This window comes from Salmo salar, chromosome 05 (assembly GCF_965601325.2).
Source record: "Salmo salar chromosome 05, fSalSal1, whole genome shotgun sequence".
NCBI lineage: Eukaryota > Metazoa > Chordata > Actinopteri > Salmoniformes > Salmonidae > Salmo > Salmo salar.
Genome location: NC_138295.1, coordinates 32,795,384 through 32,867,472, shown reverse-complemented (window position 1 = coordinate 32,867,472; position 72,089 = coordinate 32,795,384). Strand labels below are relative to the sequence as shown.

The following is a 72,089-nucleotide window of genomic DNA, read 5'->3' as shown; positions in this document are numbered from 1 at the left end:
CCTGTTGAAAAACAAATGATAGTTCCACTAAGCGTAAAAACCAGATGGGATGGAGTATCGTTGCAGAATGCTGTGGTAGCCATGCTGGTTAAGTGTGCCTTGAATTCTAAATAAGAAATCACCAACAGGGCACCATCACACCTCCTCCTCCATGCTTTATGGTGGGAACCACACATGCAGAGATCATCTGTGCATCTACTTTGCGTCTCACAAAGACACGGCGGTTGGAAACAAAAACCTCAAATTTGGACTCATCAGACCAAAGGACAGATTTCCACGATCTATTGTCCATTGCTCGTGTTTCTTGGCCCAAGCAAGTCTCTTCTTATTATTGGTGTCCTTTAGTAGTGGTTTATTTGATGCAATTCGACCATGAAGGCCTGATTCACACGGTCTCCTCTGAACAGTTGATGTTGAGATGTGTCTGTTACTTGAACTCTGCGAAACATTTATTTGGGCTGCAATCTGAGGTGCAGTTAACTTTAATGAACGTATCTTCTGCAGCAGAGGTAACTGGGTCTTCCTTTCCTGTGGCAGTCGTCATGAGAGCCAGTTTCATCATAGCGCTTGATTGTTTTTGAGACTGCATTTGAAGAAACTTTCAAAGTTCTTGAAATGTTTCATATTTCCTGACCTTCATGTCTTAAGTAATGATGGACTGTCATTTCTCTTTGCTTATTTGAGCTGTTCTTGCCATTTTATGGACTTGGCCTTTTACCAAATAGGGCTATCTTCTGTATACCACCCCTACCTTGTCACAACACAGCTGATTGGCTCAAACGCATTAATAAGAAGGATAGAAATTCCAAATTAACTTTAAACAAGGCACACCTGTTAATTGAAATGCATTCCAGGTGACTACCTCATGAAGCTGGTTGAGAGAATGCCAAGAGTGTGAAAAGCTGTCATCAAGGCAAAGGGTGGCTACGTTGAAGAATCTCAAATATAAAATCTATTTTGATTTGTTTAACACTTTTTTGGTTCGTTTTGATGTGTTCACTATTATTCTACAATGCAGAAAATATTACAAATAAAGAAAAACCCTTGAAGTACTAGCTGTGTCCAAACTTTTGACTGGATCTGTATTTATTTTGTTTAATCCTTGGGCCTACAAAAGGGGGGCAGCGGGCGCCAGTTACCCATCCCTGGGCTAGATGGATTCATACTTCAAAAGACTGAAGTTGCTAGACCTTTCAGTGTGTGGATGTTCTGAAGACAATGTTGTCAAATCATTCATTCACGTGTCGTTACACGCAAGACTGACTGGTTTATATTTCTACCGTTAGCAGGACATTCTGTCTCAGACTACACTCTAAAAAATGTTGGGTTGTTTGGTTGACCCAACTGCTGGGTTGCAGGCGTTGGGTCACTTAGTTGGGTTGTTTTTTTGTAGCCTCCCTAAAAGCTTATGCTAATCACATTGTTGGGATAGATACCACCTTATTATAATATGTAATAAAAAAATCATAATATTCTAGCAATATGTGTCAAATGCCAAAAAATCCAGAGAATAAAAATAATTTGCAGCATATAAACTCAACATGATCAACAAGAATGACATTTACTCTCACGGGTGGCCAATAAGATATATCTGAAAGCCACACCCCTAATAAGCCACACCTCCTACAAATAATAAAATGACCCAGCTGCTAGGTCAACCCAGCACGAAAGTAAAAAATAACCAACTGATGGTTAAATTACCCCATATTTGGGTAATCTCATCAACCAACCAGTTTGGGTTATTCACGCAACCCAACAGGCTGGGTCAAAATAACCCAGCGTGTATTCTATCCAATATTTACCCAGCCTGTGTAACCAATGAACTCAAATTGGGTTGTTTTTAACCCAGCCTTTTTTTTGAGTGAAGAATCAGGTGAATCAGTCAGGTATTTGCTTGATATTAGTTTTGGATTAGGTTATTGATTTGTGAAATTACAACCAAAGAAGAAAGTGTCCAAAAGTAGGGCCTAACCTGAGTCCGGATCTCCTTGGTGAATGGACAGTACACTACTCAATGTGTGTGTGTTTGTGTGTGTGTGTCTGTGTGTGTGTCTGTTTGTGCATGTGTGCGCAGTCTGTGTGCTTTCTAAGGTACATTTCAGTGGGTGGAGGAGGGGGGTGGTTTGGTAGGGATTTTATGCAGCATGTGTGTGCATGGTTAAGACATGTTTTGGGGGTGGGGTGAGTCAGAACTGAGTCCTCTCCCGCCATGACTTGGGTCAACGCTGTTCCATTTCCAGCAGCATGATGCACACAGTCTGTTCCTGATGGCAACACAGAGGTAATGGCACAGAACAATAACAATTGCTACTCAGGAGAAGGTCAGCTCCACAAGCTGTGTAATAGCATATGACATCATTTATTCGCAGAGAACATCTTTGTGTCTGTGTGTGTGTGTGTGTGTGTGTGTGTGTGTGTGTGTGTGTGTGTGTGTGTGTGTGTGTGTGTGTGTGTGTGTGTGTGTGCACCTAGGGTCTTTTGCATAACAATCACTCTACCAAAACCTTGGTCACAACTTAAAATATCTGGTGATCAAATAACCAGCTAGCAATCTGCTATGTGTGTGTTAGTGCACAATGTTCCTTGAGCCTCTAGGCTTTGGGGGTGGTAGTCAGCTCTGTGAGCTGGCATCAGTGGTCACCATGGGTGGCCGTGGAGAGTTGGTAAGGGGTGGAGAGGGGTTGTAGAGGGGTGGAGAGGGGAGGGATGGGGTGAGTGAGAAGCCGATTGCACAGCTGACTGAGGGTGGCTCTGTGTGCCCCCCTCCCTTCATCACGCACCCATACATTGGTCATGAGGCAGTATGTGTGTGTGTATGTGTGTGTGTTAGTATTCTGTCGATGATCTATTGAAGTAGTCAGAGATCACAAGCCTTCACTACAACTTTCTTTCTTTCTTTCTTTCCCTCTTTCTTTCTTTCTTTCTTTCTTTCTTTCTTTCTTTCTTTCTTTCTTTCTTTCTTTCTTTCTTTCTTTCTTTCTTTCTTTCTTTCTTTCTTTCTTCTTTCTTTCTTTCTTTCTTTCTTTCTTTCTTTCTTTGCTCTCCCTCCTCTCTCTCAAATCCCTCCTCTCTCTCAAATCCCTCTCTCTGCTCTGGTACACTAACATGTGATCTGGTGTAAACACAACATATTGAAAAGATTTGTCCTCCTGTCACATGCTGACCCATCCCTCCTCGAAAACACTCACGCACCCCTACACACATGCACCGACCCCCATAGCCACCACTTACACAAAATCAGTCATGGACACATACAGTACAGAGCCAAACCCACGTTTCTACTATAAATGCAAACATACTATACACACATGAAATGAAGAGAGATGGGCAGGGCAGAGAGATAATAGGAGGGAGAAAGAAAGAAAACCAAGGGGACGAGGATTAAAACAGACATGGAGTGGTTGAAGAGAAATAGGACTACTTGGGTGGGATATGAAAGGGAGGAATGACTATTTCTCTTTTCGGTTTCCTGTCCTTTTAGAATACAGAAAACATGAGAGTGCATTAGTGGATGTGTTGAATGACGTGCAGCCGGTATTCTAGTAAGAGTGTTGACTGATAGTGTGAAAGAAAACAAAGGAGAATCCCACTTACAATTACATAACTGTGATAAATCAGAGGGAGCTGTATAAATCTCTGCCAGAGTCTGTGTGTGTGTGCATGTGTGTGTCATGAAAAAACTTTCCCTCTCCTTCTCTTTCTGCCTCCGAGACTTGATTAAAAAAGACAGAAAAATATCACGTCAGGCTCATTAGCACTGACTCAATTATTTATATCTCATTCTCCTCCCTACATTTCTCTATTGCTGTTTCTTATTTGTTCATTCCTTTATTTTTACATTGTGACGTGGGATGGGGACCATTGATGACGCAGATAGACGACAGTCACCGAACTAGACTGAACAAACAGCTGGGTAGGAGCTGTCTGAGTGTGACTCAAAATAACAGAGAGAGACTTGAAAATATTTGTTATTTCAACAGTTTCAAAACTACAATTAAATAAATTAAAGTTTATCTTCAAGTTATTTACGTCAACCTAACTAGGCTGCAGTGGTGTAAAGTACTTAAGTAGTTTTGGGGGGTTTCTGTACTTTACTATATTTTTGCCAAATTTTACTTTTACTTCACTACATTCCTAAAGAAAATAATGTACTTTTTGCTCTACATTTTCCCTGACACCCAAAAGTACTCGTTACATTTTGACAGGAAAACGGTCCAATTCACTCAATTATCAAGAGAACATCCCTGGTCATCCCTACTGTTTTTGATCTGGCGGACTCACTAAACACAAATGCGTTGTTTATAAATTATGTCTGAGTGTTGGAGTGTGACCCTGCTATCCGTCAATAAAAAAAAACAAGAAAATGATGCCTTTTAAATTATTTGTACTTTTACTTTTGATACTTAAGTACATTTGACCAATTCCATTTCCTTTTGATACTTTAGTGTATTTAAAACCAAATACTTTTAGTGAAGTAGTATTTTACTGGGTGACTTTCACTTTTACTTGAGTCATTTTCTATTAAGCTATCTTTACTTTTACTCAAGTATGTCGACAGTACTTTTCCCACCACTGCCAGCCTGGAGACCGTTCACGTCCCACCTCAACACAAGGCGGCGGTAAACTGTTCACAAGTGGAGGGTCGTTACTTGTTACCCCACCCACGAAGTCACAAGCCCCGCCCATTTCCACAGTTTATCTTCTTAAACATTTATTTTAAACCTAACCTTAAGCCTAGCCCCAACTTTAAATTAAGACCAAAAATATCAATTTTGTTTTCATTAATTTGTACAATATAGCCAATTCTGACTTTGTAGCTGTGGTAGCTAGTGGAAAGCCCAAGTGGTCCCCAGTCGCTATTCATTGACGTCGCGGTATTATGTACTGTATTTTCCTGCTTTCTTTTTTTCTTGTAGCTAGCCTGCTAGCTAGTTGATAACAATGGGCGATAGTGAGCAGGTAGAGTGGACGTTTATGAAATTATACCTTAACGATATTGGAAACACTCTTTCAGATAAATCTGGAACACGGATGTCGAAAAGAAGTAGGTGGCATGCTAATGTATCAACACACAGCAAAATGTTAACGTCACCAGCTAGCTATTTGCTGCTTTATGTTTCAGCCAAGGCGGTAGCGGTAGCTAGCATCTATCTATAACTAGTATAGTCATTCACGAGTTCTGCAAGTAGAGTTTTAAACGTACATCGTCTAGGGTTGAAGCATCGCGACCTAATTAGCTATGCATGATGCCATTGGGCACACACTGGTTGAATCAACGTTGTTTCCACGTCATTTCAATGAAATTACGTTGAACCAACTTGGAATATATGTTTAATTGACGTCTGTGCCCAGTGGGATTGTTTCCACTAGTTACCACAGCCACAAAGTCCAAATTGAGTATCGTAAAAATACATAAAAACAAACATTAGCTTTTTGGTCTTAATTTAAGGATAGGATTAGGCATATGGTTGTCTGTGGTTAAAGTTAGGTTCAAAATCACATTTCTAAGAATAAAAATCGTAGAAATAGTCGGGGTATATGACTTTGTGGCTGTAGTAACTAGTGACAACCCAGTGGGACAGAACAGCACTGAAGCAGCAAAGGCTCCATATGAGAGATAACAATAGAGCCCCACAGTGGATGTGTCATAATACTCATAAAACCTAGCGGTCAAACACGAAAATGGTCCCAATCATTTTTCACATAGGGGATTTTAGAAACTCCTAAAATAAGGTCTGTGTTTAGTGTAGGCTTACCCTAGCGTGACGTTTTGATAACCTTGTAAATCTCTCTCGACAAGGTGACTTTTATCACTATATTTGTCTCTATTTATTCTCAGATTCGAAAATGCTATTTAGCATCAAAGACTACAAATCCCTGCAAGCTCCTCCACATCATCTCTAACTTACACCTTTGCTAACAGGTATTGTGTCAATTTAAAACCTGCACAAAACAGTCACAGAATTTAAGTTAAAGAAAAGTAGCAAATTGATTAATTACTTCATTTAGCTAACATTAGATAGTTCATCTGAGATTCTTAATTTTGCCTGATTCGGTAGTCTCGTCCAGATCAAGGCATTTGTTGTTCTTTATGATAGCCACATTAGCAGCAAATTAGCATTTATTTTTTGGGGGGTAAATACAGGCAACTATATTGAAAAGTCACCTTGTCCTAGAAAGATTTATACGGTTATCAAAACGTCACGCCAGTGTAAGCCTACATGGAACGCAGCCCTTCTTTTAAATAAAAAAATAAATAAAACATTGTCTGCAGTAAACACAGGCTTAGGAGATCGTATATGTCTTGTTCAATGAGATGATGTTCATCAGCTAATGTCACTTTAAATGAATTTTGACGCATTTATGTAATAAAAAGCACACAAAGGCTTCATAATTCATGAAGGTAATGTTAACTGATTAATATTATCTCATTGAACAAAGCGTATAAGATCTCCAAGCATGTGTTAACTTCAGACCTTATTTTTGGCATTTATCCCAAAACCCTATTTTTTTTATAATTAATTTACCCCATAGGAATGGCTGAACGAACCAGAGGTAACTCATTTCTGTTTTTTAAGACTACAAGCTGGGGAGCTCTATAGGGTCTGGTTCCAGCAGATACCTTCTCACGCCACAGACGCAGTGAGACATATGGGATGAGACAGGATGTCGAATGGTGCTAGTTTGTACTAGCTAGAGTGTGTGCTAGGTAGGTAGTTTGTACTAGCTAGAGTGTGTGCTAGGTAGGTAGTTTGAACTAGCTAGGTAGGTAGTTTGTGGTAGGTAATTTGAACTAGCTAGGTAGGTAGTTTGTACTAGCTAGAGTGTCTGCTAGGTAGGTAGTTTGTACTAGCTAGAGTGTCTGCTAGGTAGGTAGTTTGTACTAGCTAGAGTGTCTGCTAGGTAGGTAGTTTGTACTAGCTAGAGTGTCTGCTAAGTAGGTAGTTTGTACTAGCTAGAGTGTCTGCTAAGTAGGTAGTTTGTACTAGCTAGAGTGTCTGCTAGGTAGGTAGTTTGTACTAGCTAGAGTGTGTGCTAGGTAGGTAGTGTGTACTAGCTAGTGTGTGTGCTAGGTAGGTAGATTGTACTAGCTAGAGTGTCTGCTAGGTAGGTCGTTTGTACTAGCTAGAGTGCACTAGCTAGGTGCACAAGCAACAGTGGTTAACATAACGTCCTGGACCAGAGCGAGTGCGCCGACTGGTATGTGCGTAGCACACTGACGCTCTGAAACAAAGCTATAGACTCACGCGATACAAGAAACCAACAAATGTCAACAGGTTGCGAGCACACATACCATTCCAGATGGAAAAATGCCATCTGAGACGCATGCGCTTTGAGGTTTGTAGACCACACAGACCACGCGGCGCATAATCTGCAGCAGGAGGGTTCTCAAAAATAATCATTTTGATTCCCAGCGCACACATCTGGGGCGTATTCATTACGCCGATTCTGTTGAGAAACATTTTTACAATGTTGGACAAATTCAGGTAGATCCATCCCCGTTTCGTTTGCTTCCGTTTAAGAAATGTTTCACAGCAGAAAGTGCGCAATGAACACGCCGCTGGTCAGCCCTAGTGGGTCTAAAGCTTAAATTAATACATCACTTCATTAGGGATTCTTGTTACGGACTGTTTCCAGACAATCGTCCTTGGAAAACCTAATAAACTTTTAGAAATAATAAAACATATTTAGTCCGTAGAAACTATATTTTGGTATTTTATTCTACTCTACACACTATGCTGTCTCTCTACCATGGAGCTGAAACTCATTAAATAATATCTTCAATAAGAATGTAAAACAACAAATACATTACAAAACCTCTTGATGGAGATGTTCCAGAAATAGTCATATAATGTTTTAACAAATTTGGGCTCCCGAGTGTCGCAGCGGTCTAAGACACTGCATCTCAGTGCAAGAGGCGTCACTGTCTTAAATAAAGGTGACAAAAATGAATTGGGCCTTATGGGAATTATAAAAAAAATAAGTGCTCTTTCAAAAAGTAATAAAACCCCGCTCCTCTTTTTCCCGCAGAACTGGCTGCCTATCATGAAGAACAACAGATAGGGGTGACACCCACTCAAAGGTCTGAGAGGCAGCTGAGAACTCCCCAAAGAAACTCCAGCTGGCAAAGTCCCAGGACACATTCTAAACACCTGACAGAAGAAGAGAGGGGCTTTTCTCCTGTGTCTGGGTCTGGGGAGGAGAGCGACAAGGAGGCCTCCCCACCAAAAAGGAGGACCACAATAAGCAGCTCCAAAAAGACAAGAACCAAGTCTCACACAAATGATTATGATGACTGTTCTGGGACAGAATCTGGCGAGCAGCCAGAGAAGAGCACACAAAGAAAAAAAGGGCACAGCAACTCAAAAAAGAATAAGACTAATACTCACTGTAAGGAGGAGGATAATGACAACTTGTCAGACAGACCAACTGTGGTGGCTTCCCCCAGAAAAAGGAGCAGGCAATGTAGTGACTTCAATGTATTTGAAGCAGAGGCCGAACCATATAATACTGTGTCTGAGCCTGAGGTGGAGGTAGTTGTGGAGGGGGAGACTGAAGTGGCGTCTGCTTCGAAGAGGTGGAAACAGTACAACCCCCCCAAAATAACTAAGCCTCATGCCGAGGACAAAGCTGAGAGTGAACATTATGAGTTGGTAGAACAGGCTGAAGAGACTCCCATTAGAAAAAAACAAAGCAAGTCTAAAAAGGTAAGAACGAGGACTCCCTCTGAAGACGTGGGGGAAGATGAAAGCGACCACTTTGAGACGGAAGGACATGCTGCAGCTGAAGACACTACCCTCAGAAAAACCCAGAGGAGGTCGATGAAATCTAGAAAGAAGAGATCCAAGAGTCCTTCGAAGAAGGCCAGAGATGCAGAGAGTGATGGTGAATCAGGCAAACATGTTTCCAAGACTCTGCCTAAGGACTTACATGAAGAAGAGAGTGACCAAGATGCTGAGACTCAGTCTAAGAACGTCAGTGAGGAGAGTGACCGAGACTTCCAGACGGAGCCTAAAGGCTTAGGTGAAGAGGAGTGGCACCGCTCTGACCATCCAGAGGACGAGACAGAACAGGTGTTACCTGCAAAGAGAGAAAGAGGACCCAAGAGCACGAAGACCGTGAAGTCAGATTCCAACTCTGACTCTGAAAATGTCACTGTTAAAAACAAAGGCAAAAAGCAATGTGCCACGGGTTTGAATGCACCAAGACTAAGATTTAGACCACCTATAGAGAAAAAGAAAAGGGTAAAAATACTTCATATTTGCAGTTTCTGTGAAAAGGTCCTGCCAAACAGGGATGCTCTGAGTAGGCACCTTCAGCGTCACACAGGGGAGAAGCCTTACCACTGTGAAGAGTGTGGCAAAGACTACGGCAGCAAGAACACCCTGAAGATTCACAACATGCAGGTTCACCACAAGGGGACAAAGGACTTCATATGCAATGATTGTGGTCAACAGTTTACCCACTTCACCTACCTCAAACGCCACCTGTACTCCCACACGGACAAGGAAAAGAGGCCACACCTGTGCAATGTGTGTGGGAAGCATTTCATCCAGAAGTCTCACTTGGACCGTCACAAGATGATTCACACCGGAGAGAAACCGTTCAGCTGCGAACACTGCGCCATGGCCTTCAATCGGCCGGACTCCCTGCGGATGCATCTGAAGCTACACGTGTCGGGTAGTGAGGGGCCAAATCCGGCGGAGCAAGAGAAGACGAAGTGCACGGCGTGTAAGAAGAGCTTTGTCAACCCAAATTATCTCAAAGTCCACATGAGAATACACACTGGGGAGAGGCCATACAAGTGTGAGGACTGTGCCAAGAGCTTCACCCAGATCAGTATTCTCAACGCGCACCGACGCACACACACTGGAGAGAAGCCACACGAGTGCAAGGCGTGCGGCAGCTGCTTCACCCGTCGCAAGTACCTGGATGATCACATAGGCAGAAAGCATGGTTCCTTAGAGCAAACGAATGAACAGGAGGATGAACAATGATAACTGCGTTTTTAGGTGTTGTGACTTAATGTGTGTAACACGTAATATAAATATTGAAGATCAGGCAAGGCTGGACTGTTGCCTAGTAGTTTCTCTTGTGATGTTGCAGGATGTTTTTTCCTGTCATGCCATGATAAAATACTGTTTTGGCTTTATAGTGGTGCCCATTCTGAAAATGGATATGTAGCCTTCAAGATCATTCCTTTGAATCTAAACTAAACTTTGATGGTCCACACAATTTACTGTAATGCTTTCAACTTTAATGGTACACATCATTTACTGTAATGCTTTATTGGTTTGTCAAAGTATGTGGACGCCTGCTCGTCGAACACCTCATTCCAAAATCCTTGGCATTAATATGGAGTTGGTCCCCCCTTTGCTGCTGTAACAGCCTCCACTCTTTTGGGAAGGCTTTCCACTAGATGTTGGAACATTGCTGCGGGGACTTGCTTCCATTCAGCCACAAGAGCGTTAGTGAGGTTGGGCGCTGGTGTTGGGCGATTAGGTCTGGCTCACAGTCGTCGTTCCAATTCATCCCAAAGGTGTTTGATGGGGTTGAGGTCAGGGCTCTGTGCAGGCCAGTCAAGTTCTTCCACACCGATCTCGACAAACCATTTCTGTATGCATCTCGCTTTTTGCACAGGGTATTGTCATGCTGAAACAGGAAAGGGCCTTTCCCAAACTGTTGCCACAAAGTTGGAAGCACAGAATCGTTGGAAGGACAGTTATTGACAGACAATTTTTACACGCTAGGCACTTCAGCAATCAGCGGTCCCCTTCTGTAAGTTTGTGTGACCTACCACTTCGCGGCTGAGCCGTTGTTGCCCCTAGACGTTTCCACTTCACAATAACAGCACTTACAGTTCTAGCAGGGTGGAAATTTGACAAACTTACTTGTTGGAAAGGTGGAGTCCTATGAAAGTCACTGAGCTCTTCAGTACTGGCCATTCTACTGCCAATTACATGGCTGTGTGCTCGATTTGAAACACCTGTCGGCAATGGGTGTGGCTAAAATGGCCGAATCCACTAATTTGAAGGGGTGTCCACATAATAACATGACATACACTATCAACAATGTACAGTAAGATCTATTAGGTTACAATTGGGGGGGAGGGGAGACTTTCAGTGTTGTTTATTTGCGTCATACAATGACAAATTAACAATCAAACTGGAGAATAAATTCCAACAGAAGTAACATGACTTTATTCATATTTTCACTGATTAGTAACTGGGCTGATACTCGACCAGATTTTTGTAGTGTTTTTAAACCATCAAGCTTTATGCTTACACACTATCATTTATTTGTTCTCCATGTTGAATCAATCGTTTTTTATCATTTTGGATTGATTGATTGGTGGTTTTTCTTCTTTTGGACTGAAAAATATATCTTTATTTTCTCCTTGACATTACTGATATTTTATTATTTTTAGTTTTTTAATTTCACCTTTATTTAACCAGGTAGGCCAGTTGAGAACAAGTTCTCATTTACAACTGCGACCTGGTCAAGATAAAGCAAAGCGGTGCGACAAAAACAACAACACAGAGTTACACATGGGATAAACAAACATACAGTCAATAACACAATAGAAAAAAAATATATATAGTGTGTGCAAATTAGGTAAGATTAGGGAGGTAAGGCAATAAATAGGCCGTATTGGCGAAGTAATTACAATTTAGCAATTTAACACTGGAGTTATAGATGTGCAGGTAGAAATGAATTGGACATAAGAAATAGAATCTTCATACTTTTCTCTCTTTCAACAGTAACTCTGGGAGGTTAAACATTGGAGAGTGGTAATTGAGTCATGCATAATGTCAAGATATTAAAAAAAAGTAGAATCTAATGTCTCTGCATGTAGATGTTACACAGTCATTGTACCTGCCTAATATGCATAATATTGCGTGAAATAATCCCGTAACAATGAATAGAGTACATTCCCAATACAAATAAGGCTCGTATATGTTGACTTTCATGTATAAGGCATGTGCTTTAACTCCGTTATAGTGTATTTACCAGACACTCATGTTTATCTGGTGGGGTGCGGATCGTGCTGTGCAATACTGTTTGCTGATAGAAAATCAGCCGTGATTACCACATCCTGTTCTACGATACATAAACCCTATAAAGGTTCTCGCTGTTATGTTATTTGTTGGTTCGACCCTTAAAATACTTCACATATAGACAGACCATCTGTCATGTTGACAGGTTTTGTTAAGAGGATCCGTGGAAATAAATAGCGTCATTTGGAAACAGGCTGCATTCTCTGTTAATGCCAGTAGGTGGCAGATGTGTACGGTTTCTAGTCTGTCAAGAGGTTGATTTAAGAGCAGCTCAAACTCTTTAAAACATTGCTCTTCTTCCTGACAATACTTAGCCTACTGGTCAGCTGCTAGATAAACAAAAACCACTTGGGCTAGCTAACGTCAGCTACAGTACCTTCAGAAAGTATTCATACCCCTTATTCAACATTTTGTCTTACAGCCTGAATACAAAATGTATTAAAAATATTTTTTTTCTCACCCATCTACACACAATGGACCATAATCGTATTTTTGCAAATGTATTGAAAATGAAATACATAAATGGCTAATTTAGATAAGTACTCACACCCCTGAGTCAATACATGTTAGATTCACCTCAAAGGCTGAGATTACAGCTGTGAGTCTCTTTCTGGGTAAGTCTCTAAGAGCTTTGCACACCTGGATTGTAAAATGTTTGTACATTATTCTTTAAAAAAATTTTTCAAGCTCTATCGAGTTGGTTGTTTATCATTGCCAGACAGCCATTTTCAAGTGCTGCCATAGATTTTCATGCAGATTTAAGTCAAAACTGTAACTACGCCACTCAGGAACATTCAATGTCATATTGGTAAGCAACTCCAGTGTATATTTGGCCTTGTGTTTTAGGTTATTGTCCTGCTGAAAGGTGAATTCAGCTCTGTTGGAAGGTTTTCTTCTAGGATTTTGACTGCTTAGCTTTATTCTGTTTCTTTTTGTCTTTTTTAGGGGTAGATCAGCTGTAATTTTGCAGACAGATTGTGGCTTCTATTAATGTAATTGTCCCTATCATGCCAAATCCCCCATATATTTTTTGGTAAATATATATTTTATTTTCCTTCTTTATTATTTTCCCATAACCCTAACATCCCTCCCCTAATTGCAGTAAACTAATGGACAACAATACAGATTATACATACTAAATACATTTTAAGGACAAGGTACCTTTTACATTACTGAAAATGATCTTATATTTTTTGTCCCAATCTTCAGCTCCCCTCAACCCCTCCCATCTAGCTCTGAAAACCATCCAGTCCCAGCCTTCAGCTCCCCTCAACCCCTCCCATCTAGCTCTGAAAACCATCCAGTCCCAGCCTTCAGCTCCCCTCAACCCCTCCCATCTAGCTCTGAAAACCATCCAGTCCCAGCCTTCAGCTCCCCTCAACCCCTCCCATCTAGCTCTGAAAACCATCCAGTCCCAGCCTTCAGCTCCCCTCAACCCCTCCCATCTAGCTCTGAAAACCATCCCGTTTTGACTTCTAATTCCATATATTTTTTAACTGTGCTGTGATGTTTCACAAAAGTTCTGAACTTTTCTATTCCCATAATTCCTACAAATGGTAGATTAAGAGTATTATTATATTATTGATCAAATTACTTTGGCTTTTCAAGTCACCCAGCAGTGCTATTTGCAGAGTTTGCGTTAGGTAAATGTTGTGATTTTTCAACTATTCCTGAACCTGCGACCAAAAACAAGCTACGTATGGGCAGTACCAAAACAAGTGATCTAATGATTCTGTTTCTTCGCAGCAAAATCTGCAGAGATAGGATGGTTGTATCCCTCATATACATAACATTCTATTGGTTGCAAGGATTTTGTATACTCATTTAAATAGAAAATGTCAACGTTTTGAATCCGGCGTTGTTTTGTATATCAGTTGTGCAATGGAATCGGCACATCGAAAATCTCCCAATTACTTTGCAACCTGTAAGGCTCAGCTGTCAATTTGCTGGTCATAAAATGGCACTGGTATACTTTTTTTAATTTATCTATTTAAAAAAAACAAACACACATTTTAGTCTTTAATGCAGGGCCGACAGACATGTTCCTTTTAGCTTCTCCCACTTCTACTTTTCTCCTCCAGTTTTTGCGGTAATGCTGCAATCAGTTTTAGACATTTACATATAGTTTTGTTAGCTGCATGTGTGCAGTGGTGGAAAAAGTACCCAATTGTCATACTTGAGTAAAAGTAAAGATACATAAATAGAAAAGTTACCCAGTAAAATACTATTTGAGTAAAAGTCTAAAAGTATTTGGTTTTAAATATGTAATTGCTAAAATATCATAACTATGAAAAGTAAAACTATAAATAATTTCACATTCCTTATATAAAGCAAACCAGATGGCACTATTTTCTTGTTTTTTTAATTTAGTGATAGTCAGGGGCACACTCCAACACTTGAACATAATTTACAAACAAATAATTTGTGTTTAGTGAGTCCGCCAGATCAGAGGCAGTAGGGATGGAAAGTATTCAGTCCCCTTGACTTATGTAAATAAAATATTTATGTTTAAAAAAAAAATTATACATTTGCAAAAATATCAAAACAACTGTTTTTGCTTTGGAATTATGGGGTAATGTGTGTAGATTTGAGAATTGTATTTATTTAATCAATTTTAGAATATGGCTGTAATGTAACGCAATGTGGTAAAAGGGAAGGGGTCTGAATACTTTCCGAATGCACTGTATAAGCAGAATTCAATATAATTCCAATGCAATAACCTTCCCAAAATGTTGTCTCCTCGCCGATTTTCAACTGCCTCCTTAGTCACTTTATCCTGGCACCGGGTCTGTATTGCCCCCTAGGTAGCTTGTTTTTGGTTACGAGAATGGTTGAAAAATCACAACATTAATTTAAAATTAACCCTACAAATAGCACTATTGGGAGATTTGGAAATACATAGTCAATCAATCAACAATATAATACTCTTCGCAAAAATATTTTCTGATGCTGTCTGGTCAAAAATAGTATGACATTGTTGCAGCCCATAGTATAGCATTGAATGCAAGGGAAGCCAGTGAGCATTTGGCCTCCCTTGATATTTTTTTAATAATAATAATAGCTAATCAGCATTGAGCTAAGCTGAGTGAGCTCAGCTGTGAATGGTCCTGGGGCACCAAAACAAAAAACTGTCAAGGGAAGCCAGTTTGGATTTGGCTTTAGACCAATGACTTCACATCAGAATCTAAATGTCATTGACAGAAAATTGTTGCATCTCGTTATGTTGTTGTCCTCTAGTGGCTAGCTAGCTGAAATCACCCCTTTCCTCAATTAGCCATGGATTGAGAGGGATTTGGACTTGTGGTTTTAAAAAATTCTCCATACTGGCCAATGATTATAACAGCAATTCTGATCCAGCCATAAGTTCCTACATTGTGCCCCTCGCCTGAGAGGATGGAAATTCAACATGTAGCTAGATGTAGCATGTTAATGTTAACTAGCTGGCCTGGCTCATCGTTACCCATGAAAGGAAGTTTGGCTACCTAGCAAGCATTTTAGCCAGGTAGCCAAGGACAACAAAAACTACAAGCGTGGACTGTATACCAGAGTCATAGACCATTTAGACAACATGAAAGAGGAGAATGCCATTAACATTTCTCTACAAACATGGTGAGTCAACATGTTTTTTCTACTTGCATGCACGCACACACACACACACACACACACACACACACACACACACACCACAGGGGGAAATGACGTTGACATCAGGTTATGCTGTTACAATTTGATTTGAAGTAATAAGTATCTGTCACATGCGCTGAATACAACAGGTGTAGACCTTACAGTGAAATGCTTACAAGCCCTTAACCAGCAATGCTTTAAGAAGTTAAGAAAAAAACAAAAATAAGTGTTCAGTAAAAAATAGATAAGTAGAAAATAGAAAATAAAAGTAACAAATAATTCAACAGCAGCAGTAAAATAATACCGGTATAGAGTCAATGTGCGGGGGCACCTGTTAGTCCATGAAATTGAGGTAATATGTACATGTACAGTTGAAGTCAGAAGTTTACATACACCTTGGCTGATTAATTTTGATTTTCCCATGATGTCAAGCAACGAGCCACTGAGTTTGAAGGTAGGCCTTGAAATACACCCACAGGTACACCTCCAATTGACTCAAATAATGTCAATTTGCCTATCAGAAGCTTCTAAAGCCATGACATAATTTTCTGGAATTTTCCAACCTGTTTAAAGGCACAGTCAACTTAGTGATTGTATAATAGCCTCCAATACCCTACTCAATAAACTGGATGCAGTCTATCACAGTGCCATCCGTTTTGTCACCAAAGCCCCATATACTATCCACCACTGCGACCTGTACGCTCTCGTTGGTTGGCCCTCGCTTCATACTCGTCGCCAAACCTACTGGCTCCAGGTCATCTACAAGACCCTGCTAGGTAAAGTCCCCACCTTATCTCAGCTCACTGGTCACCATAGCAGCACCCACCTGTAGCACACGCTCCAGCAGGTATATCTCTCTGGTCACCCCCGAAGCCAATTCCTCCTTTGGCCATATCTCCTTCCAGTTCTCTGCTGCCAATGACTGGAACGAACTACAAAAATCTCTGAAACTGGAAACACTTACCTCCCTCACTAGCTTTAAGCACCAGCTGTCAGAGCAGCTCACAGATCACTGCACCTGTACATAGCCCATCTATAAACTAGCCCAAACAACTACCTCTTCCCCTACTGTATTTATTTATTTTGCTCCTTTGCACCCCATTATTTATATTTCTACTTTGCACTTTCTTCCACTACAAATCTACCATTCCTGTGTGTTACTTGCTATATTGTATTTACTTTGCCACCATGGCCTTTTTGTCTTTACCTCCCTTATCTCACCTCATTTGCTCACATTGTATATAGACTTATTTTTCTACTGTATTATTGACTGTATGTTTGTTTTACTCCATGTGTAACTCTGTGTTGTTGTATGTGTCGAACTGCTTTGCTTTATCTTGGCCAGGTCGCAATTGTAAATGAGAACTTGTTCTCAACTTGCCTGCCTGGTTAAATAAAGGTGAAATAAAAATAAATAAATAAATAAATAAATACTTCTGACCCACTGGAATTGTGATACAGTGAATTATATGTGAAATAATCTGTAAACAATTGTTGGAAAAATGACTTGTGTCATGCACAAAGTAGATGTCCTAACCGACTTGCCAAAACTATAGTTTGTTAACAAGAAGTTTGTGGAGTGGTTTGTTAAATGAGTTTTAATGACTCCAACCTAAGTGTATGTAAACTTCCAGCTTCAACTGTAGGTCGAGTTAAAGTGACAATGCATAGATTATAAACAGAGAGTAGCAGCAGTGTAAAAGTGGGGTCTGGGTAGCCTTTTGATTAGCTGTTCAGTCTTATGGCTTGGGGGTAGAAGCTGTTAAGAAGCCTTTTGGACCTCAACTCGGCACTTTAGTACCGCTTGCCGTGCGGTAGCAGAGAGGACACTCTATGACTGTACACACTACCCTCTGTAGTGCCTTGCGGTCTGAGACTGAGCAGTTGCCATACCAGGCAGTGATGCAACCCGTCAGAATGCTCTTGATGGTGCTGCTGTAGAACCTACTTCTGATCTGCCTGTACTTTTAAAGACATGGTGTTCACACTACACTTTCCACAGTACTCACACTGTGAAAAAAAGTCCATGTTTCTGAAAAACACGACCATATTACTCTAACAGTCCTGTGGGGGACCAGCGTACCCTTAATCGACCAGAGATGCTACTCGGGCAGCATTTTGGTTTTGAGCTCTGTCGCACACCGGGTGGGACTGATTGTACGGGGGCTGTCCCTGACCCATGGGCCTCATTTGACCAGAGCGTAGTTTCACAACAGGGAAGGTGAAGGATGGTAACTTCTCAATAGGAGGGGGTGCAGTGACATTAATAAAAATGCCTCTAAGATACAGTGAGCAACAGTTACAGCACATTCTAAGAGAAATAGTCTTGGATGACTAGAACATATCTTTGTCCTAAGGGAGCTCATGTCAGCTGACACTTTTTGTCACGCTATAAACTCATGACAGTACTTTTCTATATCCTAAGTCATGAATGGACCACTGACCAGTGTATTTTTATAACCCATTTGACCCCCTGAGGGGTGTCCATGTACATCCTGCAACACCTGAGGGAGAACTGAGTCCTTGGACAACAATCTGCAGGGAGTGCTCACCTGAGCTGTCGTATGTACGCCGGCAGACTAATCGACAGCTAACCATCAGTCATGGTGGGGCGGCAGGGTAGCCTAGTGGTTAGAGCGTTGGGCTAGTAACCGAAAGGTTGCAAGTTCAAATCCCCGAGCTGATAAGGTACAAATCTGTCATTCTGCCCCTGAACAAGGCAGTTAACCCACTGTCACTAGGCCATCATTGAAAATAAGAATTTGTTCTTAACTGACTTGCCTAGTTAAATAAATGGTTGAATATATCATGGGTGCACCTAATAAATTGTCCGGTGAGTGTATTTCAACCCTGTGCAGCTTATTAATATTTAGTCTGTTTTCTCCTCTGAGATCTCAAAGACTCTCTTGAATAGCACATAGCCTAAACAATGCTTTTCTGTGTTGACTGATGACTGGCCATTGCATTTTACGATGATGGACACCCACACATTAATACATACCATACGAAACATAACATATACTAAATGGAGTACCTTGGATTTACATAAAGAATGATACGAAATGCTCTGAGACCAGATTGGGTACGCTGAGAAAGTGTAATGGCATTTTACTACCAGTACCCACTTTACTTGGGGTAGGGGATAGTGTGCATGTGTGTGTAAGTGAACGAGAGTGGATGAAGTGATGAGTTTTGAGTGAGTTTCTGTTGCCACTGATTTATCTGTGTCATATGTTGATTGACAAATGGACAGTGGTGGAAAAAGTACCCAATTGTCATACTTGAGTAAAAGTAAAGATACCTTAAAAAATGACTGAAGTAAAAGTGAAAGTCAATCAGTAAAATGCGACTTGATTATAAGTCTAAAAGTATTTGGTTTTAAATATACTTAAGTATCAAAAGTAAATGTATAAATCATTTCACATTCTTTATATTAGACAAAACAGATGACACAATTGTTTACATTTTTTTAAATGTACGAATGGCCAGGGGCATACTCCAGCACTCAGACATCATTTACAAACGAAGAATTTGTGTTTAGTGAATCCTACAGATCAGAGGCAGTACGGATGACCAGGGATGTTCTCTTGATAAGTATGTGAATTATGTGAACAATTTTCCTGTCCTGCTATGCATTTAAAATGTAATGAGTACTTTTGGTTGTCAAGGAAAATGTATGGAGTAGAAAGTACTTTATTTTCTTTAGGAATTTAGTGGAGTAAAAGTAAAAGTTGTCAAATATAAATAGTAAAGTGAAGTACAGATACCTCAAAATGACTTATGTAGTACTTTAAAGTGTTTTTACTGAAGTACTTTACACCACTGCAAATGAAGAGTCAAACTGGAGAATAAATGAATGTAACATCACTTTATTTACATTAACATTTTTCATTGGCATACAGATTTCTGTACAGTTTTTCTTAAATCTTCATGCCAACACTTTTGCATAATTTATTTTATTAATCATACTTACGATGTACGGTGGATTTATTGTTCTCCATGTTGAATCAATACTTTTTTTATACAACTCATCATTTTGAATTGTTTGCTTGGTGGCGTTGCTTGTTTTGGCCTTTTCACTGGAAATGTGAAAGAAGGACATTCATACATCTTCAGGCTTGATATGGAGGGTTTGAAACTACTGTATGTGTACCTGATATTTTCACTTCGCCTTTAGCACACGGTCGTTCTTGAATTGCGGTGGCATATGGGCATGGCATTTTGGAAATCATTTACATCATTTTAATAGATTTAAAAAAAAAATGTCTTCCCATTGTCACCAGTAGGAGTAGTAACACCAATGACACATTTTAGGTAATTGAGGATTAGCTCATCGCGCTCTAGCGACTCATTGTGGCGGGCCGGGCGCCTGCATGCTGACCTCCGATTGTCAGTTGAACTGTGTTTCCTCTGATGTTTCCCACTTTGCTTAACCTAAGTACTTTAAACAATGCCTAAACATAAAGTTTTGCAGTTTAAAGAACATGCATTGTTTTATTATCGATAAACAGTTCACTATAAACAAAAACATGTATGATGTGTACTTATTTGTCATTTTAAAGTGTTTTACATAGTTGCTAAGGTAAAAAAATTTACAAAAAAAAAAAATATATATATATATACACACCTAATGCTATAGTCCCTGCATGTCCTGCATTGAAATAATCCCTTCACAATTAATACAGTACATTCTCAATACAAATGTAATAGTCTCTTCAATGTTGTTGACTTCCATGTATAAGGCATAAGTGGTCTATCTCTGCTATCTATACCAGACATTCGGGTTTATTCAGTGGGGTGCTGATCGTGCTGTGCAATACTGTGTGCTGATAGAAAATCAGCCGTGATTACCACATCCTGTTCTACTATAAATAAACCCTATAAAAGTTCTCGATCATCATCCTGACACGGTTTGTTCAGAGGGGGGAGGTAAATGCCACCAGGAAACAAGACTGTTTCCCCTAGTTTAGGTCAGTAGCTGGCAGACCTGCATTGCCTTTCCTGCCAATATGGTCTCTCAGACTCCTGAAGGAATTTGGAATTTGAGACACTGGGGACCAAGGGTGGAACCTGTGGTCAGTTCAGTCGTGTTGTTATGTTGTAAGCCAGACAGTTGTGTATGACAGGATGAAAAAAGAACAACAACATTATCTGATCATCTTCTTTCTCCTGACTTTCTCCTGAGCAGTTTCTTAGATCTGTAAATCCCTAACAATTCCTATACCTCAAACTGATTATCACATTAATTAATCCTTATTCTAACAGGAGTAGTAAACACTAGATTTGTTTATATGTGTTGTTGTCCTTGAGTGCGTGGGTCCTACAATGGAAAGTCTGAGTTTAGGGGTTTGGGCAGCAGTGTCACAGTGCACAGTTAATACTGCTTAAAGTGGAATAAAAGGAGGCAGACTAGCTAGCTAGAATACACCAGATCAAATACGTTTTCAGCTACAATACATACAATAGTAGCCTATGGGCTTCAGCTGTAGCCAAGACCACCCAATGGGGCGGTCGATGCAGGGCTGAACAATAACATTAGCACTTAGGAGGAGTCTGTAAACAGTTTTTGATCCCACTCTGACAGAATCGGCTAAAATCCTGATATAAGACATGTATAACCCTAACGCTAACTAACTGATACCTCATATACAGTTGAAGTCGTAAGTTTACATACACTGCGGTTGGAGTCATTAAAACTCGTTTTTCAACCACTCCACAAATTTCTTGGTAACAAACTATAGTTTTGGCAAGTCGGTTAGGACATCTACTTTGTGCATGACACAAGTCATTTTTCCAACAATTGTTTACAGACAGATTATTTCACTTATAATTCACTGTATCACAATTCTAGTGGGTCAAAGGTTTACATACACTAAATTGATTGTGCCTTTAAACAGCTTGGAAAATTCTGGAAAATGATGTCATGGCTTTAGAAGCTTCTGATAGGCTAATTGACATAATTTTAGTCAATTGGAGGTGTACCCGTGGATGTATTTCAAGGCCTACCTTCAAACTCAGTGCCTCTTTGCTTGACATCATGGGAAAATCAAAAGAAATCAGCCAAGACCTCAGAAAGAAATTGGAGACCTCCACAATTCTGGTTCATCCTTGGGAGCAATTTCCAAATGCCTGAAGGTACCACGTTCATCTGTACAAACAATAGTACACAAGTATAAACACCATGGGACCACGCAGCCGTCATACTGCTCAGGAAGGAGACACGTTCTGTCTCCGAGAGATGAACGTACTTCGGTGCGAAACGTGCAAATCAATCCCAGAACAACAGCAAAGGACCGTGTGAAGATGCTAGAGGAAACAGGTACAAAAGTATCTATATCCATAGTAAAACGAGTCCTATATCGACATAACCTGAAAGGCCGCTCAGCAAGGAAGAAGGCACTGCTTTTTGGTGAAATGTCCTCTGGTCTGATGAAACAAAAATAGAACTGTTTGGCCATAATGACCATCGTTATGTTTGGAGGAAAATGAGGGATGCCTGTAAGCCGAAGAACACCATCCCAACCGTGAAGCACGGGGGTGGCATCATCATGTTGTGGGGGTGCTCTGCTGCAGCAGGGACTGGTGCACTTCACAAAATAGGTGGCATCATGAGGAAGGAAAATTATGTGGATATATTGAAGCAACATCTCAAGACATCAGTCAGGAAGTTAAAGCTTGGTCGCAAATGGGTCTTCCAAATGGACAATGACCCCAAGCAAACTTCCAAAGTTGTGGCAAAATGGCTTAAGGACAACAAAGTCAAGGTATTGGAGTGGCAATCACAAAGCCCTGACCTCAATCCTATAGAAAAGTTGTGGGCAGAACTGAAAAAGTGTGTGCGAGCAAGGAGGCCTACAAACCTGACTCAGTTACACCAGCTCTGTCAGGAGGAATGGGCCAGAATTCACCCAACTTATTGTGGGAAGCTTGTGGAAGGCTACCCGAAACGTTTGACCCAAGTTAAACAATTTAAAGGCAATGCTACCAAATACTAATTGAGTGTATGTAAACTTCTGACCCACTGGGAATGTGATGAAAGAAATAAAAGCTGAAATAAATAATTCTCTCTACTATTATTCTGACATTTCACATTCTTAAAATAAAGTGGTGATCCTAACTGACCTAAGACAGGGAATTTTACTAGGATTAAATGTCAGGAATTGTGGAAGACTGAGTTTAAATGTATTTGGCTAAGGTGTATGTAAACTTCCGACTTCAACTGTATATAATATACAAACTGGAGAGGAAACAGAGGAGCGAGGGTTGAAATGGCCTTTTTAAAGTGTGTGTTTGTTTCCCTTTTTTAGAGCTGGTCTAGGAGGAGCGGGAGGGGAGGGTGTCCTTGGGTTTACCCCTCTGGGCTGCCAGGCCACAACAGTGCAGATAGACACAGACAGGATGGATGAAGGCCAGCAGGCTGAGCAATGTCAGGGCTATGTTCACCTGTAGAGGAAAGAGAACAAAGAGAGAGACTGATGAGGGGGAAGGGAGATGGGGTCACCACTCTGCAATAAGTCCACATTAGAACATAATGGTAAAGGTTAAAGCCTGCTGCAAAGCTCTCCCAAAGGTAAAAGTAGTCTATCTGGTCATTCTGATAACAATAGCTCCACTCACGTATAGTGGGTCTCCTCCCAGCACTCCTTTGACCAGGGTAAAGCAGGGGTACTGCAGCAGAGCCACCACTGCAGACAGAGCCATGATCATACCGTACAGCTTCCCAAAGTGACACGGAGGAAAACTACACAGAGGGAGGGAAGGAGGTAAGGCAAGGGAGATTTAATAAATTTGTTACTACTGTACAAAAGTATGACACTAAGAAGGTGTGAGCGTCTAGCTGTACTCCCCTTATCCTGTTGCATAATGTTTGTTATTGCAAACAGCTGGTGTCTCTCTCTCTCTCTCTCTCTCTCTCTGTGTGTGTGTGTGTGTGTGTGTGTGTGTGTGTGTGTGTGTGTGTGTGTGTGTGTGTGTGTGTGTGTGTGTGTGTGTGTGTGTGTGTGTGTGTGTGTGTGTGTGTGTGTGTGTGTGTGTGTGTGTGTGTGTGTGTGTGTGTGTGTGTGTGACTCACGCAATGCTGATGAAGGCTGCATTGCCTCCATAGAGGAAGGATCGGTTGAGGACCTGCATGATGAAGGTGAGGTACTGGAGGGAGAGGAAGGGGGTGGAGGCACAGATGGAGAACAGGACACACTGCAGCGCCGTCAGGGTCAGGGAGAGCACTGATGCACGCAGGTCTGCCTCCTTCTCACTCACTCCTGCACACACAACACACATACACCAAAACATACAGTATATACACACACGTATACACACACAAACACACAGATAAGATTAGTGTTGTGTTTACAAACCCATGCATATTTTACACCCTTCCCCGCCCCCTTCACAGTTAGATATCAGGGTCAGAGAATCAAGCAGTTGTCGTGTCTTTGGCTATGCCGGATTAAGTGATCGGACATGCTATTCTATAAAATCCTTTCTCTGTAATTAATATTACATGATTAAGCTAATAATGTAAATGCAATTAACTAGAAAGTTGGGGCACCACGAAAGAGTGTTTATAGAGCTGTTATCTTCCAAATAAACTCTTAAAGACCTAGTAATATTTTACATCAATAGCAGTCAATATTAATCGTCACCTTATTTCAGTCTCATCTGAAAGTTGTAAAGTCTTGGTTATCTTCACGAACCCTGGCTAACAAGTTGAATCAGCAATACAAAATTGGGTTTCATTATTTATTTACTAAATACCTAACTAATCACACAGAATTACATATACACAGAATGCAAATTATGTCATACAGAAAACGTCCCTGGGGGACAGAACTTGTATGATGGCTGGTTACACAAAGCCATCATACAATGGGCTTGAATGAAAGAGCGGGAAGACTGAGGAACAAAGGGAGAAGCTAAGCTTTCGTAAATACAGTATCTTATGCATTCTAAATTACCGGCCATTTGGAAAAGAAAAATGCAATAAATATTTACTCTGAGCTGCACTTCGGTAGGTTGGTCGTAGATGCTGGCCGTGTTGGCCAACAGAGATCTTCCTGTCCTCGGAAGAATGCCTCTGGTGGTAAATTGGATACGTTGTAGTATCTTCGTTGTGTGTTAGACTGGATACGTCGTCCGTCCTTTCCTAGTTTACAGCTGCTGTTGCCAACTCAACGGCTAGGCGGTCTCACTTCTTTAGTGAATAAGAGTTCAAAGTTCATACCATTCACAACCAAAGCTCACGCTGAGGTTGGCTTAGTTCTGTAGTTGACATGGTAGTCCTTTTTAACGTATGGACCGCCGTCCTATCGACCTCGGAACAGAAAGTTATTCTCCCTTTTAAACGCAGAGGCTGCAGGCCTCGCGTACTCGGAACAGAAAGTTACATTTTCGTCACGGGCTTATATAGTGGAGGGAGAGAAGGGTGTGTTTCATAGTTTATAACCAATGTCTCTTCACAGGGGCGGGCCACTGATTGAACAGCGCTCTAACCTTATGAAAACCCAATTCTCTCATTTGGAAGCTAAAATTACATTTAATCTTTTCACAAATAGTTTCATTTAAATTGCATTTAAATTGCACAACAATTCCATGTGAATCTGATAACTAGAATGTGTAGACTTTCCCAGATACACTTTATGTCGTCCTGTCATCAGTCATAATGTCTCAGATGACACCCGAACTGACATCATATTCATTAAGTACCAACGCATATTTCCAATTGGTTCTATCACTGAAATATGGTTCCTTTCCCCCCACTTGTTTGATGTTCCCAGACTCTCTATGTTTAACAAAGGCTATTCAAGAGTCCTTCAGTATAGTCAGAGAGAGAGGGAAGGGAGTAAGGTATTTATGGGGGGGTCATAAACCTTACCCACAGGCCAACTTCATGACAGTTCTCAGGGATCTGGTGTTGAAGTTAGTTTAGAGTATAATTTCACTTACGAGTTTTCACAAAAATACCGTCTTGAACACATATGTCAGTAGTGTGAAGATGTTAATCTCGATTTAATTCTGTCTTCTCCATTTCTACGCCAACTCCTTAGGTTGCATACGACATTCTATACCACTTCAGTCACCCTCTTCCAAGCAGTAATGTACTGAAGGTCAGAGGCTCTGCAGCCCAAATGTTCCTCCAGTAAAACTCTTAATAGCAGAGCAATTTATTTGAAAACAGCTGTAATGTATAGACATCCTTATATTTGAGACTTGTTTTATTGAGTTTTAACTGAAATTGCAGTAATAGCCTGTTACATTCTGAAATTGTTGGCATAGCAAAACAAAATGACCTGTGAAAGAACGTTCTTTGTGTGTTTGGTTTGGAGTGTGAGTGTGTGAGGTTTCACGTGTGTGTGTAGAGGGGTTGTATTAGTGTCTGGAGGTGAAGGTTGTACCTGTGGCCCTGGGCTTGCCCTTGTGTCGGTCCATGATGAGACCGTTCCAGGGGGCGCAGAGCACCCCACAAAGCTGGGTCACAGCAAAAGCATTGGTGTATGTGCTCACTGCAGGGAAAAACAGAGCGGAATAAGGACGTGCTTCGAACGAGAGAAGAGTTACACTTTAAACAACTTTTGTTTGTAAGTCTACTTTATTAAACATAAGTAAGATATTTATAAACGGTTAAGACAGTAATACACTACATGGCCAAAAGTACATCTTATTCCAAAATCGTGGGCATTAATATGGAGTTGGTCCCCCCTTTGCTGCTATAACAACCTCCACTCTTTTGGGAAGGCTTTCCACTAGATGTTGGAGCGTTGCTGCAGGGAGTTGCTTCCATTCAGTCACAAGAGCATTAGTGAGGTTGGGCACTGATGTTGGACGATTAGGCCAGGCTCGAAGTCGGCGATCCAATTCATCCCAAAGGTGTTCGATGGGGTTGAGGTCAGGGCTCTGTGCAGGCCAGTCAAGTTCTCCCACACCGATCTCGACAAACCATTTCTGTATGGACCTCACTTTGTGTACGGGGGCATTGTCATGCTGAAACAGGAAAGGGCCTTTCCCAAACTGTTGCAACAAAGTTGGAAGCACAGAATCGTCTAGAATGTTATTGTATGCTGTAGCGTTAAGATTTCGCTTCACTAGATCTAAGGGGCCTAGCCAGAAACATGAAAAACAGCCCCGGACCATTATTCCTCCTCCACCAAACTTTACGGTTGGCACTATGCAGTCGGGCAGGTAGCATTCTCCTGGCAAACGCCAAACCCAGATTGGTCCGTTGGACTGCCAGATGGTGAAGCGTGATTCATCACTCCAGAGAACGTGATCCACTGCTCCAGAGTCCAATGACAGCAAGCTTTATACCACTCAAGCCGACGCTTGGCATTGTGCATGGTGATCTTAGGCTTGTATGTGGAATCTCATTTCATGAAGCACGCGATGAACAGTTCTTGTGCTGACGTTGTTTCTAGAGGCAGCTTGGAACTCGGTAGCGAGTGTTGCAACCGAGAACAGACCATTTTTACGCGCTACGTGCTTCAGCACTCGGCGATCACATTCTGTGAGGATGTGTGGCCTACCACTTCGCAGCTGAGCCGTTGTTACTCCTAGATGTTTCCACTTCACAATAACAGCACTTACAGTTGACCGGCGCAGCTCTAGCAGGAATTTGAAGAACTGACTTGTTGGAAAGGTGGCATCATATGACGGTGCCACATTGAAAGTCACTGAGCTCTTCAGTGCGGTCTATTCTACTACCAATGCTCGTCTATGGATATTCCATGGCTGTGTGCTCGATTTTATACACCTGTCAGCAACGGGTGTGGCTGAAATAGCCGGCAGACACTAATTTGAAGGGGTGTCCACATAGTTTTGGCATAAGTATAATGTCTGATGCATAAGTATAATGTCTGATAATAGGCATTTGTAAGTGTGTGTGTGTGTGTGAGTGTGTACCTAGAGAGGGTTCTCCCTGGGTCAGTCTCTGCAGCATGGGGTTGAGGGTGCCGATGAACAGGTAGTGCCTCAGCTGCATGACAGATAGCCACACCAGGTGCCAGAGGAAGAACTTGGACAGGAAACACTCCCAGAAAGTAGCCACTGAGAGGGGGTGGGGGTGTGGGGTAAGGCGAGGAAGAGGTCAAATCAGTCACAAATACACACAGATTATGTAATTGCAGTTAACAAGGTCTGTATGGTCAACCAATCATGAATATATGGGGCAAGGGAACGAGAAGGGCTGATATCAAGTTAACCGAAATCTACACACCTTTCTCTACGCTCTCCTTGTTAAAAGGCATTTCCTCCATGACATCATCACTCTGCACGCTGGCAATTGCTGCTGTCTGCTCCGGGCTGAAGGTCTTGGTCTGGCCACAGTTTATTCTGTCACAGGAAGTAATAGCAACACTGGTTAGAGTCACACAGAAAACAGACAGACTGGAGCCACAGGGGGTGTGCTGGGGTCTCTATTTTGTTAGCGCTTCTGCTAAGAGCAACAAACACTCAGCAGACATGTATTCACTTCTTTCCCTGAGTCTATTTTCTGTCCATCTCCTGTTCTTTCACCTAGGTGTTCTTACCCGTAGGTGTAGCCCTCAGGGAGGGGGTAGGGGATGTGTTCTTACCCGTAGGTGTAGCCCTCAGGGAGGGGGTAGGGGATGTGTTCTTACCCGTAGGTGTAGCCCTCAGGGAGGGGGTAGGGGATGTGTTCTTACCCGTAGGTGTAGCCCTCAGGGAGGGGGTAGGGGATGTGTTCTTACCCGTAGGTGTAGCCCTCAGGGAGGGGGTAGGGGATGTGTTCTTACCCGTAGGTGTAGCCCTCAGGGAGGGGGTAGGGGATGTGTGTTCTGGGTAGCAGGAGGAAGGTCCTGACCAGGTGGATGATGCCACACGCAGCCAGGAAGAGGAAAGAGGCACGCAGAGAGATCCCAGCCTCAAATAGCAGCTAGAGCAGAAGAGAGGCAGGAGGGATGGCATCATTATCACCATCATCATCATCATCATCACCATCATCATCACCACCATCATCATAATCATTACCTCATTGACAGCTATCAATTTATAATCTCTGTGTGTGTGTGTGTCTTACCTTGATGATGAGGAAGAGTGCGGAGGAGGAGTCGAAAGCACCATTGTAGAGGGTGATGATGGTGGAGCGAGCGGAACCAAACAGGTTGCCTATCTACAGGAGTAACAGAGAGGTGAAGCATATTTCATGAGTACATACCACAGACAGACAAAACCCCAAGTCAAACGGAAGCAAAATCATGGCCCAAGGCAAGGCTATGCTATATCATGAGTGTGTTCTCAGTCATGGTCCTCTTTAATTACTAAGAGAACTCCTCTGTCCTGAGGACTGCTGTGTACATGACTGATGTTTATTCGGGAGGTAATGAATAAGAGAGCAGACCTGCATGTTGGTGACCAGAAACAAGATGCCTCCCACAGAGATGCAGGACAGCGCCGGGAAGAGGAGGACGGACAGAGCTGAGAGAAAAAAAGAACAGACTTAGTTCTCTTGAAATCTTGCGAATTGCTGACATAAGTGTAACAAACGTTCCAACTGTTGCTAAAAATGTATCAAACGCCATGGGGTTTGGGTAAGCTGTGCCATAAAGCCTGTTTTTGAAAAGTCAATGATTTTACCTGAACTTGAGAAGGCCACAAACAAGGCACCAGAGGTGTACATTGATCTGGAGAAGACACACACATACACACTTGCTGACAATCAGAAACACAATGTCACAATGAGACCAGTCAGAGGGTAATGTTAAAAAATAATCAGTTTAACTTCACATATTCTTGCCCTCTGGTTGTTCCTCCCACTATCCTAGCCCACATTAGCTGTGTTTTCCTGGTCCTAGCTACGAGGTCTAGGTCACATCTCAACCTCTTTTATTTTTATTTATATCACCTTTATTTAACCAGGTAGGCCAGTTGAGAACAAGTTCTCATTTACAACTGTGACCTGGCCAAGAGAAAGCAAAGCAGTGCGACAAAAACAACAACACAGAGTTACACATAAACCTCTCTCTCTCTAGTCTCTATCCTCTCTCTATTTGCATTCCTTCTCTTTTCATTTCCCCTCCACCTAGAGTGAAAACTTGCTTCTGATTGGCTTAGGAGGCGATGTATGGGGAGTTTGTTGATGCAGATTTGGAATCTGGGGCTATGGAAGGTTTTTTCAGTAACTGGGTCTGTGCCACATTAACCCTAGTTGGCCCAGTCTAACCGCACCCACCCCAGGCTCAACCACACCCTGAACACTCACAGTCAACAACATAACCCCCAGCCCTTAACTATATCTGTAAATGTCTCCCACCCTGTCCAACTTCATTCCTCTTTCTCATTCCCTCTCTGCTTGGCATGTCCATTCCCTCCATTCCTTACCTCTGGCAGTGCTTGTCCTCTGGCGCTGTCTTGCACCGTTTCTTGGATAACTAGGCATTGAGTCCAATCTACTCAAACAGGAAACTAGAAGCCCAGACAACTCAACTCACACCTTCCCCAGCACTTTAAATTGGCCTATCCTTGGCTTTGTTTTCTCTCTCTCTCTCTCTCTCTCTCTCTCTCTCTCTCTCTCTCTCTCTTTCACTCACACAAACACACACACATGCACACACACGCACACAATTCCCCTCTCCCTTGCACCTCCCAGAGCTTACTCCACATCTGTTAGTGTGAACAGACATGGGAACCCCTCCAAAGGAAATAGCAGGGTGTAACAGCCAGAAAAAGAGTGACTTAGCACTGGAGGGTACACGTCCTCATGCTTTCCACCGTCACTTAGATACCACAAACAGAGAGACAGATAGGCAGGGACAGAGTGAAACTGTTGGAGAGAGTGGTAAAAAGAGAGACTAATAGAGGTTCTCTGTTATGGCTGAGGTAATGGCAGACTGTGTTTAGTTTAGTATTATAAACTGGGTAGTTTGGGTCCTGGATGCTGATTGGCTGAAAGCTGTGGTATATCAGACAATATACCACAGGTATGACAGAAAATTACTGCTCTAATTATGTTCTTAACCAGTTTATAATAGCAAAAATGCACCTGGGGGGTTTGTGGTATATGATCAATATACCACGGCTAATGGCTGTATCCAGGCACTCCCCGTTGCGTTGTGCATAAGAACAACCCTTAGCCGGGGTATATTGGTTATAAAACACACCCCCTCGGGCCTTATTGCCAGCTGTCTGGCTGCTTCATAGCACTGTGCTTTTCGACGGTCTCTCAGTCCAACAGCCATAAAATGAGCCGTTAGTGCAGCATCGACCAGAGACAAAGAAATCTCAACTCCCATGAGATTAGGCACGTATTAAAGCCTCATTAACTCTGAACAGATTCTTAAACATTTAACAAGACTCTATAATATACTGTCTTCACGTAAGGCCAAACCATCGCGGGTAACTCAAGACTAAGCGCAAATCAATGGTTGATGTCAACGGGGGATTTGCGTGAAAGGTCAAGATACAGTCTCAAGATAAGATAAGACAAGGCTCATATAGCTGTGCTCAGGATCTTGTTTTAGTGACACTACTGCATTAGGTTGTTTACGTTATGGATATGGTTGAATATAGGTTATCAACCCTGTGCAGCTTAATGATGCGTTATAACATGTTTACAAAAAGACTCACATTCCCAGCAGCCTGGCCACCATGGTGCCAAAACGGTCGAACAGGAAGCCATTGGGCAGCAGCAAGAAGTTGTTCATGAAGGAAGCGATGGTGAAGATGAGGGAGAACTGTTCATCCTGAGCACTGCAGTCTGACACACACACACACACACACACACACACACACACACACACACACACACACACACACACACACACACACACACACACACACACACACACACACACACACACACACACACACACACACACACACACACACACACACACACACACACACACACACACACAGAGTTCTGTCAGTATGGGCAGGTGTGTGTGTGTGCATGAGTGTGCCCAGGCCTCTGATGACCTTAAACATATTAATTTGTATTGTAAGATATACTGTGAATCCAAACAAATTATACATTATGTGAGAATGTGTTTGAAACGGGATGGTGAGGTGTCTCAGTCACTGACCGAGGAATTGTGTTCCATTGACCCTGGTAGTGTTGACACACAGGTAGCTGAAGTACCCTTCCGTCTTCAGGACGAACACCAGGGAGGCCCAGCCAAAAACGGCCCCCGCAAAACACAGGCACTCCAGCAGTCCCGTGACCAGGGTCAGCCACCGCCGCACCACCGCCTCACCCTTACAACCCAGCATGGTCTTGTCCCGCACTTTCACTCTTTTTAGGTTCCCTGGTGGAGTCACTTCACCTAAGAGAGAAAAAGAGAAAATCAGAAAACAAAACCCAACAAAGATTTTTAAAAGCCCATCTCTTCTCTGAAAGTGATTTCAAATCTCAATGACTCTCTTGAATGCCCTCTTGAATAGCATATACCCTAAAATAATGCTTTTCTGTGTCGTTTTGATCGACTGGCCATTGCATTTTGCTGCAGTCGCATTGAAGGCAAACATACATTTCTAACATTCCAAACATATTGCCAAAGAAAGTAGATGTAATAAAAAAGAAACAACTGTCGCAACATTCAGTTCTGTGGACACATGAACCACTTACTCACAGTTCAGAAGAAGATCTCCAGCTACTCTTGGAAAACTACTCCCCTTTCTTCCCTCAACTCTCTTTTATAGTTTATATAGCGTTCTTTCCACCCAGTGTCCCCTCCCCTTCATTTGACCCCTCCTCTCCCCACAAATCTCTCTCTTTCTCGCCAAAGGAAGTCCTATTTTCAGGGTTTTCTCTGATGGCGAACACATGAATGTGAAGGAAAAGATACAACGAAAGAAAGCTAATACACGCCATGAAAGCAAATTAAATGACATATGGGAGAGATACTTCCAATATTGCCCATCTGTAAAAAGGACTGTTCATTTGTCTGTACTGTTTTGCTTGTCTAAACTGTTGCTATTTACATTGCTAGTGAATGACCAGTGTCTTTCAATGTGTATCAAGGGCATTAGCACTTAGCCTTTGACATTCATGTGCTCCCTCTCTCACTCATTCACTCCCTACTAGTAAAGTCAAAAGGGCTGGAAGGGTGGGTGATGGGTGATGTAAGTAAACTATGAATAACGACCACAAGATCTGATAGTGTCATAATTCAGTTTTTACACCTCGGATCACAAGACCCTCTTTGCCAGAACACAGCTTAACTTCCTCAAATCCATGACCGCATACGTCAAAAGAGACAGAGAGAGAGAGAAAGAGAGAAATAGAGACAGAGAGAGAGATAGAAATATAGACAGAGCGAGAGAGAGAGAGAGAGAGAGAGAGAGAGAGAGGATGATTACTTTACAACACATTCAGACACACAGAGCTTGGTACTCTGCTGTGTTGAAGGCCAGGGTGAAGTTCTTCTCTCTCTCAGATGCGTTCAGGGCTGAGAAGTCAAAAGCATCTGGGAAGAAGCGATGGATGAGTGCACAGAACGCCAGCCCATCACACCATGAAGATGAGAAGTTCTCTATGGAAATGCCCTGGGAAAGAGTAGGTGGCGGGCAAAGAGAAATTGCGACAGAGAGAGAGAATGAAAGAGGGAGAGAGAAATAGAGAGAGAAAGAGATATAGAGACAAAGAGAGAGCGAGATAGCGAAATAGACACAGAGAAAGAGAGAAATAGAGACAGAGAAAGAGAGAGTTGAGATAAAACAAACATACAGTCTATCACACATAAAGAAACAGTTTTCAAACATACAGAGTCAGAGAGATCCTACATTCCCATCCTATTCAGATCCATGACTTGTCATGTGTGATAGGATTTAACTTCTGCATAATAAACTCAGCAAAAAAAGAAACGTCCTCTCACTGTCAACTGCGTTTATTTTCAGCAAACTTAACGTGTAAATATTTGATTGAACATAGACATGTGACTAACAGAAATTGAATAATGTGTCCCTGAACAAAGGGGGGGGGGGGGGGGGGGGGGGTCAAAATCAAAAGTAACAGTCAGTATCTGGTGTGGCCACCAGCTGCATTAAGTACTGCAGTGCATCTCCTCCTCATGGGCTGCACCAGATTTGCCCGTTCTTGCTGTGAGCTGTTACCCCACTCTTCCACCAAGGCACCTGCAAGTTCCCAGACATTTCTGGTGGGGAATGGCCCTAGCCCTCACCCTCCGATCTAACAGGTCCCAGACGTGCTCAATGGGATTGAGATCCGGGCTCTTCGCTGACCATGGCAGAACACTGACATACCTGTCTTGCAGGAAATCCCGCACAGAACGAGCAGTATGGCTGGTAGCATTGTCATGCTGGAGGGTCATGTCAGGATCAGCCTGCAGGAAGGGTACCATTCCCTGTAACGCACAGTGTTGAGATTGCCTGCAATGACAACAAGCTCAGTCCGATGATGCTGTGACACACCGCCCCAGACCATGACGGACCCTCCACCTCCAAATCGATTCTGCTCCAGAGTACAGGCCTCGGTGTAACGCTCATTCCTTCAACGATAAACGCAAATCCGACCATCACCCCTGGTGAGACAAAACCGCGACTCGTCAGTGAAGAGCACTTTTTGCCAGTCCTGTCTGGTCCAGCGACGGTGGGTTTGTGCCCATAGGCGACGTTGTTGCCGGTAATGTCTGGTGAGGACCTGCCTTACAACAGGCCAACAAGCCCTCAGTCCAGCCTCTCTCAGCCTATTGCGGACAGTCTGAGCACTGATGGAGGGATTGTGCGTTCCTGGTGTAACTCGGGCAGTTGTTGTTGCCATCCTGTACCTGTCCCGCAGGTGTGATGTTCGGATGTACCGATCCTGTGCAGGTGTTGTTACACGTGGTCTGCCACTGCAAGGACAATCAGCTGTCCATCCTGTCTCCCTGTAGCGCTGTCTTAGGTGTCTCACAGTATGGACATTGCAATTTATTGCCCTGGCCACATCTGCAGTCTTCATGCCTCCTTGCAGCATGCCTAAGGCACGTTCACGCAGATGAGCAGGGCATCTTTATTTTGGTGTTTTTCAGAGTCAGTAGGAAGGTCTCTTTAGTGTCCTAAGTTTTCATAACTATGACCTTAATTGCCTACCATCTGTAATCTGTTAGTGTCTTTACGACCGTTCCACAGATGCATGTTTATTAATTGTTTATGGTTCATTGAACAAGCATGGGAAACAGTGTTTAAACCCTTTACAATGAAGATCTGTGAAGATATTTGGATTTTTACTAATTATCTTTGAAAGACAGAGTTCATATGCCAGATAGAGTTATGTATTGGAACTCTTCCTCTCCCGCACTTTAGTCTGGGGGAACTAGCAGTCAACGTGCCAGATGTAAATAGACTCTGGATTCAAGTTACTGGCCCCAAACTGCACTGATCAGCAGATTTTCGGGCAATATTTGTCACAAGCATCTTTATAATAACCAGCAACCACGAGACTCTCTTTCTCCATGACCATCACACTTCTCCTGCCACTGCCAGGAAGCACTGTCCACTTCCTCTTTCAGGGGGCCAGGGAGAGAGAGAGCATCAAGGTATCAACCACATGTCTGAAGGGATCATCTTAGAGCAAGGGAATCCCCTGGAAATATAATGGATGCGTGCAATGTTCATCAACTCAACATTGTAGATGGAGGAAGGTTCATGGGCTATTGGGAAGAGAAGATAACCCTATATGTCCTTATCTATTTCTATGGATACCATCCCTCTACGTCCTAGCACGCATCTACAGTTGAAGTCGGAAGTTTACATACACTTAGGTTGGAGTTATTAAAACTCGTTTTTCAACCACTCCACAAATTTCTTGTTAACAAACTATAGTTTTGGCAAGTCGGTTAGGACATCTACTTTGTGCATGACACAAGTCATTTTTCCAACAATTGTTTACAGACAGATTATTTCACATATAATTCACTGTATCACAATTCCAGTGGGTTAGAAGTTTACATACACTAAGTTGACTGTGCCTTTAAACAGGTTGGAAAATTGCAGAAAATGTCATGGCTTTAGAAGCTTCTGATAGGCTAATTGACATCATTTGAGTCAATTGGAGGTGTAACTGTGGATGTATTTCAAGGCCTACCTTCAAACTCAGTGCCTCTTTGCTTGACATCATGGGAAAATCAAAAGAAATCAGCCAAGACCCCAGAAAATGTTTTGTAGACCTCTACAAGTCTGGTTCATCCTTGGGAGCAATTTCCAAACGCCTGAAGGTACCACGTTCATCTGTACAAACAATAGTACACAAGTATAAACACCATGGGACCACGCATACATCTCAGGAAGGAGATGCGTTCTGTCTCCTAGAGATGAACGTACTTTAGTGCGAAATGTGCAAATCAATCCCAGAACAACAGTAAAAGACCTTGTGAAGATGCTGGAGGAATATATATATCCACAGTAAAACGAGTCCTATTTCGACATAACCTGAAAGGCCGCTCAGCAAGGAAGAAGCCACATCGTTATATTTGGAGGAAAAAGGGGGAGGCTTACAAGCCGAAGAACACCATCCCAACCGTGAAGCACGGGGGTGGTAGCATCATGTTGTGGGGTGCTTTGTTGCAGCAGGGACTGGTGCACTTCACAAAATAGATGGCATCACGAGGCGGGAAAATTATGTGGATATATTGAAGCAACATCTCAAGACATCAGTCAGGAAGTTAAAGCTTGGTTGCAAATGGGTCTTCCAAATGGACAATGACCCCAAGCATACTTCCAAAGTTGTGGCAAAATGGCTTAAGGACAGCAAAGTCAAGATATTGGAGTGGCAATCACAAAGCCCTGACCTCAATCCTATAGACAATTTGTAGGCAGAACTGAAAAAGCGTGTGCGAGCAAGGAGGCCTACAAACCTGACTCAGTTACACCAGCTCTGTCAGGAGGAATGGGCCAAAATTCACCCAACTTATTGTGGGAAGCTTGTGGAAGGCTACCCAAAACGTTTGACCCAAGTTAAACAATTTAAAGTTATTGCTACCAAATACTAATTGAGTGTATGTAAACTCCTGACCCACTGCGAATATGATGAAAGAAATAAAAGCTGAAATAAATCTCTACTATTATTCTGACATTTCACATTCTTAAAATAAAGTGGTGATCCTAACTGACCTAAGACAGGGAATTTTTACTAGGATTAACTGTCAGAAATGGTGAAAAACTGAGTTTAAATGCATTTGGCTAAGGTGTATGTAAACTTCCAACTTCAACTGTATTATAACACCGTGTTTGTCACCCCAACACATCAGTTCAACTCACAACCCTGCAAACAACAGCTGTCACTCAAACAGCCACTATAATAGAATTAACCGTAGTGGCAGCAGTTTTAGAACTGATTAATGTCAACACGCTAACAACCAAAACAATATTGATGTAACCGAGTAATAATACACAGCTTATTTTGTACAGACGAGACTGAACAAAAGCTATCATTGGAGTGACTGCCATGAAACAGGGAATAGGAGCAGATTCTGAATCCTTGGCTGCAGCTAGTTCAGACTGAATAGAATAAGAGTCATCATGACATTGACATGTGAGCAAGCATGAACAGAGATCATCAGCTATTTTACACTGAGTGTCCAAAACATTAAGAACACCTTCCTAATATTGAGTTGCTCTCAGAACAGACTCAATTTGTCGTGGCATGGACTACAAGGTGTCCAAAGCGTTCCACAGGGATGCTGGCCCATGTTGACTCCAATGCTTCCCACAGTTGTGTCAAGTTGGCTGGATGTGCTTTAGGTGATGGACCATTCTTGATACACACGAAGAAAAAAAACAGCAGCATTGCAGTTCTTAACACAAACCAGTGCACCTGGCATCTACTACTATACCCTGTTCAAAGGCACTTAAATATTTTGTCTTTCTTGCCTATTCACCCTCTGAATGGCACACATACACAATTCATGTCTCAATTGTCTCAAGGCTTAAAAAATATTATTTAACCTGTCTCCTTTGGTTGAAGTGGATTTATCAAGTGACATCAATAAGGGATCGTAGCTTTCACCTGAATTCACCTGGTCAGGCTATGTCTATGATCATCAAATTGATTCAGCTCAGACAATTCTTTTCTGGTGTTTATGGTCGGGGGCCAGAACATAATTTGCCTACAAATAATTTGCAGACTGCAAATTGACCGCAAGAAGCCCAAACAGATATGTTTGACTTAAACATAAAAATGTCAAACCTGGCTTACGTTTGTATACGATCACGTGCCTCTCTATTATGCGCGGGAATACTTGGGAACAGATTTCTTAAATTCAAATCACTGATTTCCTGGTGTTTTTAGTCATTTATGTACAACATTGAAAATTCCACAATTAAAATATTGTTTTGCTCAGAAAACTTGGGGAACCCTGGTCTACATCATGGAAAGGTGTCCTTAATGTTTTGTATACTCAGTGTATGTTGCGCTGTTAGTGTAGCTCCGTGTACATACAGTAGCCTACATAGCCTATGTCACGTCACGGTTGGAGATGTGGCTAGCGCCAGGCTACAGCAGCAATAACAAATTGGAACAATGATTAACAGAACCGTTAGGTAAGCCTTTGCTTTTGTATAAGTCCATCTCAACTTGAGCCAAATCAATCGGGTAATGAGCTTATTTCTCAAATGTGTTCAACAGAATACTACACTTTCCCTCAACTAAAGCATATTGTCATATGGGAAACGTGTTACAATGCCGGGGAATAGCCTAGCTATAGCTCGACATGAAGGAAAACCCGCAACAGATATACCAACCACTGAACCAGTAGCAACATTATCTATGTGTTATTTCACACCAGCTAACGTAACATAGGTAGCCTGTGATGGTAGGGTACCAGTCTGTTTGTGCCATCATCATGCCACTCCTTGTCAATGTCATCAATGAAGGAGTTTAAATTATATCGAAAACAGATCTTGGACCAGTCTAACAGAAGTAATCCCTCTGTGTCCTACCGTTTTTATTGTAAATGGGTTTTAAAATGCGTTGTTACTAGCAAATAGGTAGTACGTTGTCTGTTGCTATTATTATATGCATGGGTCTGTTATTGGAAAAGTGAAGAAAAAAAGGACCCACCAGAACGCAATCCTCTTTGATTTGCCCTGAATTCGTAAACCCCCGCATCCAGCTGACACCACATATAGCCAGAACACAGTGGTCTTGCAAACGCAACAATATATATATATTACATACATAAAGAAGTCAGGCATGCATGCAGGCAGTCAGCCACTGGCTTCACTGTCAAGCCTCTAGCATTGCTTTTCAGCCTGAGGTGCATTACAAATGTCTGTCTTGCACAATAAATATGTAACTTGAAAGGCATGACAGACATATGATAGCTATTAAGACCAGTGATGACCCATCATTTAGGGCAGGTGGGGCTTTAGCAACAAAAAAATACTAAATACAAAAAAATACTAAAATATAAAAATACAATTGGTGCCTGTTTTTTCTCTGTTCTTTTGGCATAAATACAAGTCACATATCAGATTGCAAATAATGTAAAAATATTTTTATTGAGTTAATAAAGCTGAATACAAACATGGTCTCTTTTTTGCTTTCTTGACTAAGGCAGCTCCCAAATGCAGGTGTTTCCGCCTAGCTGAGTGCTTTCTGTAATGGAGGGGCAGTCAGCGGAAAATACAGAGCATAGGCGTTGGTAATCTACTCTAGTTGCACAGTGATTGGCTCAGTGTTCTGTCACTCATGGGGACAATACATCACCACAGAATCTACAGGGAGTGCTAGGCAGCTGCAATAGACTTACATTAGAAGTGCCCATCCAAGAAGGCTCAAGATCATTGGCCACAGATAAAATGATGTCAAATCATGTTATATCTACTGTAGTTTGATTGGACTGATCATGTCAACATCGTACTTTCAAAATATTAGCTAGCAAGCTAGACAAGCAGTCATCGTCATAATTCACGTCGACAATCTACTGGCAAAACCTTTTCAATCCTTGTCATATGAAGAGAAATTATAGATCAAATGTATCGGTGCTCATCGGCCTTTGGACTTAAACATTACACAATTTAACAATTAGTGGTTTGGAAGGAATCAGTGGCTAACTGCAAAAGTTGCAAAGCAATCACTATTTTGCTTCCCCTGCCTGCTATTCAGTGGTGAATGTGTGTGGCCCAAGTCTCAGTTTAAGGGTCTCTTTTCCAAGCTTAAAAAGATAAACATTCACACGCAACACCATGGGCCAGGAAAAGGTTGAATACATTGGCCATGCTGTCAATCCAGCATGACTTCTACCGTGTTCAAAACAGATAGAAACTCAAGACTGGGAAATCTCAGACTTCAGTGAGTTCAAGACAACTGGGAACTTGGAAAAAAATGAGCTCCGACTGGGAAAATACATTTTGAATGGTCATCCAACTCGGAATTCCAAGTCAGGAACTCGGGCCTCTTTCTAGAGCTCCGACCTGAAGATCACTGACGTCATGATTTAACCTTGTTTTTTTCCCGAGTTCCAAGTTGTCTTGAAAGCACCATAAATTCAGAGAATGCCAGACTTTGATGACAAAGTTTCATGACAAAATATGTCCACAAGAAAGACCGCTGCACCACCTTCCTGTTCAAGTGATCACAGAAACAACAAGGTGAGTTAAAAAATGTCTTGTATGCTGCTGCATAAATTATGTAATATACCAGGGAGATATGTATACTGTAGCTAAGAAAGTAATACTAACTGTATGTTGTGTAGTAAGCTGTTAGTAGCCCATGTGCCTCACCCTAGTAATTTGGTCCCTTTCCCCCTCATAACTTAGCCTACTGGTTTGACTTGGTGGTGCACATATAGCCTATAGCCTGTTTTAGATAAATGCCATCACCGAATATTGTAAGAACTTTCATTGTCTGCTTATATTCCCCCTTTATTTATCCTGACTTGGTGTACACGGAGAATACTGTAAGAACGGCCCATGTTCTGAATTCATTTCAAAAGTGCTGAACAAATAGTCATATTGACTACATCCGTCTTAGCTCGCTCATTAATGTCTTAATCAAAGTTCCGAATTGTCTTTTATCCACTCATCGTTCCTTTATGCCATACTTTGTACATCTCAATTGTCAGTAGAAACTTCATTTGTTTAAGGAAGTCAGCCATATCAGCTACAGTGCATTCGGAAATTATTCAGACCCCTTGACTTTTTCCACACGTTGTTACGTTACAGCCTTATTCTAAAATGTATTAAATAAAACTATCTACGCACAATACCCCATAATGACAATGTGAAAACACTTTTTTAGAAATTCTTGCCAATGTATTCAAAAGAAAAAACATAAATACTGTATTTACATAATATTCAGACCCTTTGCTATAAGAGTTGAAATTGAGCTCAGGTGCATCCTGTCTCCATTGATCATCCTTGAGATGTTTCTAAAACTTGATTGGAGTACACCTATGTTAAATTCAATTGATTGGACATGATTTGGAAAGGCACACATCTGTTGTATGTGCATCATTCTTAAATGGAAGAAGTTTGGAACCACCAAAACTCTTCCTAGAGCTGGCTGCCCCAGCCAAACTGAGCAATCAGGGGAGACAGAGCTCCAGAGTGGCACGGTTGTCGTCTGGAATGGAGGACCAAAACGCAGCAGGAATGTGGATGCTCATCTTGATATTTATTTAGACCAAGAAAACACCAAAATAACAAACAACGAAGAACGAACGAACAACAAAACAGTCTTGTAAGGCTCACACACGCAAAACAAGAAACAATCTCCCACGAACACTAACCCAAACAATTACCCATATATAGGACTCTCAATCAGAGGCAACTAGAAAGCACCTGCCTCCAATTGAGAGTCCAACCCCCCATTAACCTAAACATAGAAATACAACAAACCCGAAAGAACATAGAAATACCAAAACAGAACATAGACCAAAACCCCGGAAATAATACATCAAACGCCCTACTACATAAAACACCACCCCGAACCACATAAAACAAATACCCTCTGCCACGTCCTGACCAAACTACAATAACAAATAACCTTTATACTGGTCAGGACGTGACAGTACCCCCCCCCCCCCCCCCCCTAAAGGTGCAGACCCCGGATGCACCTCACAAAAAAACAAAACAACAACAACAACAAAAATCCCCCTAAACTAAAGGGAGGAAGGGAGGGTGGCTGCCGTCACCGACAGCACTTGTGCTACACCCCCCCTCCCCAACCCACCTATACAGATGGTGGTTCAGGCTCCGGCCTACTGTCCTCCAGAATGCAGACAGACTTAATCCGTTTCGGGCCGTAGGCAGACTCCCCTCGTTCCGGATCATAGGCAGACCTCTTCCATTCCACACTGTCGGCAGACTCATTAGAAACACAGTTACTTATATTTAGTTCTGGATCATTAATAGACTTACTCAGTTCCGGGTTGCTGCTAGACTCCTTTGGTTCCGGGTCATAGGCAGACTCACCCGGTTCTGGGTCACAGGCAGACTCCTTCGGTTCCGGGTCACAGGCAGACCCTCTAGGTTCCGGGTCACAGGCAGACCCCCTCGGTTCCGGGTCACAGGCAGACCCCCTCGGTTCCGGGTCGACGGGCCACTCTGGCAGCTTCGGGCAGGCGGGCCACTCTGGCAGATCCGGCGCGGCGGGCTACTCTGGCAGATCCGGCGCGGCGGGCCACTCTGGCAGATCCGGCGCGGCGGGCCACTCTGGCAGATCCGGCGCGGTGGGCCACTCTGGCAGATCCGGCGCGGCGGGTCACTCTGGCTGATCCGGCGCGGCGGGCCACTCTGGCAACTCCTGACTGGACACTGTTGCCGGATACTCTGGACTGCACATTACTGCCGAACTCTCGAGGCTGGGCTGACGCACTGGAAGCCTGATGCGTGGTGCTGGTACTGGAGGTATCAGCCTGGGGACACGCACCTCGGGGCTAGTGCGGGGAGCGGGAACAGGCCAAGTTGGACTGGGTTGACGCACTGGAAGCCTGGTGCGTGGTGCTGGTACTGGACGTGCCAGACTGGGGACACGCACCTCAGGGCTAGTGCGGGGAGCGGGAACAGGACGAGTCGGACTGGGCTGACGCACTGGAAGCCTGGTGCGTGGTGCTGGTACTGGACGTGCCAGACTGGGGACACGCACCTCATGGCCAGTGCGGGGAGCGAGAACAGGACGAGTCGGACTGGGCTGACGCACTGGAAGCCTGGTGCGTGGTGCTGGTACTGGACGTGCCAGACTGGGGTTTCGCACTTCCTAGTCCGCACGAAAGACAGGAACTGGAAACACCGGGCCATGGAGGCGCACAGGCGGTCTTGATCTCACCTCCTGCACAACCCGTCCTGGCTGGATGGAACTAGTAGCCCTGTACGAGCGGGGTGCTAGTACAGGGCGAACTGGGCTGTGCAGGGGCCTGATGGTTGCCGTGCGTAGAGCGGGCGTAGGGTAGCCTGGTCCTAGGAGGCGCACCGGTGACCAGACGCGCTGCGCAGGCATCCTCCTACCAGGCTGGATGCCCACTCTAGCACGGCATCTGCGAGGGGCTGGAATAACTCGCACTGGACTGTGCGTGCGTATGGGCGAGATTCTGCGCACTTCAGCAAAACAAGGCGCCCTCCACTCCATACGGTCCTCCATATAAACACGGGGAGCTGGCTTAGGGCTCACCCTTGGCCCAGCCAAACTACCCGTGTGCCCCCCCAAAAAAATTATTGGGGGTGCCTCTCGTGCTTCAACGCCAGTCGTGTTCCTCGCTAGCGTTCCCGGTCTTCGCTCCATTTTCTCCATGGGCCCTCCCCGGCCATAATCTGTTCCCATGTCCATTTCTCCCGTTGGTCCAACTTAATTTCCCCTTGCTCCTCAAAGTCCACCTGTTGCTCATTCCTCCGCTGCTTGGTCCGTTTGTGGTGGGAGATTCTGTCACGGTTGTCATCTGGAATGGAGGACCAAAACGCAGCAGGAATGTGGATGCTCATCTTGATGTTTATTTTAAAATAAAGTGAACACCAAAATAACAAACAACGAAGAACTCATGAACAACAAAACAGTCTTGTAAGGCTCACACAGGCAAAACAAGAAACAATCTCCCACGAACACTAACCCAAACAATTACCCATATATAGGACTCTCAATCAGAGGCAACTAGAAAGCACCTGCCTCCAATTGAGAGTCCAACCCCCCATTAACCTAAACATAGAAATACAACAAACCCGAAAGAACATAGAAATACCAAAACATAGAACATAGACCAAAACCCCGGAAATAATAAATAAAACGCCCTACTACATAAAACACCACCCCGAACCACATAAAACAAATACCCTCTGCCACGTCCTGACCAAACTACAATAACAAATAACCTTTATACTGGTCAGGACGTGACACAGAGTTCTTCTGTGGAGATGGGAGAACCTTCCAGAAGGACAACCATCTCTGCAGCACTCCACCAATCAGGCCGTTATGGTAGAGTGGACAGATGGAAGACACTCCTCAGTAATAGGCAAATGACAGCCCGCTTTGAGTTTGCCAAAAGGCACCTGAAGGACTCAGACTCTGGTCTGACGAAACCAAGATTGTACTCTTTGGCCTGAATGCCATGCGTCACGTATGGAGGAAACCTGGCACCATCCCTACGGTGAAGCATGGTGGTGGCAGCATTATGCTGCTTGGATGTCCCGTGTGGCTCAGTTGGAAGAGCATGGTGTTTGCAACGCCAGGGTTGTGGGTTTGATTCCCACGGGGGACCAGTACGGAGATAAAATTTATGAAATGTATGCATTCACTACTGTAAGTCATTCTGGATAAGAGTGTCTGCTAAATGATTAAAATGTAAATGTAAAATGTTTTTCAGCGATAGGGACTGGGAGACTAGTCAGGATTGAGGGAAAGATAAACAGAGCAAAGTACAGAGAGATCCTTGATGAAAACCTGTTCCAGAGCGCTCAGTACCTCAGACTGGGGCGATGGTTTACCTTCCAACAGGACAACGACCCTAAGCACACAGCCAGACAATGCAGAATTGGCTTCGGGACAAGTCTCTGAATGTCCTTGAGTTGCCCAGCCAGAGCCCAAACTTGAACCCGATCAAACATCTCTGGAGAGACCTGAAAATAGATTTGCAGCGAAGCTCCCCATCCAACCTGACAGAGCTTGAGAGGATCTGCAGAGAAGAATGAGAGAAACTCCATATATACAGGTGCACCAGTCTTGTAGCGTCATACACAAGAAGACTCAAGGCTTTAATCGCTGCCAATGGTGCTTCAACAAAGTAGTGAGTAAAGGGTCTGAATACTTACGAAAATGTCAAATTTCAGTCTTTTAAAAAAATAAATAAATGTGCAAACATTTAAAAAAAAATCTGTGTTTGCTTTGTCATTATGGGGTAAAGTGTGCAGATTGATGAGGGGGAAAAAATGATTTAATGCATTTTAGAATAAGGCTGTGACATAACAAAATATGGAAAAAGTCAGGGGCTCTGAATACTTTCCGAATGCACTGTATGTTTTTTAAAAAGGCAGTTAATGAGGCTGAATTAACTGTTTCGCTGCCAGACAAGGTTCAGCTGATTGCCAGGTGTAGCGGTGGTAAGGATTTGACTCCATGGTGCTGAAAAAAAAGCTCTGTTGTTGGGACAGCTTTATGTAGGCCCTAACAGTTTGTGGGCACCGTTTGTCAATGTTACAGTGCAATTAATGTGTTATTTAGTGTTGTGTTGTGTAGTGGCTTTGCTGGCATGCATACCACATCACCCAAATCCAGACAGCTGATGTTCTGATAGAGCTGCAAAATCTGGATCCCTCCAAATCAGCTGGGCTAGACAATCTGGGCCCTCTCTTCCTAAAATTATCTGCCACCATTGTTGAAACCCCTATTACTAGTCTGTTCAAACTTTCTTTTGACTCGTCTGAGATTCCTAAAGATTGGAAAGCAGCCACGGTCATCCCCCACTTCAAAGGGGGAGACACTCTAGACCCAAACTGTTACAGACCTATATCCATCCTGCCCTGTCTTTCTAAAGTCTTCGAAAGCCAAGTGAACAAACAGATCACGACCATTTCGAATCCCAACATACCTTCTCCGCTATGCAATCTGGTTTCCGAGCTGGTCACGGGTGCACCTCAGCCACGCTCAAGGTCCTAAACGATATCATAACCGCCATCGATAAAAGACAGTACTGTGCAGCAGTCTTCATCGACTTGGCCAAGGCTTTCGACTCTGTCAATCACAGTATTCTTATCGGCAGACTAAACAGCCTTGGTTTCTCAAATGACTGCCTCGCCTGGTTCACAAACTACTTCTCAGATAGAGTTCAGTGTGTCAAATCGGAGGGCCTGTTGTCCCGACCTCTGGCAGTCTCTATGGGGGTGCCACAGGGTTCAATTCTCAGGCCGAATCTTTTCTCTGTATATATCAATGATGTCGCTCTTGCTGTGGGTGATTCTTCCTCTACGAAGACGACACCATTCTGTATACATCTGGCCCTTCTTTGGACACCGTGTTAACAAACGAGCTTCAATGCCATACAACACTCCTTCCGTGGACTCTTAACTGCTCTTAAATGCTAGTAAATAGAAATGCATGCTCTTCAACCGATCGCTGCCTGTACCCGCCCGTCCGACTAACATCACTACTCTGGACAGTTCTGACTTAGAATATGTGGACAACTATAAATACCCAGGTGTCTGGTTAGACTGTAAACTCTCCTTCCAGACTCATATTAATCATCTCCAATCCAAAATTAAATCTAGAATCGGCTTCCTATTTTGTAAGAAAGCCTCCTTCACTCATGCTGCCAAGCATACACTCGTAAAACTGACTATCCTACCGATCCTTGACTTCGGCGATGTCATTTACAAAATAGCCTCCAACACTCTACTCAGCAAATTGGATGCCATCCGTTTTGTCACCAAAGCCCCATACACTACCCACCACTGTATGCTCTCATTGGCTGGTCCTCGCTACATATTCACCAGGTTTCCTCCAGACGTGACACTTGACATTCAGGCCAAAGTGTTCAATCTTGGTTTCGTCAGACCAGAGTCTGAGTCCTTCAGGTCATCTATAAGTTTCTGCTAGGTAAAGCTCCGCCTTATCTCAGCTCACTGGTCACCATAGCAACACCCACCCGTAGCACACGCTCCAGCAGGTATATTTCACTAGTCATCCCCAAAGCCAACACCCCTTTGGCCGCCTTTCTTTCCAGTTCTCTTCCGCCAATGACTGGAACGAATTGCAAAAATCACTGAAGTTGGAGACTTATATCTCCCTCACTAACTTTAAGCATCAGCTGTCAGAGCAGCTTACCGATCGCTGCAGCTGTACACAGCCCATCTGTAAATAGCCCATCCAACTATCTACCTCATCCCCACATTTATTTTTGTTTTTCTGCTCTTTTGCACACCAGTATTTCTACCAGTATTTCTGCACATCTATCACTCCAGTGTTAATTTGCTCAATTGTAATTACTTCACGACTATGGCCTATTTATTGCCTTACCTCCTTACTTCATTTGCACACACTGTATACAGATTTGTCTATTGTGTTATTGACTGCACGTTTGTTTATCCCATGTGTAACTCTGTGTTGTTGTTTTTGTCACACTGCTTTGCATTATCTTTGCCAGGTCGCAGTTGTAAATGAGAACTTGTTTGCCCCACCATGATTTACATGCTAAAATTGCCACTGAATAAGACTAGATGATAATACTGACTAGCGAGTGGAAGCATACCTCAATAAAACTTGAATAACTTTAATTATGAAGTTCATATTAATGCAACAGGATTTGCATGTTGCTTGCTCATCCCCCTTTGTTTTGGCAATCTTTTTTAAGCCCATGACGTAACATTAGCTAACTAGTTAGATAACTATGGATATTTAGCTTGCTAGCTTATGGACTTTTAGCTGGTTAATGTCTTTTAGCTATCTAGCTAACGTTAGCTAAGTTAAAGCTGCTATATGTAACCTTTTGGGCAACCTGACCAAATTCACATAGAAATGTGTGTTATAGATCTGTCATTCTCATTTAAAGCAAGTCTAAGAGCGGTAGATCATTTCTATCTGCACAAATCAGATCCAGAGTGTGTGATGATTCCACAACAGTGACAGAGATAATACACTGTAAAATTAAGTAACTGCTTCCACAGGCTTTTATTTGTTTACTCAACTTTTCGGACAAAGTGTTACCTGAATTTCACAATTTTAGTTTGGCCAACTTACCTCCAACATGAGAAAATGGAGGCAAAAAGGCTGTCAACTTGAAATTATGTGTTTGCTCAAATTGTCTCATATGTTTATTCAACTACAAATTACAATTTTGGCAATTTACCGCCAAAAAAGGCTGTGGAACTAGTTACACACACACACACAGTGCTTTTAACCTACAATGTTTTCAAAGTACATATTTCACACACGTTGACATGATTACATTGTGCATGTTCATTTATACAGTAATTAGTAGTCAACATGTCCTCACTTGGGATTTAAACTCACAACCTCTTGGTTCACAGCATTCCAATCTTGATGAGATCTGTATTTAAAACATTTACTCAGTGGTGTAAAGTCACAAAGAATAAATATTTTAAAGTATTACTTAATAAGTAAATCATTTTGTCGGGTATCTGTAGCCTACTTTAATTTATATATTTTTGTCAACTTTTACTCCACTACATTCCTAAAGAAAATATGTACTCCCTGTCACAAAATCCTTCGTTGTGTTGCAGGGAAGACCAAAATGCAGCGGAGTTGTGGATACTCATATTTTAATTAACAAAAAAAGAGTAAAGCATCCACTTGACAAAACAATAAATGATAACCACGACCCTAAACATGTTTTGCAGGCTCACCAACGCAGTGCAAAAACAACTACCCACAAAACCAAGTGACAAACATACTCCTACATATATGACTCCCAATCAGGAACAACGATCCCCAGCTGTTCCTGATCAGGAGTCACAAGACCAACACAGAACAATCACACACACAAGACTGCCACGTCCTGACCCCAAAACTACTACAACAGCTCCATCTGCTGGTCAGGACGTGACACTCCCATACATTTTCCCTGACACCCAAAAGTACTAGTTACATTTCGAAGGCTCAGGCAGGACAGCAATATGGTACAATTCACAGACCTGTCAATATAACACATTGTCATCCCTACTGCCTCTGATCTGGCGGACTTACTAAACACACATGCTGCGTTTATAAATAATGCCTGAGTGTTGGAGTGTGCCCCTGGCTGTCCGTAAATTAAAAAAACAAGACAATTGTGCCATCTGGTTTGCTTGATATAAGGAATTTGATGTATAGCATTTACTTTTACTTCCTACTTTTACTCAAGTATAATTGAGAACTTTTTCCTCCACTGTACTTAAGTAAATTTAAAACCAGATACTTTTAGACTTTTACTCAAATAGTATTTTACTGGGTGACTTTCACTTTTACTTGAGTCATTTTCTATTAAGGTATCTTTACTTTTACTCTACTTTTTCCAACACTGCGTTTACGTTTGACACTTTAGTCCTTTAGCAGGTGCTCTTATCCAGAGCAACTTACAGTTAGTGCCTAGTGGTTAGAGCATTGGGCCAGTTACCGAAAGGTTGCTGGATCGAATCCCTGAGCTGACAAGGTAAAAATCTGTCTTTCTGCCCCTGAACAAGGCAGATAACTCACTGTTCCCTGGTAGGCCGTCATTGTAAATAAGAATTTGTTCTTAACTGACTTGCCTAGTTAAATAAAGGTTAAATAAATAAAAACATCTTATGATAGCTAGGTGAGACAACCACATATTAAATATACAGGAAACGAACATTCCATTTAGGCCAAACAATGAATATATATCATTTTGCCTGAAAACTATTTTACTTCACTAAAATGTACCTAAAATCTATAAATTAAAACATCTGAGAAAAGGAATATTTTACACATACATGAAGGTACCTATATATATATTTTTTTTCACCTTTATTTAACCAGGTAGGCCAGTTGAGAACAAGTTCTCATTTACAACTGCGACCTATAAGCAATCATTTCTGATGAAAAACAACAAAACAAAAAATCATCAGGAAGTGGATCTTCGAGCAAGGCAATAACCACAATCACTAATCAAAATCCACAAAGAAATGGTTAACCATAAAATCAACATTTTCCAATGGCCATCTTAGTCTCCGGACTTGAACCCCATTGAAAACCTGTGGTTTGAATTGAAGAGGTCAGTCCATGAGCGCAGACGAAGGATATCAAAGATCTGGAAAGATTCTGCATGGAGGAATGGTCTAAGATCCCTCCCAACGTGTTCTCCAATCTCATAATTTGTTGGGGTGTGTTGTTACCCTCGCAAGGACAGAGTGCTGAAGTAATACTTTTGACCCTTATCTTTTTTAGATTTTTCTCTGAGCAATTGTATTAGTATAAAATAATATAATTTTCTATTTGATTATGAACCCCACTGTATATCGGTACGAATCTGGTTGGACATTACAGGACATTAGCATTCTGCTATGAAGAAGAGAGAGAGAGAGAGAGAGAGAGAGAGAGAGTATATTCACACCTACTGATTCACTGGTCGCTGCAGTTTATTAACACTGTATTGAGAGCCAGAAAAACAGAAAGAGAGAGAGGTGTTAAGACAAACAGAACAGACAGAAGTAGACACTGACTTAATAGCTTTTATCAACATCAAAGATTCACTGCACGTGTATGTGGAAGTGTTGGTCTCTGTATGTCTTGGACTCCATGTATGTGTGTGGAACTTTGAACTGTATTGATTGTTACTATTTCTGTTAACTCTAATATCTGAATGACTGCATTTACTTTGAGATTAAATAGGCCATTAGGGTCATTGGGATCAGGGTAAGAATTCAATTTAATTTGAGTAGATTCCCAAGTATGCAAATCTGTTTGCTAGGGCTTGACTTGAGAGTATAATATGAGTGTGTCTCTGTGTATGTGTGTGTGTGTGTGAGTGTTTGTGTGTGTGTGTGTCTGTCTGTCTATGTATATGTGTATTTGCACACACGTATACATGTGTGTACTTATGCATGTTTGTGTGTGTATGTATCTGTGTACCCATGGTTTCCAGAGCAGATGCAGCTGTCCTGGCTGTTGGACTGTACCGATGTCACTAGCTCTATTTCTGGAACCTGTGTTGTTCTAAAGGTCAGATAAAGTGACTTGGAATCCTAGTGAAGGCTGGAGGGGTGCAGGGGGCACTCACTAACCACATACCAGAGAGCACTGACAGAGAGATATAGACAGACAGAGACACAGACGTAAAGAGAAAGAGAGCAAAAGAGAGAGCAAGAGAGATTTCTGCCTAGAACTTTGAGGCTACACTGATTGATGGAACGGACGTTGAATGAACATAGATATTGAATGATCAGGAGCAATTCAATAACCTTGGAAAGGAAGAGTCTGATTTGACTTTATGTTTCAGAAGAAGTTGGACAAACAGACAAAGGAAGTCCACCAAACCATGGACAATGTATCACTCCACCAGGAGGATTCTGGGAACGATGCAAGAGCCAACCAGATGGAGGACAACAACAATAATCAGGTGTGTGTGTTGATGAAGGAAACATACCCAAAAACAGATATAGACAACCCCAAGACAATATGCATACAGAGACAAACCTCGACCACCTACGGACAAAGAAATACACACTTTTTTCAAGAAACAAAAACACATACAACATGAGCCATGTAGCTTCACCATGAGGTGGCTGAGTAGTTAGATGTATTTACGATGTGGTCCAATGTCATATTTGGAGCGAAGATAGTGGGAGGGGTTGGTGGTGGTCATGGCTGGGCAACACCTGTTCCTGTGCCAAATTCTGGCACAGGAATGTTGCTGCCTTTCTCTCGCTCTCAACACACACACACACACACACACACACGTACATGTGTGTCCATCCTATTTCCACTGATGAGTCACTACCCTGAAACATGACCAGGAGTGACACCTGGGACAGTTCCTCAAGTGCACTTACCTAACATAAATCCAACATACTGTATAATCTGCGACGTTATACATCTTAAAAGTAGGTTGAACATAAAAACAACATAAACATGTAATAGGTTTCAGTTGTAACTTGTTAAAGTCATGAAACATTATGATAAACATGTGTGTAATATTGCAGCCATAAACAACTCTGCACTGCCGGGGGCATGTGTTGTGGGCACCAAAGTTACTATGGGGATTCCCTGGAGTGAAGCAGACTAATTTCCTATTTTGGTACTTAACTATGCATAATGTCACTTTACATAGTCTCTCCCCTCAACAACTGATTTAAAATCAGTTCTCTGACAACAGTTACGTCCTATAACCCTAACCAAAACTACCTCAAGTGCTCAGAATCGCCAATTGTAATCTTATCTGGTTTGTCTCTCAGACAGAGAGAGAAGCTCCAGTCCAGGAGTGTGACCCCCCGAAGAGAGAGCACCTGGCGGAGGACACAGTGGGAGGTCATGGGGTCAAGTCAGGAGCTAATAGGGCGAAAACTCCAGAACAGGCAACAGGGGCTAGCATTGGAAACATAGAGGAGTCTCAGCCAGTAACCAACACCAATGAGGTTAATGGTGAAGAGACTTGTAAGGGTGAGGAAGGGCCGTGTCATGGTGCAGACACCGGAGAAACAGAAGACCCCAAATTGGTGAACGGAGAGGGGGAGATAGAGATGGAGGAGCACAAGAATAGGAAGGGACAAGAGGTGGTCAAGAATGGAGAGATTGAGAAAAAGAAAGAGGAGCTGAAAGAGGACAAAGAGAAGGGGGGAGAAAACAATGCCAGGAAAGAGGGGAAGGGGGGAAAAATAGAAAAGAGAAAAGGAGATGAAGAGAAGAGGAAAGACAGAAAAATAAAGGCAGGGAAGGGAGAGGCAGGGAAGGGAGTGGCAGGGAAAGGAGAGGGAGAGGGAGGGAAGGGAGAGGCAGGGAAGGGAGTGGCAGGGAAAGGAGAGGGAGAGGGAGGGAAGGGAGAGGCAGGTAAGGGAGAGGCAGAGGGAGGGAAGGCACCAGAGAACAAGAGCAAACCAGTAAAAGAAAAGGAAGGGGCAGGAGGAGGAAAGGTTAAAGAGAAAAGCAAGGAGGTGGAGAAGCAAGGGAAGACCAAAAGAAAGAGTGGCTTGAATCCCACCGCCTCTACTCCATCCTCTGCAGCGCCCTCTGTGGCCCGACCCCGGAACTCTGCCCGCTCTGCCCGGATGTCCAGAAAAAATGACATCATAGCAAAGTTCCAGCAAAATGCACCTGAGTAAGTTATGACATGTATAATGTGTTCCAATGTGTATAATTAAATATAGAATCTGTATTAATATAACAACATGTTAATGGGGAGAGTTGTATTTGTCTTTTGACTTATTTTAAGGACACCCGTTGTCTGCAACTTCAAACTTCAGAGATCATCTATGGCTGTGGCAAGTGGGGCATCAATCAAACAGAAAGTGCTTTCATGGTGTGCCAACAAAACACGCAACTATGAGGTGAGGGGATGGTCATGGTCATGCACAAGAGACATAAGAAGTGACATCTGGGGAACCATAACCCTGCTTGCCACCCTCTCTTTCCCAGGGCGTTTCCATAGAGAACTTCTCATCTTCATGGTGTGATGGGCTGGCGTTCTGTGCACTCATCCATCGCTTCTTCCCAGATGCTTTTGACTTCTCAGCCCTGAACGCATCTGAGAGAGAGAAGAACTTCACCCTGGCCTTCAACACAGCAGAGTACGAAGCTGTGTGTGTGTGTGTTTGTGTCTGAGTGTGTGTGTTGTAAAGTAATCATTCTCTCTCTCTCTCTCTCTCTCTCTCTCTCTCTCTCTCTCTCTCTCTCTCTCTCTCTCTCTCTCTCTCTCTCTCTCTCTCCTCTCTCTCTCTCTCTCTCTCTCTCTCTCTCTCTCTCTCTCTCTCTCTCTCTCTCTCTCTCTCTCTCTCTCCTCTCTCTCTCTCTCTCTCTCTCTCTCTCTCTCTCTCTCTCTCAGGACCATGGCTGACTGCTACCCCCTGTTGGAGGTTGGTGATATGCTTCTGATGGGGAACAGACCAGATCCTATGTGTGTGTTCACCTACGTCCAGGCCCTCTGTCATCACCTCTCCAAAATAGAGATGGAGAAGAAGGACAAGGAGAAGAAGGACACAGCAGAGGAAAAGAAGAGTGAAAAGATGACCGACGGAGAGGTAGAAACCACTACAGAGAAGAAAGAGGAGGAGAGCGTGGGAGGGGAGAACAAAGGAAAAGATGGGAAAGAGAAAGAAAGCGAGGCGAGCTCAGCGGTGGAGGGAGAGAAAGAGAAAGAGAGAGAGGAAAGAGAAGTTGCAGTGTTAGTTGAAGCGCAGGCTTAAGCTAATGCTAAAGATACATTGAAAAGACCAAAGGAGAGACATTCAGAGAGATTAAGAAAGACTTAAGCTACATCATGAAGAAGAGTCTTACAGTGTTCAACGCGAGTGTGTGTGTAGCGTATATGAGCATCATTTCTTAAAGAGTGACACATTACTACTGTGTATTCAAAAGCTGGCTTTGTGAAGGTTTGGAATTATGCTCAGATTCCAACAACGTGTGTCAATTGTAACCTGTTGTGATATTTTAAACATTATTTAACATGCTGTGTTTTGGAACTTTGTGCAGAGGAACATTAAATGTCAACATGTATTATAATGTATTCTTTTGATTTATTCTTCAGACAGACCACCCATGTATACTACCGTTCAAAAGTTTGGGGTCACTTAGAAATGTCCTTGTTTTTGAAAGAAAAGCAAATTTTTTGTACATTAAAATAACATCAAATTGATCAGTAATACAGTGTAGACATTGTTAATGTTGTAAATGACTATCGTAGCTGGAAACGCCTTATTTGTATTGAATATCTACACAGGCGTACAGAGGCCCATTATCAGCAACCATCATTCCTGTGTTCAAATGGCACGTTGTGTTAGCTAATCCAAGTTTATCATTTTAAAAGGCTAATTGATCATTAGAAAACCCTTTTGCAATTATGTTAGCACAGCTGAAAACTGTTGTTCTGATTAAATAAGCAATACAACTGGCCTTCTTTAGACTAGTTGAGTATCTGGAGTATTAGCATTTGTGGGTTTGATTACAGGCTCAGAATGGCCAGAAACAAAGTCCTTTCTTCTGAAACTCAGTCTATTCTTGTTCTGAGAAATGAAGGCTATTCCATGCGAGAAATTGCCAAGAAACTGAAGATCTCGTACAACGCTGTGTACTACTCCCTTCACAGAACAGCGCAAACTGTCTCTAACCAGAATAGAAAGAGGAGTGGGAGGCCCTGGTGCACAACTTAGCATGAGGACAAGTACATTAGAGTGTCTAGTTTGAGAAACAGATGCCTCACAAGTCCTCAACTGGCAGCTTCATTAAATAGTACTCGCAAAACACCAGTCTCAACGTCAACAGTGAAGAGGCGACTCTGGGATGCTGGCCTTCTAGGCAGAGTTCCTCTGTCCAGTGTCTGTGTTCTTTTGCCCATCTTAATCTTTTATTTTTATTGGCCAGTTTGAGATATGGCTTTTTCTTTGCAACTCTTTGCAAGCTATGGATCTTTTCATTGAGACCACACTACTGTAAATAGCCAATAGGCACACTTGATATTGCGCGCCCAGAGGAGAATCAGAGATGAGGGGTGGCATCGGGCGCACATCGATATATAGCCTAATAAGTAACTTACATAAAACACTGAGAAATATATAAATTCAATCAATTATGAATTACATTAATTCTATTGTGTAGTTTCTGTGTCTTTATGTTTTATGTGCCGTCTTTTTAAGCACATGACCAAATGAATTTCCCTCTGGTGGGATAATAATGTTGATCTGAATCTGAATGACCCTCTAGATAAAAAAAAAAACTCCCCTTGATTGAAATTGAACAAGCATGACCTTCCCCCATTTTCCTCCAGGTAGCCATCCTTTAAAGTTCGATCCTTCCCTAATATGGTGACAACAATGTAGATTGTGTTGAGCTTAGCAGTTATGGTATGAAGGTTTGGCTTGGATAGTTTTTTTTAGAAAGGGTCACAGACAGCTGTTGTGTTGTGCACTGAAGTCCACAAGCAAAAGGAAAAGGTGAGAGGAGGAGAGCACGTAGATGCGAGAAGGACGCGAGAAGGAATCGATTCTGTTGCAAACATTTCTTAAACAGAAGCAAATGTAACGAAATGGGGATGGACCTACCTCAATTTGTCCAATAGAAACTCTCGTTCCTTTTTTCAACTGTGTGGACTAATGATCACACCCAGATAAGCTAGATGCAGGCAAGAGTCTGCAAGACTCCAATTTGTCTCTCGACCTGTAGGCTTTGTAGGCTAGGTTGTAGCAACCTCATGATGCATATAGAGCAACTTCGATTATCATGTAATTGCCTAAACCTATCGATGTTACATTGAGAAGGGTGAATGGAATATGAATGACAGTCATCCAATATGCTGGGGTCGAAAAACGTTGGCTCAAGCTCCCGTTTGGTGTCTCCGTGGTGCCCAGGGTTGACCAACGGAAGCAGCACGAATTACTGTCTTGCTCAAGGGGATTGAACCCATCGTTGATGACATCCTGATGGTAGGCTGCGGTGACACTGACGAAGAACCAGAACACGACCACGATGTGAAGCTTCTGGCACTCCAGTCACATTGGAGGTGATGCATGCTCCCGCCAAGCACGCAAAACATTATACTGGCCAAACATGCAGGCAGAAATGAAAGACTTTGTCAGCAGCTGTACCACATGCGATGAGCAGGCGCATGAACAGCAAAATTGTCACATCCTGACCAGTAAAGCTGTCATTTTGTTATTGTTGTTAGGTCAGGACGTGGCAGGGGTGTGTTTGTTTTGTGTGTTTCGGGGTTTTATGTATGTTCTATATTTTCTATTTCTATATTCCTATCTATGTTGTGTATTTCTTTGTGTTGGCCTGGTATGGCTCTCAATCAGGGACAGCTGTACATCGTTGCCGCTGATTGGGAGCCATACTTAGGTAGCCCTTTTTCCACCTGTCTTTTGTGGGAAGTTGTTTTTGCATTGCTGTGTGTTAGCCTGCAAAACTGTCTAGCTGTCGTTCATTTTCTTGTTTTTGTTCAAGTGTTCAATAAAAGTAAAAAATGAGCACTCAACCCGCTGCGCCTTGGTCCATTCACTACGACGGCCGTTACAAAAATGAAACCATGATGTTGCAAGAATTACCCACAAGGCCCTTGCAGATCGTCAGCATGGTTATTCAGTCACAGACAAAAGTACGATCTTCTCATCGTTGATCACTACTCTGACTTTTGGGAGATTGAACTGCTCCCTGACTTGTCTGCAGAGACAGTCATAAAGCGCTGCAAGGCACAGTTCGCAAGGCAAGGTCAGCCTGGCAAGGTCATCACGGACAATGGCAGACAACTCATTGCACAGTTCAAGCGTTTCACCTCTGAATGGGAGTTTGACCTCCTTTCCAAAGCTCCCATTGGCAAATGTCAAGGCAGAGTCAGCTGTCAAGGTTGTAAAAAAACTGTTACGCAAGGCCTTGCATAACGGACACGACCCCTGGAAAGCCATCTTACAGTGGAGGAACACACCCCGAAAACTTGGACAGCAGCGCAACGCCTTCTGTTGAGACATCTTCTACGACCGGGCTGCTTGAGACCTACCAGAGCTGGAGGTGGGTGAGACAAGGATGAAACCCACTGCCGGGCGACCACACTGGATTTTGGAGAAATCTACAGAAAGACATAATGTTCTTACCTGGTTGATGTCAGTGGTTCTCTCTATCGCTGCAACCGGGTGGATCTGTAAGTAGCAGAGCAGACACCAAACCAGAACAACACGCCATACACTCACTCGGAAGCGCCGGATCACAGTCCAGGCCTAAGGGGAAGGGGCGCAAATACTGAAAATGTGACTTGAGCAGGAGTGAAGTCACTGTCTGTAAGATTGAAGACCCACATCATACAGAGTCCTATTGTTTATTAAATCATATTTTGGCACAGCAAAAATGTAAAAAATATAAAAACGTTGAGGTTATTAGCATAGCCCCTTTTACACCCCTGTCTTACCCCTACTAGCTAACCACTAGCAGCCTTGAAATACATAACTTATTAGCAGTTCAGCACATCAGAATTTCTCGTACTGTTACACAAAATCAAGATAAACCTTTATCATCATAGTAGATATTGAACATCTATAAGGGTCTTTCTATAAATAATTGGGCCAATGATTGACATTGGGATCAAAATTCCAAAATGGTTTGAAAGAAAAATAGAAAAGATTTTTATGCAGTTCCACATGTGTACTAAACTAGAGGAATAAAAGGGAATATATGCAAATTGGCCCATAACTCCACCTATACAACAACATAGGCTTAGGACTATACATCCTTTAAGCAGGGTTCATAAAGACATTGACAAGTCAAATTCAAGGACTTTCAGGGACTATTTCAAGCACTCAATTGTAATTTTGAAGGAACACAATATAATACAATTGTATAGTTTCTATAATTGTACATATAGGACCTACTATAGAACCCCTCTCCCCCAAAAAAGTGTAAAAGAAAAAGTAGGCCATTATCATTTTAAGAATAATGCATTTGTTAGGCCTTGATATAAAAATGATTATTACATTCTGAAATATGTGAGAATAATGTGGACATTGCCTGACTAAATACATTGGATGCATGGCAATGTTTCTGTAGCCTTTGTGGCAGACGCAGGCACAGATAAATCAACCATGAATAGCGGTAGCATTAATCTCACCATCATTGTTTTTACAATGAGAAAGTGACTAAAAACCAGGTTCCTTTTTTAATGGAAGGATTTGTATGGAAAGCCAAGCGGAAGCCAACATTAAATGGATACTTATGTAAATAAGGTATTTTACATTTTTTTTAAATAAATGTGCAAACATTTCTAAAAACCTGTTTTCGCTTTGTGATTATGGGGTATTGTGTGTAGATTGCTGGGGATTATTTTTGATTTAACCCATTTAAGAATAAGGCTAGAACGTAACAAAGAGTGGAAAAAGTCAAGGGGTCTGAATATTTTCCGAAGGCACTGTGGTATATGTTTGTGCGTCAGATATTACCTACGCTACCATCGACGACTGTCGGTGAGCAGACGAGGTGAGGCTGGAGGTGAGGTCTTTGCCAGAGCCCATGGACATTAAATGCATCTAAGAAGCAGAAAATAAGCAACAAATAATGTAAGTTTACATATGTTATGTTTCACAATTGGGTTTTCAAATGTATCAAAGTAATGAAGTGGGTTACCTTCTGTATTTGGACCAATGATGAGCCTGTGAAAGCTGTTGTCGCTGACAGGTGAAGGTTGCTGGCCGGATACTCGCCAACATGTGGCTGACTGATCCATTCATAGGAACGCTCACAGCGAGGGCATGTCTGCACGAATCTGATGACGGCCCCCTTCCTGGTCTTCTCTATGCTGCATGTTCGGCTGAAAACTGGACATCTCTTGAACAACTGCAGCGGCAATCTTATGAGGTGGTGTTGACTGGGAGGGCCTGTGACAGGGTGATATAATAGACAGCCAAGTGGTAAATTGTATTTTGTTCTATAGAAAAGACCAAGCCTTTTGCTAACGCACTTCACAACCAAAATACATCTACTAGCTGTATCTGGTTGGCTGGGGAATTAGCCTTCTATTTTATCAAGCCGGGTATTTTTTTTTATAAAACTTTTCACATAACACAATGTGCCTGTTGTTGTTGATGAAGCCATCTGTGTCATCAGGGCAGTAACTACGGCCACTATCAGAGACCTCATGTTGTTTTCATTAGAATCGAGCTTGACTAGAGGTGTCACAAGGGAGTCACAAGCTGTGAAAATAGCAAGTGAACAGTGAATTAAATTATTTTGGGAGGTTGCTAAACCATTACAATCACATTGCTGGACATGTTATGATACCCACTTTTGCTCCTTCTGGTAGGTCCCAGCATCCGTTCATGACCAGAGCATCAGTCTGGCACCCAACTGTGCAGTTTGATTAACAGAAAAACAGGATCAATGATTGTCATCATCCCTCAATTATAAACATAATGTAACTCGAGAAATAACATAATCTCATTTGTAAACTAATTCTATGCTTTACAGACTGACTGCCTCCAGATTTTATTAGATTCAGTGACGTAGTTACACTATGCAACTAACGGTGACGTGTTTTGATATGGCCCTGGGTTGGTTTGAGTGTGTTGCTGCTAGTTAGTACACTGTTGTAGTCAGACATGAGTTAGCTTGTACCACCATAGCTGCATCCAATATTTATTTGTGCCCTAGACATGGGTGGCACCTTGGAGGCTAATGTGACTGTTTCGTCTAAATTACACAAATTTAGTGGCATGGAAATACGATGACAATGCTAAAGTAGGCCAATAATTTGTAGGAAACAATTTACTTTAGAGAGATGGCAATGTTGCCATGACTGTTACTAGCAAAGTTAGTCAAAAATAGCTATCAATGCTATTGTTACTTCCTCACATCTCTAGTAACACATTATACTCAATATTATGTTACTTTATCTCTAGTAGCCCATTATACATTTGTGTTACATCATCAATTCCTCCTCTACACCAGTGTTCTATTCATACTGGGGTTTGAAGATTCACTCTAGTGTTCTATTTAAAAGCATATTCAGGAATAGTAATTTCTCCTTTCATATCTCCACATATCAAATCAAATCAAATCAAATGTATTTATATAGCCCTTCTTACATCAGTTGATATCTCAAAGTGCTGTACAGAAACAGAAACCCAGCCTAAAACCCCAAACAGCAAGCAATGCAGGCATAGAAGCACGGTGGCTAGGAAAAACTCTCTAGAAAGGCCAAAACCTAGGAAGAAACCTAGAGAGGAACCAGGCTATGAGGGGTGGCCAGTCCTCTTCTGGCTGTGCTGGGTGGAGATTATAACAGAACACGGCCAAGATGTTCAAATGTTCATAAATAACCAGCATGGTCAAATAATAATAATCACAGTAGTTGTCGAGGGTGCAACAGGTCAGCACCTCAGGAGTAAATGTCAGTTGGCTTTTCATAGCCGATCATTGAGAGTATCTCTACCGCTCCTGCTGTCTCTAGAGAGTTGAAAACAGCAGGTCTGGGACAGGTAGCACGTCTGGTGAACAGGTCAGGGTTCCATAGCCGCAGGCAGAACAGTTGAAACTGGAGCAGCAGCACGGCCAGGTGGACTGGGGACAGCAAGGAGTCATCATGCCAGGTAGTCCTGAGGCCTGGTCCTAGGGCTTAGGTCCTCCGAGAGAGAGAAAGAAAGAAAGAGAGAATTAGAGAGAGCATACTTAAATTCACACAGGACACCGGATAAGACAGGAGAAATACTCCAGATATAACAGACTGACCCTAGCCCCCCGACACATAAACTACTGCAGCATAAATACTGGAGGCTGAGACAGGAGGGGTCAGTAGACACTGTGGCCCCATCCGATGATACCCTCGGACAGGGCCAAACAAGCAGGATATAACCCCACCCACTTTGCCAAAGCACAGCCCCCACACCACTAGAGGGATATCTTCAACCACCAACTTACCATCCTGAGACAAGGCCGAGTATAGCCCACAAAGATCTCCGCCACGGCACAACCCAAGGGGGGGCGCCAACCCAGACAGGAAGACCACGTCAGTGACTCAACCCACTCAAGTGACGCACCCCTCCCAGGGACAGCATGGAAGAGCACCAGTAAGCCAGTGACTCAGCCCCTGTAATAGGGTTAGAGGCAGAGAATCCCAGTGGAGAGAGGGGAACCGGCCAGGCAGAGACAGCAAGGGCGGTTCTTTGCTCCAGTACGTTTCCGTTCACCTTCACACTCCTGGGCCAGACTACACTTAATCATAGGACCTACTGAAGAGATGAGTCTTCAATAAAGACTTAAAGGTTGAGACCGAGTCTGCGTCTCTCACATGGGTAGGCATGTGAGAGACGCAGTTGGAATAGGGTCCAGTAAGCAGCTTGAAGTTTTAGAGGCCATGATTATTTTCATCATTGTGTCAAGAGATATAGTACTAAAACACTTGAGTGTCTCCCTTGATCCTAGGACCTGGCAGAGTTATGCAGACTCAGGACAACTGAGCTTTGGAGGAATACGCAGATTTAAAGAGGAGTCCGTAATTTGCTTTCTAATGATCATGATTTTTTCCTCAAAGAAGTTCATGAATTTATCACTGCTGAAGTGAAAGCCATCCTCTCTTGGGGAATGCTGCTTTTTAGTTAGCTTTGCGACAGTATCAAAAATACATTTTGGATTGTTCTTATTTTCCTCAATTAAGTTGGAAAAATAGGATGATCGAGCAGCAGTGAGGGCTCTTCGATACTGCACGGTACTGTCTTTCCAAGCTAGTCGGAAGACTTCCAGTTTGGTGTGACGCCATTTCCGTTCCAATTTTCTGGAAGGTTGCTTCAGAGCTCAGGTATTTTCTGTATACCAGGGAGCTAGTTTCTTACGACAAATGTTTTTAGTTTTTAGTGGTGCGACTGCATCTAGGGTATTGCACAAGGTTAAATTGAGTTCCTCAGTTAGGTGGTTAACTGATTTTTGTCCTCTGACGTCCGTGGGTAGGCAGAGGGAGTCTGGAAGGGCATCAAGGAATCTTTGGGTTTTCTGAGAATTTATAGCACGACTTTTGGTGATCCTTGGTTGGGGTCTGAGCAGATAATTTGTTGCGATTGCAAATGTAATAAAATGGTGGTCTGATAGTCCAGGATTATGAGGAAAAACATTAAGACCCACAACATTTATTCCATGGGACAAAACTAGGTCCAGAGTATTACTGTGGCAGTGAGTAGGTCCGGAGGCATGTTGGACAAAACCCAATCAGTCGATGATGGCTCCGAAAGCCTTTTGGAGTGGGTCTGTGGTCTTTTCCATGTGAATATTAAAGTCACCAAAAATGTGAATATTATCTGCCATGACTACAAGGTCCGATAGGAATTCAGGGAACTCAGTGAGGAATGCTGTATATGGCCCAGGAGGCCTGTAAACAGTAGCTATAAAAAGTGATTGAGTAGGCTGCATAGATTTCATGACTAGAAGCTCAAAAGACGAAAACTGCGGGGGTTTTTGTAAATTGAAATTTGCTATCGTAAATGTTAGCAACACCTCCGCTTTTGCGGGATGCGCGGGGGATATGGTCACTAATGTAACCAGGAGGTGAGGCCTCATTTAACACAGTAAATTCATCAGGCTTAAGCCATGTTTCAGTCAGGTCAATCACATCAAGATTATGATCAGTGATTAGTTCATTGACTATAACTGCCTTGGAAGTGAGGGATCTAACATTAAGTAGCACTATTTTGAGATGTAAGGTATCACAATCTCTTTCAATAATGGCAGGAATGGAGGAGGTCTTTATTCCAGTGAGATTACTAAGGCGAACACCGCCCTGTTTAGTTTTGCCCAACCTAGGTCGAGGCACAGACACGGTCTCAATGGGGATAGCTGACCTGACTACACTGATTGTGCTAGTGGCAGACTCCACTAAGCTGGCAGGCTGGCAAACAGCCTGCTGCCTGGCCTGCACCCTATTTCATTGTGGAGCTAGGGGAGTTAGAGCCCTGTCTATGTTCGTAGATAAGATGAGAGCACCCCTCCAGCTAGGATGGAGTCCGTCACTCCTCAACAGGCCAGGCTTGGTCCTGTTTGTTGGTGAGTCCCAGAAAGAGGGCCAATTATCTACAAATTCTATCTTTTGGGAGGGGCAGAAAACAGTTTTCAACCAGCGATTGAGTTGTGAGACTCTGCTGTAGAGCTCATCACTCCCCCTAACTGGGAGGGGGCCAGAGACAATTACTCGGTGCCGACACATCTTTCTAGCTGATTTACACGCTGAAGCTATGTTGCGCTTGGTGACCTCTGACTGTTTCATCCTAACAGCGTTGGTGCCGACGTGGATAACAATATCCCTATACTCTCTACACTCGACAGCACCATCTTCAGATTAGCCTTAACATCGGTAGCCCTGCCCCCTAGTAAACAGTGTATGATCGCTGGATGATTCGTTTTAAGTCTAATACTATGGGTAATGGAGTTGCCAATGACTAGGGTTTTCAATTTGTCAGAGCTAATGGTGTGAGGCTTCGGCGTCTCAGACCCTGTAACGGGAGGAGAAGAGACCAGAGAAGGTTCGGCCTCTGACTTGCTGCTTAATGGGGAGTACTGGTTGAAAGTTTCTGTCGGCTGAATGAGTGACACCGGTTGAGCATTCCTACAGCGTTTCCCTCCAGAAGCCATGAGAAAGTTGTCCGGCTACGGGGACTGTGCGAGGGGATTTATACTACTATCTGTACTTACTGGTGGCACAGACGCTGTTTCTTCCTTTCCTACACTGAAATTACCCTTGCCTAACAATTGCGTCTGAAGCTGGGCTTGCAGCACAGCTATCCTCGCCGTGAGGCGATCGTTCTCCTGTATATTATGAGTACAGCGGCTGCAATTAGAAGGCATCATGTTATTGTTACTACTTAGCTTCGGCTGGTGGAGGTCCTGACGAACCACGTCCAGATAAAGCGAGTGAAAAAGTTGAATGAAAAAAAAAAAAAATTGAGTGAGGGAAAAACTGAACGGTAATAAAAAAGTAAAAAAACGTAAAGTTGTCAGGTAGCAAAGTAAGGTTAGCAATTAAACGCACAGCAGCATGTAACAAGTCTGCAATAACAACGTTATACCATCAAACTCTACTGATGAGTCATGTAATCCCCATGTAATCTAAGGTCATGTTACCCTCATTACTAATGAGACGTGTAATCATGTTATCTCCAATGAGACATGTTATCATGTTATCCTCGTTACTAATCGAGACATGTAATCCTCTGAGACATGTTACGTATGAGATTTCTGAGACGTTATCCTCTAACTCATTCACTCATACATTTTTAGCTAAATTTCAATCTCTTATTATGCAATTTTCAATCAGATTATTATGCATATTTCAATCTTGTTATCCAAATTCCTATCAGCTTAATATACACATTTCAATCAATCTTATTATGCAAATTTCAATCAGCTTAATATTGTGGTGGAATATTGACTCAGAAATATAACACTCTTACTAGATCTTGTGAATTCAATATAGACTTTAAGACAAAGTAGCAAAGCCGAGCCCTTCCATGAAAAATACTAAATTCTCATATGACAGAGTCCTGCCTTTATAGTATTCTGCCTTTTCATAACGTATAGAATCCCCTCCCTCTATATGAAAATAGCTTTCCTTGACCTTTCTCCATTATTCTCTCTCCATCTCAGTTCTTGCTTGTTAACGCCCACATCTGACAGCTGTATAGGTTATAATGGTAGCAGGACCTGGTCATATATCTTCCATTCCTTATATTGCTATTCTGTCTTAGCTCTTCAAACTGGACAGCTTAGATGCTGCTAATCATGGAAATGAAATCATCGTCATGAGTTTTGCTCCAAAAATATACAAATTTGAATCTTATTATCCAAATTCCAATCTTAATAGTAATAATTTCAATCAATAATTTCAATCCATCCAAAAATGTCAATCAGCCATATTTCAATCAGCTTAATATGTCATATCTCACAATCACACAACTTTCACATCCACATTCACTTAGTACTATTCCCAAACACACTCGATAATCTCCCTTATTACCCATGTACATCTTCAACGATTCTCTTGCTGTTACTTTCTATGCACCATATGTATCTCCTGTACATATTTAATAACACCACGTATTCAAAAATACCTTGTGTTATTTGTAGTGGCTGCAGACCACATAGACGTTTCTTATAAATGCCTACAGTGTCACGCCCTGATCTGTTTCACCTGTCCTTGTGATTGTCTCCACCCCCTCCAGGTGTTGCTTATTTTCCCCGGTGATTTATCTCTGTGTTTCCTGTCTCTTTGTGCCAGTTCGTCTTGTCAAGTCAACCAGCGTGTTTTTCCCGTGCTCCTGCTTTTTCTTATCTCTCTTTTACTAGTCCTCCTGGGTTTTGACCCTTGCCTGCCCTGACTCTGAATCCGCCTGCCTGACCATACTGCCTGACCTCGAGCCTGCCTGCCACTCTGTACCTCCTGGACTCTGACCTTGTTATGATCTTCTTGCCTGTCCACGACCATTCTATTGCCTGCCCCTTGGATACTAATAAATATCAGAGACTCTAACCATCTGCCTCCTTTGTCTGCATCTGGGTCTCGCCCTGTGCCCTTATATACAGACAGCTGTCAGCGGGGCTTTCCATGGTACCGTTACGTCCTCTCATAAAACTAGTGAATATCCTTCTCTCTATAAGACTATGGGTACCTTTTAATGCGTTACTCACCTGAATTTTATTTTTCATAATTTATTAATTGACAGAATAATTGTCCCTCAGAAGTTCGCAGATCTGGTATCTTCCCCCGGGCAGCTCTCAGTAAAAGTCTGGTCTGGGCTGGTCCACGTCGTCTTTGGTCAGACGGGAAATTCCCTTATGCTTTCCTACTAGGGAATGCGGCACCGGTGTCTCCCTTGCAGACCTTCCCTGGGATGCTCCACAGGTGGAATCACTGATCTAGTTCATGACGACAAATTGTTGTGGAAATTCTTACACAGGATACTCAAAGTCAATATTGAATGAATCACTCTTTATTGTCAGCAAGCTGGAGAGGTCACAGTCAAACTTAGATGCATAATGTCACGTCCTGACCATAGTAAGCTGTTATTTTCTATGGTAGAGTAGGTCAGGGCGTGACAGGGGGGTTTTCTAGTTTAGTTTTTTCTATGTTGGGTTGTTCTAGTTTTTTATTTTGAGTAGTGTATGTTTTCACCTCTGCGTCACGGTTTGTTGTTTTGTTTATTCAGGTTTATTTTGTATGTATTGCAGAGTTTCACAGTTTAATAAAGAATTATGTGGAACGAGAATTACGCTGCACTTTGGTTCGCTCCTCCTTATGACAGCCGTGACAGAATCTCCCACCACAAAAGAACCAAGCAGCGTGTCCAGGAGGAGCAGGGATCCTGGGCCAGGGAAAGTAGAGAGTGGAGGACGTCCTGGACATAGGAGGAGGTAATGGCAGGGGATAAGACCCTGCCATGGAAGCAGGTGGAGACAGCGAGGGAGGAACGGAAACGTTACGAGGAACAGTCACAGCAACGATGCAAGTGCGAGAGGCAGCCCCAGCAAACGGGGAGGGTCAGAGTCAGGTTGGAGACCTGAGCCAACTCCCCGTGCTTACCGTGGGGAGCGAGTGACGACGCAAGCACCGTGTTATGCGGTGATGCGCACTGTGTCGCCAGTGCGCATTCACAGGCCGGTACGATCTGTGCCCGCGCTCCGCATTTGTCGAGCTAGGTTGAGCATCCAACCAGAACGGGTTGTGCCAGCTCTACGCTCGAGATCTCCAGTGCGCCTCCATGGCCCAGTATATCCTGTGCCTGCCCCACGTACCCGGTCTCCAGTGAATCTATTCAGCCTTGTACGCCCTGTGCCTGCTCCTCGCACTTGCCCTGAGGTGCGTGTTACCAGTCTGGTGCCACCTGTGCCAGCCCCACGCATCAGGCTTCCAGTGCGCCTGCCCAGTCCGGGGTGTCCTGTTCCTACTCCTCGCACTCGCCCTGAGGTGCGTGTTACCAGTCTGGCGCCACCTGTGCCAGCCCCACGCATCAGGCCTCCAGTACGCCTTCCCAGTCCAGAGCTTCCGGCGGCAGTTCCCAGTCCAGAGCTTTCGGCGGCAGTTCCCAGTCCGGAGCTTCTGGTGGCAGTTCCCAGTCCGGAGCTTCCGGCGACGTTTGACAGTCCGGAACCTCCTGAGACGGCCTGCAGCCCGGAACCTCCTGAGATGGCCTGCAGCCCGGAACCTACAGCTATGGCCTGCAGCCCGGAACCTACAGCGATGGCCTGCAGCCCGGAACCTCCAGTGACAGCCTGCAGCCCGGAGTCTCCAGCCGCGGCCTGCAGCCCGGAACCTCCAGCGGCCGCCTGCAGCCCGGAACCTCCAGTGGCGGCCTGCAGCCCGGAACCTCCTGAGATGGCCTGCAGCCCGGAACCTACAGCGATGGCCTGCAGCCCGGAACCTACAGCGATGGCCTGCAGCCCGGAACCTCCAGTGACAGCCTGCAGCCCAGAGTCTCCAGCCGCGGCCTGCAGCCCGGAACCTCCAGCGGCCGCCTGCAGCCCGGAACCTCCAGTGGCGGCCTGCAGCCCGGAACCTCCAGCGGTGGCCTGCAGCCCGGAACCTCCAGCGGCGGCCTGCAGCCCGGAACCTCCAGCCCAGAACCTCCGGTGATGATCCACGGTCCGGTGATACAAAAGCGGAGGGATCAGCGGGCAGAGCGGGGGTTACGCCCCGAACCAGAGCCGCCTCCTCTGCTGGAGGATCCGCTGGATGATAAGGTTCTGTGCACTGCACCAGAGCCGCCATAGACACTTGTCAACCTCCCTACCCTCCCTTATATATTGTTTTTTTTGTTTAGTTGCATTCGGAGTCTGCACCTTTGGGGGAGAGGGGGGGTACTGTCACATCCTGACCATAGAAAGCTGTTATTTTCTATGGTAGAGTAGGTCAGGGTGTGACAGGGGAGTTTTCTAGTTTAGTTTTGTATTTCTATGTTGGGTTGTTCTAGTTTTGTATTTCTATGTTGGGCTTTGTTTGAGATGATCTCCAATTAGAGGCAGCTGGTCATCGTTGTCTCTAATTGGAGGTCATATTTAAGTTGGTGTTTGTCCCACCTGGGTTTGTGGGAGATTTATTTTGAGTAGTGTATGTTTTCACCTCTGCGTCACGGTTTGTTGTTTTGTTTATTCAGGTTTATTTTGTATGTATTGCAGAGTTTCACAGTTTAATAAAGAATTATGTGGAACGAGAATCACGCTGCACTTTGGTCCGCTCCTCCTTACGACAGCCGTGACACATAAAGTACCGGTCTGAAGTCTCTCACGGGGCAGTCCCGTTAGTTCTCTTATATACTGCACACAAGTCATATTTGCATGATTTAGCTTAATCAAAATGAATTAATCATGAACGTTTGCTTCATTCATGTGACCAACCAATACTGGGTCATGCATGTGACAGACCAATACCTCACAAGGCTTCTTCTCTCTAAGCTGAGACCTTGAAACTGAGATCTTTTGTTCTCAAAACAAGGGTCTGGGTGTACTGCCAAATTGCAGATACTGATAGTGAGGGTTCTTTCAATCAGTCACTTGCATGAACACAGAAAACAGTTATTAGAAAAGCACAAACAGAACACAGAAATGTATAAATAGAAAAGCACCAACATAAAATGTTCCATCACACTAGTAAAGTTCATCAAAAATAGCTAGCAATGCTAATGTTAGCTTGCTAAAATATGGTGTTCTCCTCAATCTTAGTTAGCTGTCTAAAGTTATACTGCATCTGAAGTCAATCTGGCAACATCATAATCATGACAAATTGTTTTCCTGCTAATTATTTGCCTTCTTTTATTAATGTTATTGTGTTGTCAAGCCAAAACCGAGTTGTATTGAGGTAGGCTAACATTAGTTGGTACTAGCTAGCTAACGTCAGCTATGCTAGCAATACTAGTGATAATGATTATCAAAATATACATAACTAGATACATAAACAGCAATCTATGGTCAAGCTACCGGTATACTCACCACCAATTAGCTTGTTCGCTAACCGCTAGGCCAAGAGCATTGGGCCAGTAACCGAAAGGTTGCTGGTTTGAATCCCCGAGCCGGTAAGGGGAAAAAATCTGCCAACAACAGGCGCCGATGACATGGATGTCGATTAAGGCAGCCCACCTCTCTGATTCATTCGTTTGGGAAACTGACTAAGTTTCCCCTTGTTGGCATATGAGTTTTTGATAAATCTAATTCAAATTGCAAAAATAGAAGTGTATAATTTTTTTCTGAAACTTTTGTATAAAGATGGAATACCATCAATCTGCATTAGATTTGTGGCAATATATCATACAACCTGCCCTTTAAGAATTTAATGTTGTGTTGTTATGTTTACACTTTCTACTAAAAGGGATGATGGTCTAGTTAATAGGAGATGCTGGATGTAGGAGCTTGAATTGGATGGCATTGGAAATGTTGAATGGACTTTTGTCCAAAGAAATGGGAAAATAAGCTAAAATCATATTAAAAAGAAGTTTTCTGGGATTATGTACACCCGACTTGGTGAATCCAATGAAAATATCCAAAGTAGTGGAGAAAGCAAAGTAAAATCGATGAAGATCACGAGAAGTATCAAGTGGAATTACATGGATCTCTCTCAATTTGGAGATTATCATGTGTTGTGCTTTGAGCTACGGAGCAGGGCACCTATTAAATTAGTAATTTCTGGAGTGTTGGAAGAAGTTGACATTGAAATATTAAATGAAATTCCTGGAGTGGTCAATGTACGCTTGATGAATCATGTGGTTAATGGCAGGAAGGTGAAGATTTGTCTGTCCTTGTCAGTGGCGATTTTAGCATGTAAATCTTGATGTGCCAACTCAACCAATTTTTTTAGATGCATGCCAGCAAAGCCACGACACAACATTTTATTATTTTATTAGGCCTATGTGGTCTAAAAAGTAAGGAAAATACAATGACGAGGATCCACTTTTATAGACAATATACCGACACACAGACAGCGCATTGCGCTAACATTACAACCCTTGAAATATCAACTGGAATAACAGGGTCTATTACTTAACTTTTTGTTGAACAAAAATATATATGAATGGAAAGAGATTGTCACTGGCAAATATGGTTACAGATAAAACAACATTATACAGTCGTGGCCAAAAGTTTTGAGAATGACACAAATATTAATTTTCACAAAGTCTGCTGCCTCAGTTTGTATGATGGCAATTTGCATATACTCCAGAATGTTATGAAGAGTGATCAGATGAATTGCAATTAATTGCAAAGTCCCTCTTTGCCATGCAAATGAACTAAATCCCCCAAAAACATTTCCACTGCATTTCAGCCCTGCCACAAAAGGACCAGCTGACGTCATGTCAGTGATTCTCTCATTAACACGGGTGTGAGTGCTGACGAGGACAAGGCTGGAGATCCCTCTGTCATGCTGATTGAGTTTGAATAACAGACTGGAAGCTTCAAAAGGAGGGTGGTGCTTGGAATCATTGTTCTTCCTCTGTCAATCATGGTTAACTTGCAAGGAAACACGTGCCATCATCATTGCTTTGCACAAAAAGGGCTTCACAGGCAAGGATATTGCTGCCAGTAAGATTGCACCTAAATCAACCATTTATCGGATCATCAAGAACTTCAAGGAGAGCGGTTCAATTGTTGTGAAGAAGGCTTCAGGGCGCCCAAGAAAGTCCAGAAAGCGCCAGAACAGTCTCCTAAAGTTGTTTCAGCTGCGGGATCGGGGCACCACCAGTACAGAGCTTGCTCAGGAATGGCAGCAGGCAGGTGTGAATGCATCTGCACGCACAGTGAGGCGAAGACTTTTGGAGGATGGCCTGGTGTCAAGAAGGGCAGAAAAAAAGCCACTTCTCTCCAGGAAAAACATCAGGGACAGACTGATATTCTGCAAAAGGTACAGGGAGTGGACTGCTGAGGACTGGGGTAAAGTCATTTTCTCTGATGAATCCCCTTTCCGATTGTTTGTGGCATCCGGAAAAAAGCTTGTCCGGAGAAGACAAGGTGAACGCTACCATCAGTCCTGTGTCATGCCAACAGTAAAGCATCCTGAGACCATTCATGTGTGGGGTTGCTTCTCAGCCAAGGGAGTGGGCTCACTCACAATTTTGCCTAAGAACACAGCCATGAATAAAGAATGGTACCAACACATCCTCCGAGAGCAAATTCTCCCAACCATCCAGGAACAGTTTGGTGATGAACAATGCCTTTTCCAGCATGATGGAGCACCTTGCCATAAGGCAAAAGTAATAACTAAGTGGCTCGGGGAACAAAACATCGATATTTTGGGTCCAAGGCCAGGAAACTCCCCAGACCTTAATCCCATTGAGAACTTGTGGTCAATCCTCAAGAAGCGAGTGGACAAACAAAAACCCACAAATTCTGACAAACTCCAAGCATTGATTATGCAAGAATGGGCTGCCATCAGTCAGGATGTGGCCCAGAAGTTAATTGACTGCATGCCAGGGCGGATTGCAGAGTTCTTGAAAAAGAAAGGTCAACACTGTAAATATTGACTCTTTGCATCAACTTCATGTAATTGTCAATAAAAGCCTTTGACACTTATGAAATGCTTGTAATTATACTTCAATATTCCATAGTAACATCTGACAAAAATATCTAGAGATACTGAAGCAGCAAACTTTGTGGAAATTAATATTTGTGTCATTCTCAAAACTCTTTGCCGCGACTGTATAGTATTGTCAAGGCTATGGGTAACTGGTGAAAGGAGTCAGGCGCAGGAGAGCTGAGATGCGTGGTCAAGGTATTTAATTCAAGAAAACACCAGTAAAAACACAATCCTATGGTGCTGGAAAAATACCGGTACCACGAAATAAACGGGCGTAAATACAAAACCCGGTAACAATATACCAGCCGTCAGATACAGCCTTACAATAAAACAAACACGCACACAAACATGGGGGAAACCAGAGGGT

At 42.9% G+C, this 72,089-nt stretch overlaps 3 protein-coding genes across 4 annotated transcripts; 2 read left to right on the top strand and 1 right to left on the bottom strand.

The window, feature by feature from the left end:
• Nucleotides 1–4,694: 4,694 nt before the first annotated feature.
• On the top strand, nt 4,695–12,249 carry LOC106604659 (uncharacterized). 2 transcript variants are annotated; one of them, XR_006769858.2, is made up of 3 exons: nt 4,695–5,044; nt 5,840–5,923; nt 8,032–8,279. XR_006769858.2 is itself a non-coding variant. In XM_014199533.3 (2 exons), exons 1-2 carry the CDS (start codon nt 4,942–4,944, stop codon nt 9,996–9,998), a joined length of 2,070 nt encoding a protein of 689 aa, XP_014055008.3. In that variant the 5' UTR covers nt 4,695–4,941; the 3' UTR covers nt 9,999–12,249. The 2 variants fall into 2 exon arrangements, 1 of the variants encoding a protein (XP_014055008.3); XM_014199533.3 differs by lacking the exon at nt 5,840–5,923 and having other exon boundaries at nt 8,032–12,249.
• Nucleotides 12,250–19,536: 7,287 nt separating this feature from the next.
• On the bottom strand, nt 19,537–32,344 carry LOC106604658 (equilibrative nucleobase transporter 1). The gene is made up of 13 exons (XM_014199530.3): nt 32,261–32,344; nt 31,715–31,954; nt 31,257–31,386; nt 29,268–29,314; nt 29,032–29,108; nt 28,711–28,803; nt 28,427–28,566; nt 27,889–28,004; nt 27,576–27,719; nt 26,075–26,182; nt 23,755–23,941; nt 23,301–23,424; nt 19,537–23,126 (listed from the first exon to the last, which is right to left on the bottom strand). Exons 2-13 carry the CDS (start codon nt 31,899–31,901, stop codon nt 22,998–23,000), a joined length of 1,482 nt encoding a protein of 493 aa, XP_014055005.1. The 5' UTR covers nt 31,902–31,954; nt 32,261–32,344; the 3' UTR covers nt 19,537–22,997.
• Nucleotides 32,345–50,797: 18,453 nt separating this feature from the next.
• Nucleotides 50,798–54,219, top strand: LOC106604657 (uncharacterized). The gene is made up of 5 exons (XM_045718085.2): nt 50,798–51,124; nt 51,960–52,819; nt 52,934–53,048; nt 53,137–53,288; nt 53,543–54,219. The coding sequence occupies exons 1-5, from the start codon at nt 50,996–50,998 to the stop codon at nt 53,901–53,903; spliced, it is 1,617 nt and encodes a 538-aa protein (XP_045574041.2). The 5' UTR covers nt 50,798–50,995; the 3' UTR covers nt 53,904–54,219.
• The last annotated feature ends 17,870 nt before the right edge of the window (nt 54,220–72,089 follow it).

Bases quoted from the DNA above. Each gene is read 5' to 3' on its own strand.
- LOC106604659 (XM_014199533.3), top strand. From the start codon at position 4,942: ATGGGCGATAGTGAGCAGGTAGAGTGGACGTTTATGAAATTATACCTT. The intron at 5,045-8,031 runs GTAGGTGGCATG...TTTTTCCCGCAG, and splicing joins AACACGGATGTCGAAAAGAA to AACTGGCTGCCTATCATGAA.
- LOC106604658 (XM_014199530.3), bottom strand. From the start codon at position 31,901: ATGCTGGGTTGTAAGGGTGAGGCGGTGGTGCGGCGGTGGCTGACCCTG. The intron at 28,005-28,426 runs GTAAGAACACAT...TTCCTGTGACAG, and splicing joins CCTGAGGGCTACACCTACGG to AATAAACTGTGGCCAGACCA. The intron at 27,720-27,888 runs GTGTGTAGATTT...ACCCCCTCTCAG, and splicing joins CAAGGAGAGCGTAGAGAAAG to TGGCTACTTTCTGGGAGTGT.
- LOC106604657 (XM_045718085.2), top strand. From the start codon at position 50,996: ATGTTTCAGAAGAAGTTGGACAAACAGACAAAGGAAGTCCACCAAACC. The intron at 53,049-53,136 runs GTGAGGGGATGG...TCTCTTTCCCAG, and splicing joins ACAAAACACGCAACTATGAG to GGCGTTTCCATAGAGAACTT. The intron at 53,289-53,542 runs GTACGAAGCTGT...TCTCTCTCTCAG, and splicing joins CTGGCCTTCAACACAGCAGA to GACCATGGCTGACTGCTACC.